Raw genomic sequence first — 72,089 nt, forward strand, 5'->3', positions numbered from 1 at the left:
AAATTGCTTGACGCATTAGCTCAATTTCGATGAGATGGTGTTCCACAATTGGCGTACTTTTTTGTGGTCAATGCATCCACGAACATATAATTCAAAGTCTACCACATTATCGTTCGCCATGTTATCCTCTATGATTCTGAGTACTAACCGACTGCCAAAGACAATGAACGGCGCTTCACGGTACTGAAAACTTACCTCGTCATTATTGTACTCGGAATGATATCCGCGACTAACATTAAGTTACATTCATTATGGGAAGAATTGTGAGAGATGAGTCTTCGATGCTAACGTCATGTAATTCGCTAACCAAGATTCACTAGTTCAGATTAGCCTGAGCATAGAAATCGTTGGAAAATGTCGAAGTCGACCGAATTGGCAATGGCTTAAAACGTTGGATGGTAATTTGAGAGCCTGTGATCCTTTTGATTCCATCCGAATCACTCTTTTAAATTCTTTGTTGTCACGTCAGGGATGAGATTCAGTTTTTTGACAGTCAGACTTGCCCCTAGCAGAAGTCCGTGACTTCACTAACTTTTCATGCCATTCGTTCACTTGAAATCGTGTTTCCTTCTCGAACTGTACCTGAACCTTCTGTGCAATATGACGTCAGCCAATTTTACTCTCCTATGGGTGAGAAATTTAATGATTGTTTGTTCAATAAAGCCGGGTGGTTGCCCTCAGTCATCATGGTGATCGATCGGAAAGTAGAGGTTTTGCGTGAGAATCTACAATTTATGTCCTTTACATCCCCATCACCTTTATAACACCGTTCAATTTTGGCTGATTTAATAATAATCGTTGTAGTGGTCATCGTTGCCCTCGGGCGTGATTATTAGTTCATAGGTCATTCATAGCTGAGTCGACTGGTATTCGACATCCAGTCACGATAACAAATCCCTCTGCCACCAGTGGATTATTTAGGAACTTTTGTCCCCAACATTGGTGCCTCACCAAGAGCATTTTGACTACCACGAAACGTGCTAGAATTTCACTTCTCTGAAAGGCAGCATTTCTTACGTCGAAAGTAGCTAATATATTAAGTCCGCTACAGCTCCTATCCCCTGCGTAAATCTGATTTATTACCAGGTCAATATTCGAAGAAACATTGCCCTCAAGGCTGGGATATTATTTTCCTTGGGGAAGTCTACGTTACTACGGTGATGGTCACTGATTTCATGTGCCAGTACGAGCTGTCTGCCAGAGTTTTGTCGTTGTCAAGTATTTTTCGGACAAGAGTGGTTTCTGCAATTTATTCCTCCGTTTCGGTTTTTGAAATTTATTCCACCGTTTCAAATTATTTACACTCAAATGTCCAGTCGTGCCACAGTCCAGTCCTTGCTGCTTCAGCTTTGTCTGTTCTCGATGATCCCTGATTCTACGAGAATTGACAGACCTGATTTTCCAGCGCTACAGTTTTTGTTATTTTCAACTATGCATACCTGTCGGCAATGTTACCTAATTCTTTCCTCGCATAACATGCCTTTCGAATTTTCCTTGCATTAACTCACTCGCAAACTGAGCGATTGGAGGGATCAATTCAGTAAGAGAAGGTGTAAAATGAGTTTACAGCGCGATAGAAGGAAATGGATTCTTTTCTCTTCTACTGAATTCTAACTAAATGATGAATTTTTGGGAAGGGATCCATTCGGAAATTCTTCAAAGTGAACTTTTTCTGTTTAATAATGTTTAGTAGTCCTCCTAGGTCCTCTAACATTCACGTCCGACATGAAAAACTACCAAAGATAAGAGTTATCTGTATTGAATAATTTCAGAAATAATTGAGGTTTGGATCATGAACCCTTTGATTGAAAATGTGTTGAGAAAACTAAAGGGAAGGAATGGCTTCCACTAAACGCAGTTGAATAAATAAATAACAGAAGTCTTGTTGGTAGAAATTACTCATTATCCGGGTTAGTGAAACCTATTTTGGTTTGATACGTGCGGTCCAATGACTGGGGATTAAGAGGACTTCTCGTATTTATTTCTTCAACGTATGGAAAATTGTAAGAAGTTAAGTTTATTGTGTCTCGTGCAAAGTTTTAAAAGTCCGATTCGAAACTTTCTCGAGATTCATTCTTTAAATGATAACTCATAGCTTTTGAGGACAAGACTTATATTTATTTTTCACTTTTTTTTATATTTACATTCAATTATCAGTTACACTTTATTTCCCGTCCTTTGCTCCTTATCGGCACTATTCCAATTGCCTAATAAGTCTTCCCACGGACGGAAAAGAAATTCCATTTCTCAATCCTTGGTTGTCACCTATTCATTTTTGTTGGTTTCATCCATCTCATGAAATGGTACATAGCACTTGCAATTAAGTGTGAATATATTTATTAAGTTGTAGTTGATTAAGCCTATTAGTTGTACATCTTTCGTAACAGATAAATGTATTGTCCTTTGCACGCATCATGGCTTCCTTCCATAAGCCATTGAAGCGCTATCAAGGACATAGAATGAAATTACCTTCTTATCTTTCGGGTCTTCTTTTTTTTTACGATGACACGTTACAAGGGGAGGTAACAAGGTAAAACATGGACATGGACATTATTTGGGAGAAAACTCTTCAAATACCTCTCGAAAATTTCAAAAGAAAGATTTTTCTAAACTTCTCAATTACAGTATCAATACCTTATTGTCCTTTTTGTCGCTACTTTGTTCACTTTCTGAATACTGAAGCTTTATAAGGACATAGAGTGAAGATTTGTCTTCTTAATCTTTTGTGTATTTGTCGGATGCTCTTGCATGATGATAATATGCAGACAACGGGAAGATACATTCGCTACTCTCTTTGCTCTTCTATCAATAGAAGGGAACGATAGACTTTAAAGTTTTAATAAGAAATCATCGTAGAGTTAACTAGATGACATGGGTAAATGGATTGCTCACTAAATCCCCTCATTATTCTCTATATTCCAGGTTGACACATTCACATCTGTCTACAAGAAGCTCACCGGACGGGACGTTACATTCGAGTTCCCTGATCCCTACTTGTAAAGAGATTTTTACAAAATATACATGAGAAAACAATTTTTCCTTAAGTGTAAGGAGCGAAAATAAAAAGTATAAAAATTTTATATTTCTTGTTTTATTTTTTCAATACTGCCAATGGGAAAGGTATGTGGTTACACCTCATTCGTAGAGAAGGATTGGGATTGTTTGTATTTATCAAAATGGTATGTCTCACATGGATCTGAAACTAGCGCCTCATCATTATCAAAAGGGCACCACAAAACAATGGAAAACGTCGAAGTACATATTTTTTGGGAACTACGATCCGCCACGATTAATTCACCACCTTTTAGCGCTGAGAAAATATGGAGTTTGTCTTATGCACTGCAGTTTCCCATTTATAAGTTTAATTTTTCATAATTTTTACGTCCTTTGCCACTTGCTGGTACATTCAATTGCCAAGTGAGTCTTCCTAAGGACGAAAAACAAATCATATCTCTTCCCAGGCTGTATCTTCTATTGGATACAGCCTTCAATAGAGATTGCACATTTCAGTGAAGTAATTGTTATCCTTCAATATAGTTTTTAGTTTATGGAGAACTAAATTAATGGTGAAAAAGTATGCCAATTGTTTGGAATGATCGTCCTTGCCGTTAGCTCAGAGGACTAGATGCCAAACTTTTCATTAACACATCGACGATAAGAAAACCCGAAAATGAGGGACGTGCAGGTGAGCAAACTATATTTCGCCTACAAGGATATTCTTACAATGTTGATCTTATATTGGAAGGGGTGTTAGTGTGCTCCAATCCTTATTTATAAACTTTATACCCGCTTTTTCTCTCAATAATTTGAGGAACACTCTTGGCTTCATATTTTTGAAGAGGCGGAATAATAACTTCTTGCATTGTCCGTTTATGCGGTCTATCCCCTTACCGTATAACTTAAATTGAAAGATACAATGAAATATTGTAAAATTTTTAACATGAAAACAATAAAGGAATATTAATTTGAACCTCGGATTTTATTTAGAAATTGTAGGACTCAACTGTTGAATTGGATATTAGTGGCTGGCAGAGCTGTATCATGTGTTTATATTCTCGTTGTCAGTGCTGAGAATCGATTTTCCCCTTTAACGCTGCCTTGGCTATTCTGACGGTCTTGTCGATAAAGTGTGCTTCATGGGGCGGCACAACCAACGACAAATTTTTGATACGCCTTTTGATCAAACTCGTGCGTTTCCACCTTAAAATATTTCGCTAATTCAAATGACTGAAAATTAAAGGTGCAGTTCCTTGTGAATAGCTTCTGTAAAGATAGTTTAAACTAGTAAAGTGCGTTTTACCAATTATACAAAATTTAAAACGAAACGGAATTATATTCTCGTTTTGATTGTTTCTTACATCTTCTGAGGAAGGTACATGTATTTTGATCTACAGGAAGCCACAAGGCGAAGGGCACGCCCACTGGCAATGATAAGATATACGACTGGGTCCAAGAAGTAAGGCCACTTTTCAAATTCAATCGCGCGGGCAAACCACACATTAATATTTTTTTTTGTTTCTAAATTGGCAACATTGTAACAAATTTCATATCGGAGCATTCATTACTTTCCTTTGAATCTTGGTTTTGTACGACGTCAAAAGTTCATTCATTTTTGCAAGTCTTTAATTATATTGAGCGGAAAAGCTGCATAAGATTTTATGTGGATAATGAAATTTCGATGGCAAAAATTATTAGAGTTAAATAAAGCCTTCTGAGATCATGTTTTATCAAAAAGGAGTGTTTACAAGTGGTATAAAGAAAGTCGTGAAAATGTTGAAGACTAGGAGCGTTCCAGACGACCACGACCATCAACCTCCACCGATGAACAATACGTCAAGAAAATCGGAGAACTTGTACTCGCCAATTGTTCAATGAATATTAGAGACCTTGATGAGGCTGCTGATATTTCGAAAGGATCTGTCAATATCAGTTAAGATATTTTACGATTGAAATCTGTAATGTCTCGACTGTTGTCAAAACAATTCAATTTATTCGAAAAAGGGCACTCATTCTTCGTGACTTTTTCGCCAAAAATCCGATGTATATCCGCAACCACCATGTGATTTCTGGCTATTCCCAAAACTCAAGACCGCTGCAGTAAATCATTTTGAGACGATAGATGAGGTACAGTGCGAATCGGTACGCGCTCGGGAAGCCATTCCGGAAAGAGATTTTAATTCTTGTTTCGAAGATTAGAAAATACATTGACGTAAGTGTATTCTGTCCGCAGGGGATTATTTTGAAATAGATTTGCAAAAATAAATATATTCTCAAGTAAATAAAAGCTGGTCTTACTTTTTGATACAGGAATACATATTGAAAACGCGATTATATTATGTTTTGGCCTAGATAAATGCCTGCCTCAGACACCAGACAGATGTATGCATATGAATTGTACATCGTCACTAACGAATTAGCATATACGGCTGATAAATGCGTGGTCTAAAGTATTTAATGAACGAAAAGTATCCTTGTTTACTTTTTAATTGTCAATGCTATTCCTCTCAAGTGCATCCACTTTTTTATTGGCATCAGTGCCTTTAAGTCCCGCTATTCACTTCAAAGCTACTTTGTTTTAAGTTGTCACGGTCCTATTAGTTTTTGCTCGTATTCGCACATTAATTTAGGTTTGGTTTGAAGTGGAACAGTAGCTTTTAAGGTTGTCTGGCTGTTAGAATATTTTAGCATGTCTGGGTACGTGAGATACATTGGTGTGTTGGCCTGAGAGTACCCACGGGTTAACTTTAAGTATCCCCTGCCCCCTGCCCTGCCCTATCTGCGCACCATAGTATCTGATTTTCAGATGGTTGTCTACTAAGAATTGCAATTACTGAGAGCTTGGCTTTGGAATCCCGGCAAAACTTATATATCTCCGCCATAGACTTATGTGGAGCAGAACGTGTCAACCACACATATTCCTTTTTAGTTCCCAGACATATAAGACGAGAAGCTTGCATCCTGCGTCCACTATTTCGTGCCACGTATCTCTAGGGGGACATATTCGCGGCCTATCTGGGGTAATGAGTTCCATTGGTTGGTGTAACCCGCAATAGAATTGTCGCCCTATTTCAATGCATGACCTATCCACCACTATTTCCACATTCTGATCAGTATGTCCTTAGGTATTTGGTTCGTACGACTACCAAGTTCTTCATTTGTTATTCTGTCAGGCAAGAGTATCCCACTTACAAGATAATGAACGGGTAGAGCTTCAGAATAACAACGCGGGCACTTTCCATTGGCTGCTCCGATATTACAGCACAGAGATAACCTAGGATGGAAAAAGCATCACTTTGATGTTTGCGTTGAGATAGTTGTATTTATTAATTTTGGACAAAACATCAAAAGCAGATTTAGCTACATTAATACTTCGAGTGTTCAACGCCCTAGATGTTCTGTCAGTTCAATGGCCAATCAGACTGAATACTTTGGCTTTATTGATGTTTATGTTCAGTTCAATTCTGAGACATTTGACCAAGGCTTAACTCCAAATTTTACCTCCATGCAGCACTTGAGATTTTCACCGTTGTTTCGTTTATAGCTTTTAATTTCTTCGGAATACCCCTTCAGTATAGAGCACTCCAGATATACTTTCTGCTCACGTTGTTCTGCATTGATTTAAAAGTGTAAATGTATTAGATCCATAAAATCTAGAGTGAAAACCAGTTTGCTCTTTGCCAATTGAATGTCCTTTGACACGTTGCGGGAAGATTTTACCTATTATCTTGGCGACAACAGGAGGCACGCATAGATCCCTTCGGTTGTTGCACTCAAGACCCTCTTCTTCGGAATCTTAACGATTATCACACTGTAGGGACTACAAAGTGTGGACGGAAAAATTCAGTGGCTTTACTCCGATAATAATAATAATCGTTGGCACAACAATCCATATTGGATCAGGGCCTTGAAGTGTGTTAGAGCACTTCATTCAAGACCGTAACGGTATACTACAGAACACTGTAGGAGGCAATGTGGTCAGCATTACGCTCCGATGGAGTGCGTTAATGACCGAGATGATTTCTCTTCTGCTTGGAGGAACAGTCCATATCGACATATTACGATGGATTGCCATATCATCCAGAAGATGTGGAGCTCCACTTGATGGTATACAATTGAAAATTCAATTTCACCTCTTCAGCTGCTCATCATTTTGGATGCATTTGCTTTCGTGATCAACGCAGTGGTAGAGTTCCATTTGTCACAGTGTACACTACGCTGTACTGTTCGTAAAGCTCCAACACGCCGGGATAACTCCCACTGGCAATGATTAACAAATCTCTTAACTATTTAGATTTATCGATCCGTTTCTATATTTGAATAGTCCTTTTCAGATGTGGCGGTAATTTCTACTGCGCCAGAGATAAAGGTTTTTGATGGTGAGCAGTGCTCATCAATATTTTCGGGCGGGTTGCTTAGAGTCTGCTGGTGTGTCGTTTACACAGTAACAAAATTCTCCTTCTGTTAGGTGTAAGCGGTTGGTATTGAATTTGGGTTATCGTCGGTTTGCCCTATAAGCAGACAAAAGTAAGCGACCATTAGGTGATGCTTTTGCTGCCCTTTTGTCACACATATTTAAATGGTATCCGTGGTAAACCTGAACCTGGCGGAATTATTACCAATCGCAGGAAAAACAATACTGTCAAAATCTGGTTTGGTAATCACAAGGTCGTTTCACAATCGGTCATTAGATACTTAAGTGTAAACTGAGTTGAGGAGAAGGCAGCAAAGGCTAGCTCATCTCTAGCAAGGATGATGCCTAATATTGGAGGACCAAAATCTAGTCATCATCTGCTTATCGCAGGGGCGGTGAAATCCATCCTTTTATAGTCCTGCATAGGCGTACGCACTGGATAACACAATGAACCATGGAAGGATAACTCCGGCATATCGGCCAATTGCGCTGAAGGTGTGCAGTGCCTATAGGACAGTATCCGGTGAGGCAGTGTGTGTCATCGCGGGAATGTTTCCCTTGGATCTTCTAGCGAATGAGGCACACTGTCTTCACCGGAGAAGAGACTGAATCCGACCGAAGTGACTGCGGGCTTTCGGAAAGCTACTAGGAAGCAAATGGCAGCAACGGTGGGAAGCATGGAGAGTTGATTGCCACCTGACGCAGTTCCTTACGAGAACATGAAGTACTTATATCGCTTCGGATTGAATGAGTCTCCAGACTGTCCCGAATGCGCTGGTACACACTTTGACTCGGAGTGTGTTGTGTTCCATTGTCCGAGATTCACGAAAGAAAGAGGAAGGTTAAACGATGGCCTCAACATTTTAATTGGACCCACAAGTTCGTGGAACAGATGCGGAAGGAAATTGGAGTGCGACAAACGCAATAGTAACTGCTATACAAGAAAAGCTGCAGGAACTGGATCGAGCCCGGAAAGCGCGACTCAGTTGTGTTGGTGTAAACCAGAGCCAGTGCTAACAATGGAAAGGTTTTAAAAATTTGGAAAGGGAGTAATTGATGATGGGAGAAAACTATTTTATCCTGGTAATTAAAAATACGGTTTTGTAATTGGAGGGATAAGAGGATATAGGGAAACAGGTGAGCTCGAAAAAGGTTACCTTCTATCATTTCGACTTGCATGGCATTGGAAATGTAAGTATTGAAATGTGGCTAACACTCGATTAGGAACATTTGGATCAATGCGTGGGCTTTCACGGGAGTCGTAAAGGATCTGATTAGAAATGTACTTGAATTTAAGAGTGATAGCGGGGGATTATCCGCTTTTTGAAACAGTATCTTTCTATTTGGGACGGTTAGCAATTAGATCAGAAAATGAAACTAAAAACTAGGAATAGGTTGGGACACTGCGTTTCAGCATGGGATACGTAGATTAGGGGGCATCATCTAGTGTCTTCAAAATATGGGGCATGTGAGAGGGACGTTTATTTACACTCCAAGTAGATTTCCTTAACTGTTGGTATTGGATTTTTGAAGATTTTCGACATTATTTACAGTACAGTATTGTAAAACTCATCTAAATAAGAATCCAGACGAGCGTTATTGCGGAGCATATCTTTGGTGGATGTGTAAAGAATAGGGTCATCCGTCTATTGTAGAATTTGGATCCGATTATAGTGTGGGATTAGCTTGCTACGTTTACTTTGAAAAAGGAGAGGAAAGTGGTTGAAAGGTCTAAACATGGAATAATGCCATCTGGCCATATAAAGGAAGATATTGCATTAGCTTACAGAGGTACGGGCGGAAGTTAAGGATTTCTTCGGATAGCTTAAAAGCGATTTCGTTTTGCTATATGAAGTTGACATCTTTTCTTAGGTATAACACTGAAAAATGTATTGCGACTTGAATAAATTTGGTAAGTGGTACTCGTTTGGAATATCAAGTCGATCAGTCAATGGAATTTTTTTTTTTTTAAATTGAAAAACTGTTCTGAAAGTTATATGACATACCTGGGTCTGAAACCTGATCGTTAATATTTGCACTTTATGGTATTTTTGTTGCAGGCGTATGGTTAGCCCAGTATTAAGTGTGATGGTTATGAAACAAAAGGAGAGTATGGGCATCGGATATCCTCCGCATGTGCAAAGACTAGGAAACGTTCCCTTAATTATGCTGGCTTAGTAATCGAAGTAAAAAAGGCATTAATGTTTCTGCCTGAGACTGCAGACCCCATTTTAAGGATTTTGTGTGAAACAAAACCTTTTCAAAATCGGTTCAATGTTTGCCTGTCACACCCGATTTACTCGGAAACGGCTAAAGCGATTATCACGAAATTTGGTGAGAAGATGTGGTCTGTGTGTCCCTTTACATGCAGCGAGTGGCGCCATTTTCTATTGAGTTTGAAGGGGGACTCCCCATACATGCGAAAGGAGGTTGCAAAAGTGAAACAGGTCTCGTTCTCAGAACCTATCCGCAAAATCTGAAAAAAATCACAGTGACAGATCCCTACAAAATCGAGGTCTCAAAATACACCATGGTCCGATATCTCTACAAATAAAGTTAATAAAAGTATATTGCCATATTTTGGAAATTTATTTCTTTTTGTTAAAAAAGCTGTCAGTAGGATTTATTTTTAGTTAATGTGTGTCCGTGTTATTTCTAGCGAAAAGGTTAAGGAATTAAAACTTAATACCGTTCGAGACGCCAAATTTTTTTTATTTCATAGTTCACTTTCTTTTCTACGTATTTCCGTTGAATGTTGCTATTATGGGGAATAACAACATCAATAATATATGCGAAGCAACCCGTCTTGCCAACTAACAGTATGTCAGACTTGTTGTGTGGTATGTGGCGATCAGTTAGAACTTGCCGGTCCCAATACATGCCGTAAGCAGAACTACCAAGGATTGTTTCCGGTTCATATTGGTAAACCGGAATGTTCCCGTGATCAGTCCATGCTTGTATGCAAGGTTTTGATGAATCACCTTACATACAGCATTGTGTCTGGTGGTGTATTGCATCGGTGCCATAACAGTGCAGCCAGAAATGAGATGGTCCAAAGTCTCTAACGCCGAACCACACATTCTGCATTGGTCGTTCTTTCGTGATGAGCTTTTTAGCTCGGGTGGCGACCACGTCGTCCTGAGTGGCACACATGAACCCCTACATCTCAGCAGAGCTCCCCAGCACAGCCATCTGTTCGTCAAATAGCTGCCAAAGACAATTCACGTGTTGGCCGTGCATTGCCTTCGTCTTCCATTCATCGATCCGCTTTTGGTTCGACTTTACCCCACTCAGAGGATTGAAAGATCGATCCTTCAAGTTAAGCGGAGTCAGCCCACAGTCTGTCTTACAGACAGCCGCATGCAAGGGACTCGTCTGTTCTTTGCTGTAAAAATAAGCACGCAGCGAGTCGACTTGGCGATGATGTTGTGCCGCCACGTCAACCACGCCCCTACCTCCGCTGTCACGAGTCAGGTACATCCGCTCCACGGCAGAGTTTGGATGATGCATTCGGAATTTGAACATAGTAGTCCGTATCCGCCGCTAGACGTTTTCCGGATCGGTCTTCGTCCACGACAATATTCCGAATGCCTAAGCCAGTGATGGAATAGCGATACATTCAATGCGCTTGTTTTATTCTTCCCTGAGAGATGCGATATCAGCATCAGCATCACACGTCGCAGGAATTCGGACAACAGACCATCCTTCAGATCACCAACTCGAGCATGGGTTCCGTGCAGAATTCCTAGGAACTTGTAGAAGTCTGCCTCGGTAGCTTCGATGTGGAGGTCACCAATCCTATGTCAGGCATGCGGCTCGTGATGACCTTTGCCGATGGCTTGGATTCGACACTTCTCTAATCCAAATTCGATCCGAATACCACGGCTGAACATTTCTACTATTCGCAGCAGACTTTTAAGTTGGTCGTCAGTACCAGCATACATCTTGATGTCATCTAAGTACATGAAGTGTGTCAGTTCGCACTTAGCACGTAGGCCATACTTTATTGCAAAACCATGCCCTCTAGCATCATTCAGTAGCCATACAAAACCAAAGAGGACTCAACGAATCCCCCTGGAAAATGCCTCTTCGTATATGGATAAGCTCTGAGGTATTAGCACCCTCAGATATAGGCACTGATAAGGTGGTGTGCCACCCTTCCATGACTGTCGCCAAAAACTTTATTAGTTTCGGATCAATGCGATACAGATATAGGAAATCGATCAGTCAGGTATGCGGAACGCTGTCGAAAGCCTTGGTATAATCGATATAACAACTAAAGGGGTTTCTTTGGCCCCTAGTTGCTTGTCCTACAACTACCGAGTCTATAATGAGTTGCTCTTTGCAACTCCTTGTCTTGTGTCTGCTTGGTCCTGCACCGTATCCTTCTTAAGGATAAGGTAGACAATCCCCGCAGTGAGGAAAGGTGAAAATTTCTCCGGTCGACTCATGATCTCATGTATACTGTGTGCCAACCGAACATGTATACTGGTATTATTATATTTCTTCGCGAGGGCTGTATTTTATACCACCAACTTCCAAATGGTGTAATATTGCACTTGTTTCTTCAATTGAGAAATTCTGTCTGTCTCGCTTGACAGCGCGTAACAGGTCCTTAATCTTAATAATTGAAAAGCACACTGACCGTGATTTACCCGCCCCAAGCAATCTACGTGCGTTAGAGGATGCAAGCCGAAACGCGGGCGGAGCGGTATTGTTTGTGCATCAGTATTGTAAACAAATGAACGATTAATAGACAAGGGGTAGCTTCCTTAAGAATGGATATAATCTCGCAGCATAAGGAGGCAATCACGAGACGGATAAGTCTCCCGTATTCCTTCCTATTTAACAACATCGGGAACAGTGAAGTGATTGTAATAAGATATACATAGGATACACTAAACGCCTGATAACGACTAGATTTAATGAACACAAGGAAGCGGTAAATATTATTCAGAAGTAAAATTTGTGCATAAGATCATCAGTTGCAGCGCACATAGTCGAAGAAGGCCATACCACTCAACGGGAAAATCTTGAGCTCTTGCTCCATACAAACCGAACGATAAGCTTGGAACCTTGGGAAAGTTTAGAAATTTTGGGAGAAGACGCGACGTGGTTATTAAACGCAGATTCAGGTTTATATGAAACCTAACTTGAGTGTGCATTTACGTCGCTAAAAATGGTTAGCCGTTATAAACGAAGTCGTAATAAATGGATTCTATTGTATATCGATATTTCGGGAACAACTAGTTCCCTTCTTTAGTCTCGGGTGTTTAGTGGCTGATGCGAACAAAATTGGAACTTATACTAATGGACATTCTAACAGTAATTATAATATCTACATGGTGTCCTTTCTCTAACATTTGTTTGGCCACCATCGATTTATAGCCTTTCTATTCTTTGTCCCGCTGTTTCTGCTTTTATTAGATGTTCCGTAAATCTTGTGGTAATCAATCTTTTAGTTTGCCCGACGTAAATTTTTGTACGTTCAGAACAAGAAACCTTATATATACCGCTCATTTCCGACATTTGTTATGAGTCTTCCTCGTAAGACATGATTTATTTTTATTTCAACGAATAGCGCTATGAATAAATAATTAAAAATCGAACTTGAATTACAAGCAATGAAGAGCCACACAAATGTGTAGCTATCGATATTTTAGACTGAAAATTGAGTGATTGGATTTGGATTTCTAGCTATACCAAGCCGGAGTCTAACTATACTAATACCAGTAACTGTTAATGCGCCTTTCCCGTCTAATAATTTTATATTGCTATAGTTTGAAAATCACATTTACGCTCTGAAATCCCGATCTATAAAACTGCATTATTTCCATTGAATGATTTTCTATAAATTATTGAAATGTATTCGATTGTATACGGGAAAGCCGACAATCTTTACTTTGTTGTTAGAATCGAGATTTCTGTGGCGACGTGGAAAATGGTTTTTCCAAAAAATGGTAGCCCAGTAAAAAGGAAAAAAAAAAAAAACGTTTTTATTCGATTTTTGCTCAATATGCAACTTGGCATGGTACTCCCGTTCGCTCACATGTCATCGAAAAACGACAGATTTAAAAATAATATACCCCGTAATCAGGTAACACCAAAAACATCTATCGCGGCCATCTTTCCTAGCGGTACGTCAAGCGCTCTTATGTTCCTCGTTTCGTTTTCTTATAATTTTCGTGGCCGATTCTCGCGATTAATCATCATAAAGTAGAATTAAGTTTGTTTTCAGTGGTGAAGTGCTGACGGATAGTGTTTTTTCGGTGACACGACTAATATTTACCGCGACAATTTCGTTCGAAAACTTCAGGTCTGCATCAATTACGCCAGCGACGGGAACGATTTTCTGTCGCGCTGACAACGAGAGATTCAAAGAAAAGAAGGTGCGTGTATGCAAGGTGAAGAAAAAGCATAAAGAATGGAAAAGGTAGCATGTAAACTTCCTGCGGGCGACCTGTGCAAGGGCGGTCGCTCGATGTTTCCTTGAGTGAGGTGTCCGGTGTCCAGTGCTTCCAGCGGCAGTGTCTCCCCAGCGGGTCTGGGCATTATTTGTTTGTACGGGATCCGCAGGACTGTTGGGATTCCACCGATGTGTCTTTGTTTTCATGAATGAAAAGCGGCTGCGACACAACGTGACGTCGTGGTTTTGGTCTGCGGCCTCGGCATTCGCGTGTCGTTTCCTCCAGGTCGAATTTAGCGTTTGTGCGTTATTTATATTCTCGCCGTTCGCAGAAAACATGCCCGAAAGAGAAATTACCGCAAAGGTTGCCAAATGAGCGTGAGATTTAGTGCAAACTACTCAATGGAGTGGCCGTGAAAGTTTATAAACACGGCCGCGACTATGCTCGTCCCTCATCCCCCATCCCCGCGCGGTTCTGGGCCGTTGACGGGGCTAGAGTCTGCAGAGTTTCTGGTAATTTCCTTTTTACTGAGTCGAATTATGTTTTGTTTTCGATTTCTTTCTTATCAGACGACGAGAGGCAGTGTCGGACGGATGAAGCGTTCACCTCGGCTACATCGCCGACGCCGTTGTGCTCACTTGTTTGGTTTTGCGAGTTTCGCTTGAGTAGTCGCTTCGAGCGGCATTGCGAAGATGGTTTCCGTGATTGGCTGCAATTGTCAATATTGTGGCGAAATTGTTTTGCCTGCCACCACTCAGGTTGAGTCTAGTAAGGTGTAGAGCTGAGATGAGGTGCTGAAAACAAGCTTGAGGCCAAGTGCCAGGTGCAAATCGTCGTTGGTGGGATGTTTACACTTTTTTATTCAACTCGAAGATTTCTGCTGGAGAGATTGAGATGGTATGGAGGAGGCAGCAAGCATCACGTACTTTGAACACTTGCTTACACATCTGTCAGTAGCTTATTGCCTTAGGGTTTCCAAGGTTTTCTGCAGAGAATTATTCTTAAAAATTTATGATAAATAATTTGCTCTCGTTTTCCACAGAACATTCAAAACAATTCCAAATTTGTCATTTCCTGAGAATAATTTCTTGTGCCTTTCCTTGCAAATAGCTGATTGCGGGGAAACAAATTTCTTTAAAAATAAATAAAAATCATTCTTCACTCCCCCAAAGCTTATCGAAAATGAGTTTAAAACCAAAAATAATTTTATCGAAATAAATACCATTTTAGCCTTATAAATTGCTCATATTTCCTCACATTTTTATCAATTCCTTGGAAATCTTTTTAGCGGCTGGTATTGTTAAAAGTAGTACAGGTTCTGATCGATCCTTAGAATAAGGCGAGGAAAAGAAAAGTCGTCTATTCTAGGGAATGTGGTGGAGGATTTTTTTCATGCTGTATAACGTCGTGGCCATGTTGAAAGTAAGTTTATCTTATCGTCTTGCCTTGTGTGGTCACTTTCATTTTGAAGCTTGAGTCAGCTTATTTTTTGGCCCTAATGAATCAACCATGTTTGGCTCCATCAGCGGCTCAAACCAAACTACAGTGGAACCTCTCCAGACCGAATTATTCTTTAACTCGAACTTTTTGGTCTTCCATCGGCGTTCCGGTTTATTTCCTATATAAAATCCAACCTCTAAGTCGAAAATTCCTCTCATTCGAAGCATATTTTGTAACTTTGGGGAAATACAGTACGAGATCGAGAATTGGAAAAAAGTTTTGGCCAATTGTAATTTCTTATCTACTATACCAAAATGGAATCTACGTGGTGGTGAAATTGAAGTTATAAACATCATACCGGTTTATTTTCTTGTTTTTCTTCAGCCTTTGTTCCGTTCACAGGCGAGGTCGGCTCGTCGTGATCGGTTTCGCCATCTTATTTGATCAAAGGCCTGATCTCGTGGTAGTCGCAAGGCCTTCAAATCACCATCCAGCGGATCGAGCCACCGTGGTTTCGGGCGGCCTTTTAGTCGCTTATCATCTACTTCGATGCTCAGATCAATCAGATGGCAAGTTGTTAGGGAATTACATTACACGACCATACCATCGAAGACGCCTCTATCGTAATTTTTTCACCATTGGTGCAATTTCACATCGTTCACGGATATTCTCATTTCGGATGTGATCAAGGCATGTCACGCCAGTAGTCTAAAGCATCTTCGTCTCTTTTACCGGAAGACCCCGTTCACTGTCTTTTATGGTCGACCAACACTCAGAACCACAGAGAGCGACAGGACGGACGACATTGCGGTAAAATTTAGATCGCTTCTCCGCTCGAGCTTTGAGACGTTCGATGATAGTTCGATCACAAAGAACATCAGTTGTGGAACGCCAATTCATCCAGGTTGCGTTAATGCGTGAAACAATTTCATAACGCAGTTCTCCATTGGCTGATAGCGTTGACCCGAGGTACTTAAATCGCTCAGTTCTGGGCAGGTCATTGCCGCTGACAGCGATTATGGCTGTTTCATGGTGATCGACCGTCAAAAATTCAGTTTGATTTAGATTCAATTTGAGACCGTGTTACATGAGGCAAGATTATATTTGCCATTAGACGCTAGGAAAACATCATGCATAAAAAAGTGTATAGGGCACTATACGTTGGATGTCCCGTGTGATAGTATCATCATCAACGGCATAACAACTGGTATTCGGCCTAGGCTTGCCTTAATAAGGAACTCCAGACACCTCGGTTTTGCGCCGAGATCAACCAATTCGATATTTCTAAAAGCTGTCTGGCATCCTGACCTACACCATCGCTCCATCGCGCCAATTGCCGCCTGCTCGATCTGGATGAAGGCAGTTTGTACCTCGCACATTGGACAGGGTCAGCCTAGTCAGTCTTATCAATCAGTTCTCTCATGGCCGTGTACAGTTTTACCCTGGCTATGCTCACATAGACGCCTTTAAAGTCGATGAAAAGATGGTGCAACTGATGTCCATATTCCAACAGTTTTTCCATCACTTGCCGCACAGAGAAAATCTGATCTGTTGCTGTTTTGCCTGAAGTGAAGCCTCTTTGGTATGGGCCAATGATGTTCTGGGCGTATGGAGCTATCCGGCCTAGCAAGATAGCGGAGAATATCTTATAGATGGTACTCAGCAACGTGATATCTCTATAATTGTTGCACTGTGTGATATCTCCCTTTTTATGTATGAAACAGATAATGCCTCTTTGAAAGTGGTCAGGCATTGATTCGCCCGACGACTTGGTGTAACTGGTCGCCTCCATATTTAACTAATTCGGCTGTAATTCCATTGGCTCCTGGCGATTCAAACCGATGAATTGCACGGACTGTCTCCTATACTTGGTGGTGGCAGTATTTGTGCGTCGTCTTCAGTTGGCGGGACCTCCAATTCGCCGATGTTCTGATTGTTCAGTAGTTCATCAAAGTACTCAACCCATCGCTCTAATATCCCCATTTTATCAGAAATCAGATTTCCCTCTTAGTCTCGGCAGAATGAGCAGCGAGGTGTATAAGGCTTCATCCTGTTGACTTGTTTGTTAGTAAAACTTGCGCGCGTGGTGCGGTTACTCCCTGTACTTTTCTAGTTTACAGACTTGTTGGTTTTCCCAGGCTTCCTTTTTCCGTTTGTGAAGTCGCTTCTCCGCTCGACGGAGTTCGTGGTAAGTCTCTGCGCGTGCCCGCGTCCTTAGAGAATGCAATATTACTCGGTATGCGGCGTTCCTCCGTTCCGTTGTTAGCTTACATTCATCGTCAAACCAGCCGTTCCGACTTTTTTTTTTGCGGCTGGGGCCAAGTATCTTTGTGATCGTATCAATGATAGCGTTCTTCAGGTGGTTGTGAAGATCGTTTGTTGATGCTTCATCTCCAGGATCTCTGTTGACTGCGGTTATTGCGGCTCCATTTCGCCCTTATAGGTCTTACAGAGGGCTGTGTTGTGAATGGCTTCAGTATCCACTCTCACCTGATTGTCAGAGGGGATTGTAGGTGGTGTCGTAATTCGAGCTCGGAGCACTATGCTAACTAGATAGTCTATATTAGCCCCCTATATGTTCTGACATTCATCAAGACTGAGAGGTGGCGGCGTTCAATCAGCACATGGTCAATTTGGTTAAAGGTGGTCTCGTCTGGAGAGCCCCACGTATGTTTGTGGACCGCTTTCCGCGCTAACCAGGTACTTCCAACAACCATTTCGTGCGATACTGCTAACTGAATAATGCGCAGTCCGTTATCATTGGTCTCCCAATGACGTATCGCCTGAATACGGACTCCGTCCCTACTTGACTGTTGAAATCTCCAAGTATGATTTTGATATCACACTTGGGATAGGCTTCGAGGGTTCGCTCAACTGCCTCGCAAACGCAGAGTGCATAGCCTTTCGCTTATATTTTCATTTTTTGGCTGACTAAGAAACCTACTCCGAGCGCATGGTTTACTGGATGGCCGCTATAATATATGGTGTAGCGACTATTCTCCAGCAAACCGGTTCCTGTCCAACGCATTTCCTGCAATGCTATTACATCAGCCCTATAATGGGAGAGGGTATCGGCTAGCTGCTCAACAGCATTCGGTCTGTACAGGGGCGCACGTTCCATGAGAAAATGGGCAAATCGTTTATTCGTTGTCGTTGCCGGGTTCGTCGTTTTGAAATCTATCCTGTCCGAGGCTCCTTCCGTAGCGTCAGCCCTACCCAACCCCCAACCTGGAGGGCCAGTTGGTACATTTTGTCCCGTTTTTAGGTGTCGGATACTCGCCTTCATCCTTCTCCGTGTGCAGTTTTTCATAAAGAAAGAACTCCCAGCGATCACCACGTGGAGGTGGAGATAGGGTTTGCTAGTAGAGCTGTTGGTGTTGGTTCAGCAGGCATTTTCAAGCTTTTATGCTTCATCGTGGGTACCAATCCACGTTTCGCCCTGGCACCTATACTATCCTTTGACCGCCATGGCAGAGTTCACTAAATACATAAATATTACGAGCTACAAATGGGACAAATGATCTTTCAAATATGTTTATATAAACAATGCACAAAACAAAACATTTACGAGTGTGAATACGAATTCTGCTGGCTTAATATTTCCAAGTCCGAATACGAGTTTTTTTTGTATTGAAATATTAGTATTCGCTTGGATAGCGAACATTAGCGGCTTAATGATCTGATCATGTTGTGGGATTTATGGAGGAGTCGGATATTAAATCCAATGAGAAAATTAAAACTCGTTATAGTTGTAGACAAAAAAGTATGTACATATAAACTCAAAAGATATTTCCAAGTCTGAAGAATTGTTTTGTGAAGAGAAAGCATTTGAAGGCAGTGGCATTATTTCTTCTTCTGGGCTTGCATCAGACAAATGTCAAAAATTAGTGCGGCCTGCCATTAGTAAGTGGCGGACTCAGGTCCATTGGTGTAGCGGCTGCAGGTTCAAAAGCTCATTGCTTGGAAGGAACTGTCAACCTCACTTCGTTTGAATCCCGTAGACGTAATTAAAAAGGTGGAACCATGAAAGTGTTGAGTGCGAACATTTTTTTCTTGGGCACTGTACATTATATGATCATACCACCGAAGACTCCTCTTTCATAATTTTTCCACCATCTGTGCAACTCCATATCGATCGCAGATATCCTCATTTCGGATGAGATCAAGGCATGTCACGCCACTAGTCCAACGCAACATCTTCGTCTCTATTGTTGCGCCCTTCACTGTCTTTCATAATCGGCCAACATTCAGAATCATAGCGAGCGACCTCGAGGCAAACAACAATCTGTCCGAGGACCAGAAGAGCTGCCGAGTCGGTTGAAGGGGTTGCAAAGAGCAACTCATTATCGACTCGGTAGTTGTGGGACAAGCAACTAGAGGCCAAAGAAACCTCTTTAGTTGCTATATCGATTATGCTAAGGCTTTCGACAGCGTCCTACCAGGCATACGGTTAATCGATGTCCTACATCTGTATTGCATTAATCCGAGACTAATATAGTTTTTGGTGACAGTCATGGAAGGGTGGCATATCATTTGAGGGTGCCAGAGCCTATGCATATACGGAGAGGCATCCGCCAGGGGGATTCTTTCATTTCCCTACTGAATGATGTTAAAGGGCATGGTTTTGCAATAAAGTATGGCCTACTTGCTAGGTGCGAACTGACACACTTGATGTACTTAGATGACATCAAGTTGTATGCTGGTACTGACGACAACCTTAGAAGTTTGTTGCGAATAATATACATGTTCATCCGTGATATTCGGATGGAATTTGTATTAGACAAATGTCGAATCCAAGCCATCCGCATAGGTCATCACGAGCCGCATGCCGGACATAGCATTGGTGACCTCCAGGCGGTAAACACGTGAATTATCTTTCATCATCATCAACGGCGCAACAACTGGTATCCGGTCTAAGTCTGCCTTAATAAGGAACTTCAGACATCCCGGTTTTGCGCCGAGGTCCACCAATTCGATATCCCTAAAAGCTGTCTGGCGTCCTGGCCTACGCCATCGCTCCATCTTAGGTGGGGTCTGCCTCGTCTTATTTTTCTACCATAGATATTGCCCTTATAGACTTTCCGGGTGGGATCATCTGTATGGATGAGCCATAAGGATTAGGTGACCCGCCCACCGTAACCTATTGAGCCGGATTTTATCCACAACCGGACGGTCATGGTATCGCTCATAGATTTCGTCATTGTGTAGGTTACGGAATTGTCTATCCTCATGTAGGAGGCCAAAAATTCTTCGGAGGATTCTTCTCTCGAACGCGGCCAAGAGTTCGCAATTTTCTTTGGCAGCTATTTATCGATTTGCATTTGCCAAACAGATGGATGTGTATTGGGGAGCTCCTTGCTGATACGGACGGATTCGTGTGTGATTCAGAACGGCGTGGCTTATAAAAAACTCATAACGAAAAGGGCGAGGAGAACGACCAGTGCAGAGTGTGTGGTTCGGCGTTAGAGACGTTGGATCATTTCATTTTTGACTGCACTGTTATGGCACCGGTGCAACACACCACCAGGCATAATGCCGTATGTAATGTGATTCATCAAAACCTTGCATAAAACCATGGGCTAATTACGGAAACATGTCCATTTTACCGATATGGGTCGGAACCAGTCTTGATAGTTCTGCTTACAGCATGTATTGGGGCCGGCAAGTTCTTACTGATCGCCACATATCGCACAACAGGCATGACGTGCTGTTAGTTGACAAGACAGGTCGCTACGCGTATATTATTGATGTTGTTATCCCCCATAATAGCATCATTGAACGGAAATACACCGAGAAGGAGGTCGAGAAATCAAAGAAATTTTGCGTCTTGAGCGGGTGGTTTTAATTCCTATAATATTGTCAGCTACATCCCTCACGGCCCCTTAAATCCCTCACGGCTTCTCTTGATGTCCTGGGACTCTCACACAGTCTGGTTCAAACCATGCAAAAATATGCCATTCTGCGTACGTGACCGATGTTGCGGGGAGTTCTCCATGGATTTTCCCACTAACCTACCATCGGCCACCACCACCAGCCTAAATGCTTGGCACTTCGTACTAGTATTAGGTAAAATCCGGCATCTGCCGAGATTGTAATAACTCGAGAAAAAAAAAACAATTTGTAATTGTAAATAAATCCTTCGTTCAGAATGTAAAATAAGTGTAAAGTTTAAGCGAAATCAGTCCAGAGGTCTGTGAGAACTTGACAACCGCTTTAAAAAAAACGTTTTGAGGAAAGCGCGATTGAAGACTGATACATGAATTAGGAAACTTTTTTTTTTAATTTACATAGAATCGTCGATTCCAGCTCATAATCCAAAGAATACTTTTGCTACATTCTACGACAAATTTTCTCCTTTTAAGTATAAGCTTGGATTTTGCTTTCTGTTTTCGATATGCGATTCTCGTCTTCTTATTGACGGGCGCGCAGAGAGGTTTATTTTTAATTGCAATATCAGCAAAAAAAAAAATTAAAAAAAAACAACGATTTCCCGAAACTTTCCCCCGTAAGGGAGATGAATGTTCCAACAGGACGTATAACAAATAAAGACTAACTTTGTTAATTGGAATCAACATGGCTGGGTCAACCCAGCCGAAGTCTTCAATATTATGGAGAAGTAACATATTTCATTGTTCTCTGCGAATAAATTACTTATCCGTCAATTTTATGGCAAATAAGTCATCATGGGTAATGGAAGATATTTTTACAAATTGGTTCATAGGCAAGCTGATTGGGGTATGATGGATAAAGTTCAACAAATGGACATGAGAATCGTTCAAAATGTTATGCCAGAGGCGTAGTTTAAAGGAAGTTTTGAAATTTTTGGCGAACCAAAAAGATTTTAGTTCGTAATCAAGATGCGGTTTCACCCAGGGCAGAGGCGACTCAAAAAAGGGGCCAATGGACCATAAAAACTGGGAGAATTGATTCACGGCTTCCTTAATTCCAAATGAAAATTGTATTAAAGATTTGAGAATATGCTTTTTTGCCCCCAAATTCTTAGTTAATAAAGGAAATAATCTTCTACGTGAGATAACCAGGAGTGAAGAATACTTGGAAAATGCTATCGTCCCGGTTATGAACTGCAATCATACGAAGATAGATTTTTCTAGTATTTCCATTTGGCTTGAGAAATGTTCGAAGAATTTCATCAACTATTACAACCTAGCATTGAAAACTAAATAATGAAACGGAGAAAACCAGTAGAAATGAGGGGGAAACTAATAATTTAAGGGAAATTATGGAAAAATACTTTATAAACAATCTAAATTTCTAATATTTTACTAATTTATCATAGAAATTCAAAACAATATGAATATCAGCTTCTTTTCTATTAGCAAATCACACTGAACACTGAACAAATCACTCATAAATTCTGTAAATTTGTACGAACACTAATTACTGACCCCCACGATCTAGAGAGAGCATTGCGACAGATCTCGTTGTTTGTTGCATCTGCAATGCAATATTGCATCATATAACTTAGATCGCTGCGGGCAGAAATTGCCGCGTCAGATCGTGTTACGTAACTGATCCAGTCAATGGCTTCATCTTTATTATCGCGAGGCGTCGTTAATTGGTTTGGCTGCTCGGCCAGCAATCAGAACCATAGCCGAGCGGTATGGCAGAAAACTCTGGTAAATTTTTCAAAACGCAGTTCTCAATTGATTGTTGTGATCCCTGATATTTATATCGCTCAGTTCTGGGTAGTGATATTTCCTGTTTTGTTCGGGTTAATTTTTAAACAAGTTGCTCGAGATCAGCTTAGTTATGAGGCGCTAAAAACATCATAGAACGGGGTATGGTGCTGATCACCACCTAAAATTCATAAAAGTAATTAAGACCCTAAACATTTGCATTGGTTAATGACTAAAAGGCTAAGTGGTCATGTAGGGGAAAAAATTCTACCAAAAACCTTCCTTTCTATTAATTTTATTTGCTGGACGTAACAGGAGTTAAAAGCTGGTGTTTCTTTTTACTCAATATTATAAAAACATTCTAATTATACCTGAAATTCGAAATATATTCAAAAAGGTCAAGCTGCCTGGCATGTAACAGGTAAAAAGTCCTCATGTCAGTTGACAATTAAATAGCAATTAATGAATGGTCGCAGCCAAAGATTTCAAGTCGTCTAAAAACTTTTATTTCAAGCCAGTCATAAAACCTATTGTTTATTGAAGTTTGTAAAATTTTACTTCTTTTAGACATGATACTTCTGGTAGTTTGTCAATTAGGTGTTGTTTCCTACAAAATTCTTTGCTGGCGATTCTTATGGCTTTCCAGGGACAGCAAGTACTTTGGGAAAAATCTAAATTTTTAGACTTACTTAAAGTCCGAATTTTCAGTTTCAAATTAGTAAGGAAATGATCTTTAAGCAGTAAAGACATCAATTAGATCAGGCTCGAAATCTTCTTGTTTCCGTGGTTCTTTTTAGTGTAAATTCGTTATTAACTGTTGTGTATCAAGTGTGTAATTGATTTTTTCCATAGGGTATTCATTTTGGAAATTCGATAAAGCATGTGGAATGCGGAAACCCGTCAAAATGGTACTAAGATCCAGTCAACGACAAATTCGTCCTCGGCTAATCCCACATCTGGAGGGAAGCCCCCGGGCACGGCGAAAACTCTGGGTATGACCTCCGCCATAAGTATGGCCGAACCGAAACCAGAAGACATCCAGAAAACAAAAGAATTGGAGAAAGCCCTTGAACCTTATAATGTATTCGAAACAGAAGCCGAATTAAATCATCGTATGGAGATTTTAGCAAAGTTAAACACATTGGTTAAACAATGGGTGCGTGACGTGGCTATATCGAGGAACATGCCGCCACAAATGGCTGAAAAGTTAGGGGGAAAAATCTACACATTTGGTTCATATCGACTGGGGGTACATCATAAAGGAGCTGATATAGATGCTCTGTGTGTGGCGCCGTGTAATATTGAGAGATCCGATTATTTCACATCATTTTTCGAGTTGCTGAAAAAACAACCCGAAGTGACAGAGTGTCGGTCAGTGGAGGAGGCATTTGTGCCGGTTATAAAAATGAACTTTGATGGTGTGGAAATCGATTTGCTGTTTGCTCGTTTAGCACTTAAGGAGATCCCTGACAATTTCGATTTGCGGGATGACATGTTGCTGAAAAATTTAGATCCGAAATCAGTTCGAAGTTTGAACGGTTGCCGCGTGACGGATGAGATTCTGAGTCTCGTACCAAACATAGATAACTTTCGTTTAGCATTAAGAGCGATAAAGTTATGGGCAAAAAGTAAGTATGCTTGCTTTGATTGATTTTCAGGTGCCTTTCATTCGGATAAATCTCAACAAAATGTTTTTTTTTCAGAACATGGTATCTATTCGAATTCCCTTGGTTATTTTGGAGGTGTTACGTGGGCCATGCTGGTAGCCCGAACTTGCCAACTATATCCTAATGCCGCGCCTGCCACCTTAGTGCATAAGTTCTTTTTAGTTTGTTCGAGATGGAAGTGGCCACATCCGGTGTTGCTAAAACATCCAGAAAATATTAATCTGGGCTTTCCGGTTTGGGATCCTCGAGTGAATATATCTGATCGGTATCATCTAATGCCAATTATAACACCTGCATATCCACAACAAAATTCTACATTTAATGTCACCGAGTCCACAAAGAAAGTAATTTTGGCGGAATTCAATAGAGGCATGGCGACCACGGAGGAAATAATGTTATGTAAAGCGACATGGGATCGGTTATTCGAAGCGCCTAGTTTCTTTTATAGGTGAGCATGTTAGCAATATTGTTTTGAATCCTGGCAAGACGTTCACTGCAGTTCATGGCCCTGACGTTTTATGCTTTGCTCGTTAATTTGCCTATTTTTCGGCATTCAAATAACTTTTTTCACCAATTTTACCCTAACCATTTCATAGATTCCTCTCGTTATTCGTTATCTACAGGCAATGAACGCGTGTAAATAGTTAAGGGCATACTGGTCGTAACCTCCATCTTTTCCTTTTCTTTATTCATTCAGGTACCGACACTTCATTGTTTTACTGGTTAGCTCAAACACAGCCGAGGACCATTTGGAGTGGTGTGGATTAGTGGAATCAAAAATACGTCTATTAGTGGGGAACCTAGAGCGTAACCAACATATTTCTTTAGCACATGTTAATCCAAAATGTTTTGATATTTATCGACAGAAAGGTAGCCAAAATGCTAGTACAAATAATTGCGATGAAAATTCAAGCAATCCTTCGGACGAAAATTCTAAGCCAATCGCACCATTTTGTTCAATGTGGTTTATTGGGCTTGAATTTGAACGTATGGAAAATTTAAATGTCGATTTAACTGATAGTATACAGAGTTTCACAGCACAAGTTCATTCACATGCAGTAAGTATTGTCCTATTTGTTCCTAGAACCGCCTGCATCTCCGATCTGTCTTCAATAGTTAATATCGGATCTAACACCGAATTTCAATCTTTCACAGGTAAACATAAAAATGCTAAAGATGGGAATGCAAATTGAAGCGCGACATGTGAAACGAAAACAGCTAAATCAGTATCTAGACCCAGAACTACTCAAGCGCGAAAGACGGAGCACAGAGCACCACAATAGTTTCTCAAACTCAATGATGGCATCGAAAAAGCGGCTGTCATCGGAGCTATCGTCTCAACCTCAAAAGAAGAATCGAAACAGCGAGACCGTGAGTTCTTAGCCTCTTGAATAGCCGTTCTTGTATATTACGATTAAATAATTATTTCTAGTTGCATTTATACGAAAGAACAAACTATCAGAAAGTCTAAGGTCTATGTGATATGATAGTAATAATTTTAAAGTTAAATTCATATTTTTCCATTATAAGATAAACTTTCCTCACAATAGTAACAACCTGAACAATATTTTGGTTCGCCATCGATTTTCCCCTCATTTTCACAGCAGCCACAACAGCACGAAGAAAATTCAAATGCATCGTCAGTAGGCAGCGAAGTGTCTACGTCATCGTCAACGGCAAAGGCGTCACGAACACCGACCACTCCTGATGCATCATTGGCGTCGTTGCGACATCCACCGCTGCTAACATCATCTACATCGGCGAAGGCGTCGTCATCATTATCGTCCACGGAAGTGTCGTCATCGATAACTACGACTACAATTCCATCTATGAGCAGTTGCAATGATGTTGATCATCAATCTGCAGACGCTTCGAAGACGACGAAATCTTCATCGACGGCATCGGCGGGAACAAGTGCGCCAGAAGTGGCCTGTTCGTGACAACAGAACTTCCATGAATCCGAGAATGAGAACGGAGCAATTTTGACTACGGTTACTTGTAAGTTTATACATTTTTAAGAAGCTTAAATTTACCTCTTTAACCTAACATTAGGAATTTAGATTTATTATTTAAGCTTTATCCCCACGATTTAATTCGTATTTTTCTTTGAGACAGTCGAATGGAAGCAGGAAGTTTATTTCTTTCATGAATAAAAGTCAACGTTTTTCTTCCTAATTCTATCGTTTTTCTTTCCTTTAATTTTATTCACTGATTGATATTTGTTAAAGGGTCATTAGAAGCTACAATTTGCAAGGTAGGCAGACCATGGAGGGAGCAGAGCAGCAGGCGTTTTGTTTTTACCCTGGCTCGACCCATTTTCTGGATTTTGTTTTGGCCATAAAAATCCTACTCAATAGGTAGGAAGGTCCGAATATGTCGTGAATCCCATCATAGTTAGCTTTGTGCTATACGAGAGAAAGGATAATTTTTTCTAGAGAAAATGATATACATTGGTTTTGTTGGTGTTCATCTTCAGTCCAACTCTAGTTGCCTTCCCTTCCAAATCCTTGAGCCATTTGGCCAAGGGCTATGACTCAGCATAGACGGGTTGTTTGAAGAAGGACGTCATGGTCCATTAAACCACTCTACGTCTTCTGGGCAAGGCACTGAAGAAATGTGATTATAATGTGGTGCACGACGTGACATTTTGCACCATCATATATTGTTGTGATATCATTTATCAGTTCCTCTGAAATGTCTTTCTTGCGTAGGGCACTCCAGATACACTTCCTCTTGGCGCTGTTGAAAGCCTTCTCGAAATCGAAAAGAGTAGGTAACGTGCAGATCGAAACTCAGCGCACTTTTACAAAATGATCTGCACGGTGTAAATGGGGTTGGTGCAAGAGGATCCAGACCGGAAATTAGTCTCCCTGTCGAGTCTTCGATATGTTTCTTGATGCGATGATTTTCCCCCGGTGGGTCACATCGAGAAAAAGAGGGAATTCGCAATGCCCTTATACGGTGCATAGGATATAATTCCATGGTTATTCATGTGGCAGCAGTACGTTATTATATTCAGGGTTCATGGTGAAATAACATTTCTCTATGGATTAACATTAAGAAACGATGGGGCTGTAATGTTTATTTGGGCTTGAGGAGCCCAAATCCACTTGATGCCAAACCGGATCAATTGGAGGGAGACGGCTTCTTATTTTTCTGGTCCAAGCCAGAGGCAATTCATCAGACACTGTCTCTGCCTTTCCCCTGAGAGCAGCGTAACCGAAGTGGTTAGTAGATGTAGTTCGCTCTGTAGTTCGCAAATACGTCATGGGTGCGAATTATGTCCCTCAATCCCAATTTCCGATTTTTGGCCAGAAATATTAGGTGATTTTTCCTCTGGATATAATTCGGACCCATGACATGACGTGAAGCTCCAAACAGACGAATTAAGGTTTATGGTAGTCTATTCAAGAAGACTATACAAAGGACGTCAATCATCTGGTTTTAGGCCGAGTCAAGTTCGCAGTGCGTTTTGCGTATCTGTTAATGTATAATAGCTGCGTTCTGATATCACTCGCGAGCCTCGCTCTATATCAAACGCAACCCTAACTAACACCATCACACAAATGGTAACCAATACTAATGAAGATGTGCAGAACGCAACTGCGATTGTGAAACCCCGTCCACCGGACGCCACATTTTTTGTTCTGTAAAAATTCAAGCCTTGCCTAATCAGTTTCATCTCTTATGTATAGTCTTCTTGGGTCTACTTACTAATATTATACTACTACTACTAAATTTACACTAGAATACATTCAATAAAGCGATTTTAGAAATTATAATGCAAGGTACCGCGACTAAAATGTGTGGTGGGCGAGACCTTAAAAATCTCTAATAAATAATAGACGTGGACAGATAAGTCCTACAGAAGATACGGCCGAAAAAAGCCAGTGTGATTAGAGATCAGACAGTAGCCGTGGCTTTCGGAACAACTAAAGCGAAACCTTCACGGTGTGGCATCCCCTGTTTTGCCTCTTTTGCCTTAGTTCTCTTATTTAAGTAATGTGCCTTCCCAAAGATGGATAAGAATGCCCCTCTTCGCCCACCAATTTGTCTTTCATCGCTATGGCAAATTTTAGGTGTACCGGATGATCCGTATTGTGCAGTTTTTGAGTAATGAGAATTTGATACATGTGAAATGAAATGAAATATACGAAATATAGCAGCTTGTTTCACCACCGATCGTCTTAGACTTCTTGCAGGCACTTCTCGAACACGTTCTTTATTTTTTTTATTTTTTCGACGCTGAAGGAGTTTCTCCAAAATTTTCAATTCACAATTTTACATACAACATGGTCGCAACTTAAATATTTTACGAAAGGCGTGAATTAGCGTTCACACACCCACACGTGCTGTTGCACAATAATCACAATAATTTCTTTTTTTTTAACCTTTGACGCGTTTACAAGCGGGTCCGGCACGTTCTGATCGGTTGCGCCATTTCGTTCTACCAAAGACCTAATCTGGATGCAGTCAGGGGGCGTTCAAATCCCCATCTAGCGTATCAAGACACTTTTGTTTCAGCCGGCCTTTTGGCCCTTTACCATCGACTTCGATGTTCAAACTAACCACGGCAAGTGAATGAATTAGGTGACCATACCATCCAAGATGCCTCTCTCACAATATCAATCGCGGATATCTTCATTTCGGATGTGATCAAGGTGTCACTAGTTCAGCGCAACATCTTTGCCTCACATTACTTCAGGACGCCGCTTATTGTCTTTTATAATCGGCCAACACTCAGAACAATAGAGGGCGACAGGCGAACGACATTGTGGTAAATTTTAAATTTGAGACATTCGTTGATACGTTGATCACGAAGAACGCCAGGTGTGGAATGTCACTTCGTCCAGGTTGCGCTAATACGTGAAGCAAGTTCATAACTCAGTTCTCCATTGGATGATAGGATTGATCTGAGATATTTAAATCACTCAGTTCTGGGTACGTCACTATTACTGACAGTGACAGTGCTTGTTTTATGAGGATCGGTCGTCAAAAATTCAGTTTTATTCAGAGTTCATTTTTGGACAAGTTGTTCGAGATCATTTTAGCTATTAGACGCTAGGAAAACATCATTTGCATAAAGCAGTGTATAAGGCGCTGGACGTTAGATGTCCCGTGTGACAGTGTTCATAACCATCGCATGTTAAGTTGTGAGACGACACCTCCTTGATGAACATCGATAGAGAAATGAAATTGTTTTGATACACCCGCCACACTTTGACCTTTACTTTTCGAATTGTGATAGAGCAATTTAACCCAACACAAGTTCTTCTGGTACTAGGTTTTGCCGTAGAGCATACCCGATAAGTTCGTGTGGTACGCAGTCAAACGCCAGAAATGCCATGAAAAGAGGGCATGCTTCTCACGATATTTCTCTATGAGTAACCGCGTAGCATGTATTGCGTCAGTAGTACCGCAGTTTTTGACATCGATATTGGAACTGTGGTGTTCTCTTGCCAAGCAGATGGTGTTTTATCTTCCTGAATAACCTGAAGAATTCACTGGGCCACAGTGTTGGGTGCCAGCTCTTCGCATTCCAGAGCGTTGTTAGGTCCTGTTGCTTCCTCCAATTTCATTCGTTTTATTGCTTCCTCGTCAGTCGCGCTGGCAGGTGGAATCGTTCCAAATGTTGGCAATGGTTGTGGAAGTGGAAGATGAACATATTCTTCAGTTGAAATCTGCTTGAAATATTTTCACCATCTACCAGTCGCGGTTTGTCGATTGGTAAGCAAAGTACCGTTCTTGTCATTAACTGAACAAAAGTATTTGATATCCTGTGTGCGTAATTGTTGGTAATCGTGTGAGATCATTTCTTCTCACAAAATCGTCAGCAACTAATACCCGGCGGGCCAGTGCGCTCGCGCTATTTTATCGGTGGCTCGATTCTCATGGTGGCTATCATCGTTCTCTTCTCTATTTCAGAGGGAATGGCTTTGCAGTCAGTCACGATGGTGGGATGTCAGCGTCTTATGAGAATATAGTCAAGTTTTACGAGAAGTTGTCAAAAGAAATCTTTCTCGGCATCTGGTCTACTTGTCCCTGGTGTTTATGCAGTGAAGAAGTGAATAGTCCGATCAGCTGATATAACGGTGAGCTTCATGAGCCAGTCATCAAATCGTTCGTCTTTTTAATGGCATCACGGAAACCCTCTGAAATGGCAATGCCAACCCTGTATTGAGTTTGTGGGCTACAAAAATAGATAAGTTTACAGCTATTTTTGCTGCGTATTATGTTGCAGCTTTCGGCACCACACCATCACTTCCTTAAACACTAATTTTTTACAACAATTTATCGCTTACTAGTCAATAATTGTGTGAATTCATTGCAGAAATTATGAAAAATATGACACTCGGCTTACAATTGATGTTCCTATGGGTTGGCATCAATGTTTTTCTTTTAATTTTACAGTCCTCAAAAGCTTCCCCCGAGTTGCAATCTGATACGCAGATTTATGAACTCTATTAGACTTTTGGTGTCTGTTGTTTGTTTTTTGCTTTCCAGAGTCATTTGCCCAAGTTCTACGACTCGTTAAGAGATTATGTAAATGCCGCCAACGTAGTCGAAGTGTTTGTAGATGTGATGTCATATTCCATTGGAATTTCCCATGACCTCCGAGCAAGGTAACACATTAAGGCCGGTGACTTTCCTTCGCTTGAGCGCATTGTTTGGAGGAGTAGTTCGTATTCGCATGTTATTCAGATGGGTAACTCATGAGCAAGTGGACTCAAATGTACCACGCAGTTCATTCATGTAAGAGATGCGACTCACCCCAACAGAGGCGAGTCGTCTCAAAAGAGTCGGCGATATCGAACTGCTTCAATTGAAGCCTTAAACCCGACGGAACGATAAACACGTGGCACAGCCAACTCAACGAGATGTGCGAGGTGAGTTGGGTAATTGTTAAGCGAGTCGACTTAAATGTGCCAGTGAGTTTATACAAACGTCGACGATACCGAACCGCTTCAACTGAATATTGATATTGGGTGGCCACTTGATATGATGTACTGTGTGCACGGTGTGACGAGTATATTCGGTATTACATGCATGAATGTTCAAAGTACGATTTTGTGCATTGCATATTTTTAAGATTTTGTGTAAAACAATCTTTTTAAAATCGGTTTACTGTCTGTTTGTCTGTCACACGCATTTTTACTCGGAGACGGTTATAGCGATTTACACCAAATTTGGTGGAAAGGTCGGGACTGTGAACGCTCACGCATACAGTGAGTTACATCCTTTTACGTCGGATTTAAGGGGAGGAGGAACCTCATACATGTGAAAATGTATAAATTTTTTTTTCGCCAAATATAGTCATCATCATCATCAACGGCGCAACAACTGATACCCGGTCTAGGCCTGCCTCAATAAGGAACTCCAGACATCCCGGTTTTGCGCCGAGGTCTACCAATTCGATATCCTTAAAAGCTGCCTGGCGTCCTGACCTACGCCATCGCTCCATCTCAGGCAGGGTCTGCCTCGTCTTCTTTTTCTTTTTCTACCATAGATATTGCCCTTATAGACTTTCCGAGCTGGATCATATCATCCATACGGATTAAGTGACTCGCTCACCGTAACTTATTGAGCTAGATTTTCTCCACTACCGGACGGTCATGGTATCGCTCATAGATTTCGTCGTTATGCAGGCTACGGAAAAGTCCATCCTCATGTAGGGGGCCAAAAATTCTTCGGAGAATTCTTCTCTCGAACGCGGCCAAGAGTTCGCAATTTTTCTTGCTAAGAACCCAAATATCCGAGGAATACATGAGGACTGGCAAGATCATAGTCTTGTACAGTAAGAGCTTTGACCCTATGGTGAGACGTTTCGAGCGGAACAGTTTTTGTAAGCTGAAATAGGCTCTGTTGGCTGACAACAACCGTGCGCGGATTTCATCATCGTAGCTGTTATCGGTTGTGATTTTCGACCCTAGATAGGAGAAATTGTTAACGGTCTCAAAGTTGTATTCTCCTATCCTTATTCTTCCTGTTTGGCCAGTGCGGTTTGATGTTGTTGGTTGATTCGTCTTTGGTGCTGACGTTTCCACCATATATTTAGTCATGGGGGGTACCAAATGAAAGGTCTCGATTAGTACTTTGGGAAGAAGGTCTTAATTTTGACATTTGTTGAAAGGTAGGGAGTGCGGGGTGTCGAAATTGATCATTTCTTTAACGGACCCATTCTTAATCCTCCGAAGAAAGAATTTTTGGCCCCCTACATGAGGATGGACGATTCCATGGCCGTACGCTTGTGGATAAAATCCGGCTCAATAGGTTACGGTGGGCGGGTCACTTAATGCGTATGGATGAGGATGATCCAGCCCGGAAAGTCTATAAGGGCAATATCAATGGTAGAAAAAGAAGACGGGGCAGACCCTCCCTAAGGTGGAACGATGGCGTGGGCCAGGACGCCAGACAGCTTTTAGGGATATCGAATTGGTGGACCTCGGCGCAAAACCGGGATGTCTGGAGTTCCTTATTAATGCAGGCCTAGACCGGATACCGGTTATTGCGCCGTTGACGATGATGATGATGATTCTCAGAAACTACTGAACCGAAAAATCTGAAAAAAAAAATCAAGAAGCTGCCACTATACGGTGCCTAGGCTCCGAAATACCTTTCATACCGATATCTGTTCTGATACAGTTAATTATAGTATATTGCTATAATTTTCAGTAATTGGCTGCAGAACCCCCCTTAAGTTCATCCTAGCACCATTTTGCAGCAATGTAGGTTATAACAATATGATCGTACCAAGTTTGGTGGAAATTGCAAGATTACTAACAAAGTTATAATAGGTCAAATTCTTTCTCACTTCTTTGCAAATTCCAGACTTTGAATGTCAATATCACTCGAAGGTAGATATTCTCACATAATATATGCATATATTACGTGATAAGTATTAATGGGGCGAATACACACTCAAATGTCCTTATAAAAGAAATACACAAAACCTGTCATACCTGAAGCATCCAGCTTCCGGTTCCCCGACTTGTTGTTTTATCGAAACGATTGACCCAGTAATGCATTCGGGGTTAGCAGAGGCTCCGGGCATTCCTGTATTGCACTAATATCTTTTTCAGTCATCACTCTTTTGTTTTCCTTACATCATACACATTCAACCGCTGCAGATAGCCAAAAAGCGACGCATATTTAAAAAAAAACCTTGATTTCGTTGCCATCGATATTTTTTTGGCTCCACTGCAATTTTTCTTCCTCTAATTTTATGGTATTAAATTCTCCTCAGAGTACGTTTTTAAATTGCTTTATTTTCAAAAAGTTTCTTGTTGCACTCAGAGAATGTACACACATTGTTTAAGGAGAACATTTCTGGCTCGCCTCACTCTCAACAGGTTGTGCAATGCGAACAGACAGATGACGCCGCCGACGCTCTTTGTGGCATATTCGAACTCGCCACGAGAGGGGAGAGCCAACGGTGCACAAGATGCACCCCTAGCCAGTTTTGTTGATGCCTCTGACATCGCAGTAGGTGCTGCTCTTCACCAAAAGGTGAATCAAGTCTGGTAATCGTTGAGCTTCTTCTCTAAGCAGTTGAACCTCGCTTAACGGAACTACAGCACCTACGATCGAGAACTGCTCGCCGCGTACTTGAGCATTAAATACTTCCGCTTCTCCCTAGAAAGCGGCCGTTCATAGTGTTCATGGACCATAAGCCTTTCACGTATGCTTTGAAACAAAAGCCCGACAAAGCGTCCCCTCGTCAGCTTCGACGCTTGAGCTTTATAAGTCAGTTCACGTCCGACATACAACACGTGTCCGGCAAGGACGTCACGTGTCTCCGAGGTTAACATCTCTGCCTCACTCGACTTCTCGGCTATCGCCCAGGCGCAGTACTTTAGACCCTCAAATCCAACCCCAAATTCAAATTTCGGGAGTTGCCCATCTTCTCCAACCTCTCCCTCTGCTGCGAATACTCGAAAAAGAGACCCAGGCCATACATTCTGCCCACCTTTCAGAAGGAAGTGTTCCACGCAATTCACGACTTAGCGCATCCAGACATCAGGACAACAAATTGGCTAGTCACCGAGAAATACTCCTGGCCCTCCATGAATAAGGACGTCAGCAACGGGTTGAGTGAAAATCTTCCCTTTTTGTTTTCGACCAGCAAGACACGCGGACGCCTCCTTTTACAAAAATTCATTTAATATTTGAAATTGAAATAAAAATAAATAGGTAAATACCTAAAAGGTTGTTCCTCAAAAGCAAGGCCGATCAATTTCCTCTGGCGTTTTGAAATCATTCAATTTCGCCCCTTCGTCGCCATCCCTTGCATCTATAACTCAGCTCTACTTATAATGGTGTCAATGTAGGTGAAGCATTGAAGACATTCTTAATTTCCTCCTAAAAAATGTAAACTAAACATTATCCTTTCCACATGCTGTCGTCTATAACAAGGCGGTTTTTCGAAGATATTTCTCGAATATGAGGAAGGAACTTCGTAGAATCCTCTCGCACGAAAAGTGTGACATTACCTCTTCCGAAAATTACAATGGTAGAATAAAACGTGTCTTCTTCAAGGGTTTCATCTCATCGTAATCTGTTTCCTTAACGTTGGTCCATTTCTCTTTTCATTATTCATGAATGATCTTCCTTATTAACCTGGCGTGGCCTTTTCTATCTACGCGATTAAATCTAATTGTTCGCCTACTGACCAGAACAGTCTTCAGTCAAATCTCCACACATTATATCGGTGGTGCATTCAAAACTTGAGGAAATGCTAATTACGTTATTTACTGAAATCCGCTACTCCGTAATTAAATCTTCGTAATCTTCAATACCAAGCCATATAACACAATTCCTTAATATTTTTGAGGCTCCATTTGCAGCTTTGGTTATTGATTATTTTTGTATTTTTGTTTCTATTGTGGACAAATTTTCTAATTGTCAGTTATGTACTAACCTTTTTTTGCTAGGCATTTACTTCTTACAATTTTTCATTTCAGTGTGAAGCCGCCAAATTACAAAAAAAGTGGATATGCAAGTAATCAACAGTCAACAATGCTTTCTTCAAACAATATAGGAGGCTGAGTCCACGTATAATCCTTGTATAAATACTTTTAATAAGTTTCAGGAAAAAGGCAAAAATGAAGAAAAAAAAATATAAAAACTCAGTAAAAAAAATCTTCAAAAAACACGAAAATTTATACAAAAAATATTGCATATTATGTATAAGCAGTTACACCTACATACACGCTCGCGTGAAAGTGTACAAGTGTATTATCCAGGAGATAATCGATATAAAAGTACGGAGAACCTATCGAAAAGTTTGGGTTCGAAACATTTACAAATGTATAACGGTTATGAACTGCGCATATGATTCGGTTCGATCAGCAGATAAGGCGTATTGATTGCAGTCGTTAATGTTGGCTGCTCTGTTTGCCTGTGCTCCAATGGAAATTAAGTCGTGCTGGACATCTGACTTGATTCGAGGACCTTGATGTTGGTATCGGAAGGAGCACTTTATTTTCGTTCTCATTTCATACTGTTGCAATCAATTACATGCGCATTTGTAACCTTATATGGCACCTTGGTTTCGCATACTTGATTAAGTTACTAGATTGGTTTAGTGTATAAGGACATTGTTCAGAAGTATTGTGTGAGTTTCTGAGGAAGTACTAACTGGTCTTCAGTGTGGATAATAAGCGAATCTTCTTTTCCATTTGAATTGGAGTTCCTGCCGCTTCTGTTTGTCAGTAAATTGACAATATGTGCTAATCAATAGCATGGAAGCACTCTCATAATAAAATTCGATAATTTTATATTCGCAATTTTAATTTGTTTGGAAAGAAGATATTGTGAGAAAAAAGCAGGTCTACTCCAAATTGCATAGATTTAAATTCATCATCAGAAATGTGTTTATTTTACTGCGTTTGGTAATTATCGAACGATTCCACAATGCATGTCCGCAGTTCAGTTTTATATGCCCAGAACTCGGCGGATTCCTTTTACACAAACAATAAGTTCGATTGTCATCGTTATCCTTTTTTATTTACACAATCAAATTAATTTAGGAATACTAATACATATAAGCAAGTAGGATGTTTATTCCTTAGGTGATTTCGTAGGAATGATTTCTTGAGATAACCTATTTATTTGTAGAGAGGTTTCATTAAAAATTTTCAAATTGATTAGAGAATAATAACAAAATTAAGATTAGAGTGGTAGATGGTGCGTTTTGTCAGAACTAAGTATTAATAATTGGGATTTCGGCAATGGATTTTTTTGAGTTTTCGATAAATATGAAAAATTGAGTTAGTACAGATTTTGTTTTTATTTACACGAAATATTGATACCTTAGAAATAATATTAACCGTTCCATTCAAACTTATTCTATATTCTGTAAATATATTTCTTTTATACAAATCATAAGGAACTTTATAAGATAGTTGGCGAAGATTTTATTGAGAACGCCACTAATAACTGCCAGGAAAGAGGGAACATTTGTTAAATATTCTTTCCTGAGCCTGAAACAAATAATTTTGTTTCGCTTTACTTTAGCAACAGCATAAGATTTTAAACATTAGTAGATTAGTATGAATTTTATGGCTTTGCTATGTAGGAGCCTTAAACAAATGTAGGGCGAGTATCAATTGGTTAAATGCCGAATTTACTTTCCCCATACTATTAATTATGAATATTTTAAGCTAGTGAGTTATCGAACTTATGAGGTAGGGTCTCCTGTATAATTGCAGTATGAATATGCGTCAATTTTGGCAATCATATAAAGGGAATTTCCCGGTTGATGGTTGTACTCCCAATGAACGGTCATCCACTAACTTTATTATTTACTTGGCAGTTTCTTCGCCACGATAATGGAAGCTGGCAAATTTTATCCTCTTCAGGCGGCGTTTCTTATTGGGAGCTTAACTTACACTTATTAGTCTAAGAGAATACTACGACCATGTAATGCGCAATAAGGCAGAAATATATTCTGTCCCTGCGCTACAAAAATTGAAAAAAAACAGCCAATTTTGCACAAGAGATGTTCTTGAAAATGTTCTAGCTTCTGTTTACGAACTGTCCCGGTTGATAGCAAGTCATACAAGTCATTACAACTAGCGCATACGCTCTCACAAATATAAAATCAATAAAAAAGCTAGTGTGTCACTTGAAAAGGTTTTGCAACTTATCCAACATATCCAATTCTAAACGAGGGGTCAGCAGATCTTATTTTCCTTGAGGATTTGAGATACCAAGTATGTACCCTTGCGCACAAGATACCGAGGGTGGGGTATCATACCTCAAGAGAATAGCCCGTGGGGTTTAAAAATTGATAGCGCGGGAATTTTATCTATAATACAACGGTAGAGAAAGTCAGCAGGTGTTGATAAAATATCCTTTTTGTATCCGTTTCACTAATAATATGGTGGGGATAAAGCCTTACTATATATTTTCATTGAATTCAAAATTATTTTTGTCGCCATTGTATCGGCATAGAATTTCTGCGGTTTCTGGCAAAACCACTTAAACAATAAGCCCAATTGAGTTTAACTTTTCCGCCTTAAGGGGGTCACTCCGTGTGACAGATCCGAGGAATCGTTTTTTTTTTTGCATCAATTGTATCTAGATATAGTGTAGAATATATGGACGAAGTGATTTGCTGATATTCGGAGTTGTTCGGAAATTACAAAGTTGAACAGGAAAAATGGCACATGTTAGGATTGTGTCGATCGCCGTAATAAAACGCGTATTTATCGGCCTGGATGACGTTCGAATGAGTTCGCTAAAATCATAAGAATTGAAACCAGGGCTTTACATGTGCGTTTTAGAGAAACCTAAGGTTTGAGGACTAGGTATCTGCTGCCACCATAGCGCAAAATCTATCCAACGGAATTCTTTGAAATGTTCACGACTTGCTCAGAACATATTTCTACGGTCCGCAAATTAGGATAATCGTAATTAATTTGGTAGTTTTTTTTATTCATTAAAGAAGCCTTAAATACACCAAAATATACAAAAAAAAAGTTTAATAAGACGCCAAAAATTTAACTTTCAATAATTTTGAATAATCCTAGTTTAGGGACTCTGCACGTTAAATGCCGTTTCCATTTTTTCTTTACGATGATCACAGCGCCTTCTAGCGTGGCAACAGAAAAACATCTTTTTTCGGAGATGGGTGTATAAGTTGCTCTGTAATTCAATAATGAACTATACTATCGAGCTGGAATCCTGCGAATCCTCAAGATATTAATAAATATATGGGGAAAAATTTGTATTTGTATCTTTATCCACTTTTTCACAAAAAATTTTTAAAAAAAAACGACCTTCACAAGAGATGACTCCCTTAAGGCAATTATGAAAAGATCGGAGCGACTGGTAGTCGAACAGTAAGATATTAGGGCTATACGGTGGACGAATAAAAACTTCCTAACCAAACTTATCTTTTTTCTAAGTCAGCAAGAGCCTTTGTGAACCCACATTGATCTACTATAGGATGGTATCATACAATTTTATCAATTTACGCTTTTTCTGGAAATAACAATAATCGTTGGCGCAATTAGATGTGGATCATGAAGCGTGTCAGAGCACTTCATTCAAGACTGTACATTATAGTTGGTATTTCTGAAAAGTGCCGCTCAATTTCATTTATTGCTGACAGTAGAGAGGGTTGAAAATTAATAGTTTGGACAAGCTTGAGGAAGTAGTACGAAATTCCCATCCGATTCCGCAGGACCAGAAATTCGTTTCCTTTAATAAGTACTTTATGGCCTTTTCTGGAGCATCAGCTCGTTTCTCTCACACTCGCGATAAATCTGTTTACCTATTTTCTAACTACTTTCTAACTTGTTTGCATGCGCAAATTCGGTCGAGGCATTTTTTGCCCAGATCGTGCTATTTATATAGTACGCTTGTCCCAAAACCCAGATAAAGGAGGAGGCTTTGAGGCAACGTATTTTGTACTATCCTCAGTAAAACAAAAATAAAATGATAAGCTAATGGGAAGAGATGAATAAAGTATAGTTGGAATTACTTCACTATACTAAATCCTACCTGATTTCCCTTAGTGGCAGGTCTCGCGGCAAGCCGACCAAGGAAATGCATTCAATTTCGTTAAAAACAAAAATGACCATGTTAAATTCAAGGCGTTCACCTCTCTCGACGTAGCGAGACATGGGTAAAGAAGGGGGTTTGACGCATGGACGGGCTTCAGGACGTAAGTGAATTAGTCAGAGCAAAACAAATACGAGCCGACTCCGCTTCTGAAGAAGATAACGGCGGGAGAAGAAGTAAAAGATCATGTGACACCCACTTATCGAGTTCCTTGACAAACCACCACTAAACCAAGCCACAAGCAAACGAATCACAACCCTAACTAAAAAATGAGCATTTTTAGTTTCTCAGCAATCTTACATGTGGATTTTCTTAAATTGGTCTGTAGAATTTTGTAGCATTTTTCTATGATTGATGGATCAATGCGATGTTCTTCCCCACGCGAATTTCCAGAATGAAATCGTTCAAAGCATTACTCTGCTATGCGCCCTTGTAATGTATATGTTTCATAAACATCACAATTTTTCGGAGGCATACTTAGTAACTTTGGCTTGCATTAAGGCAAATTTTAAAACAACTGACATTTCTTCACTTTTATAAAATATCCCAATATGCAATATCCCTTTCTTGACTAAAATATTCTTCAAATTAGTACTACAACATCTATTGATTAAAATAGAATCAATATTGCTACTTCAGAAACATTTACGCTAAAATGGGAGAAGACTTCCTTAAGCGCGTGGGTGTGTCTTCTGCTTACTTCCTTTGCGGGGTATAGGATCCATACAACTTTAGTCTTCAATGAGATTGTGCTTCAGTTTCACTATTATCAAACTTAGTGCTATGCAAGTGATAAGCCTACATCAGCGGGACAGCACAAAAACTAACACAAACTTCAACTTCAACTTGTCCGTTGGAGTCATATTGGGGCTTTATGGTGGCTTTGGCAGCGTCGTCACACCCATTCTGGCGACTAGTTGAGCGTGGTGTGGCTTGGCGCATTGTCACGGTGCAGTATCCAATTGTTGAAAATTTCTTTTCCAACGTGTCGAACCCTGTTGTGCAACCGTTTCAGTACTTACCTGTTAAAGTTTTCTTTGACTGTTTGTTCTTCGGTCACAACTTCACTGCGAACCAGACCTTTTTGGTTAAAAAACACAATGATCGTCTTCTTGATTGATGATTTACTCATCCTTACTTTTTCCGGACGAGAAGATCTCTTACTGTGCCATTCACTGCTCTGACGCTTTGATTTACGATTATACTCAAAAAACCACATCTCACTCTTTATTATCACTCTGGCCAAAAATTATGTATTCGTTACGTGGTGTTCCGGAAATTTCTTGGCACTTTTATCTTAATTCTCAGGACTTTCCGCACCATTTTCGCGTTGCTCAAAAATCTGGTCTATGTTTTTCTTGATGAGGGTGCAGTAGGTACCTGTGCGCGGGGTGTAACCCTGCATTAACAACTGCCTGGCATCCGCCTCGTCTTGAAGCTTAGATCCGGCAAACACTTTTCAGCCTGAATTTCCGGCAGTCCGAACCAACTACAAAAAAATTTTGTGGGAAGTTTTGGAACAGATCTTGTATATGGTTGCGTATTATCCCAAAAATGGTATCGTACGTTAACTGCACATGCGCTAAAGTTTCGATGAAATCTGCCCCAGCTCCATGCTGGTCTTGCCGATAAGCACTCGAAATTTTGCTATAAATTCATTGATCAATTTTCGGACCAAAACTAATAATTTGGTAGTTTATTCAGCATCATTCACAGAATTCGGTGCACATTTTCAGGCACACGAACATGCGGAAAACCTCCCACACAGTCTTTAATTCTGCAAAGAATCGCATTATAATTCTTTCTGGGACTCTCCTCTAATTATCGGGTGCTTATAGGAAGGAAGGAATGTTTGATTTGATTGACTTGTATTATTGAAGCTTTTATTTCTGTGTATGTAACTCCGGATGTAAGCCGGATTTGTTGTTTTTCTTCGTACTTTTCGTTCTTATTACTTTGGTTTGACTTATAATTTCTGCTTTCTTTACTTAAGCATTAAACCAACTTCGTTGCACGCTGCAGGTCAGGTGATAGTGCGGGTGGTGAAGAGCGGTAATTTTTTTTTGTTCGACTGGCGAATAATTCTGGCGTTTTGGGCCGACGCATTATTAGGCAAGAAAAACCAATCTATTGACGCATGAAATTCCGGTAGATTTCGATCTGATACTCTTTCATAGGGACCAACCCAAGCTTCACTTTGGTGTTTTGCCCTGGTCGTAAGTAAAGCACAACAATTCATCACAAGTTACAATTTCATTTAAAAATTCTGAATTATTTCTGCAAGTGTAGAGAAGATTATGGCAAGGGGTTACTGTTTCCCCGTTAACGCATGTGGCGCGAATCGCGCATACAACTATTTTCTTCGAAGATCTCCAGCAATGACTTTACGAACGGTTTCCTTTTCTATTTGCGAATATTCAGCCAATATTCTGATTATTGAATGACTTCCTTCCACTAAACCGGTATGCGCAATTTCGATATTTTTTAACGTTCATTTGCTGCGTCAGCTTTCCGCTCTCGGACCCCATCCCTCCTTGGCTATCTCGAAATTGTTTAAACCACTCGAAAACATTTGTATGGAATAAGCGTTCTCCGCCGTATATTTTTCGCTGTTACGTTGTAAGCCTTAGGTGCTTCAAAGCGTATAAAAGTTTCTGTAGCTGGAGTACTATTCTGTCTTGCTTAGAAAAACTAGAAGGAACCTTCACATAAATATCCGCTTTTAATTTTCCGCGCAAAAAAAGCATGCTTCACCGTTAATTGATGATGTGATGTGAAGTTGGAGCTAAAAGATCATTTCCAGTAGGATTCATTATCCTCACAATTGGAGTATAAGAGTCCTCTTAGTCCATGATGAGCTTTTGTATTTTTGGATAAGATTTTTTTGGATAGATTTCATTTGAAAATCCATTTGAAACCCAGAGTTCGATGTCGTGTTGGAAGTGATACTTTTTGTCAGGTTTTGTTATTTTCAAGGACTCAATTTCCTGCTGAATGGCCTTTCTCGTTTCAAATTGATATCTATCGTTGAGTGGCTCTGTCTTCAGTGCGTGGATGAAGTCTCTAAGTTTCCAGCGGGGTGGGAGCTGATTTCGTGCTCAGTTCCTGTTTTTTAACAACTTCTAATTCTTTCTTCATTTGCTCTTCGTTTGCTTTGAATCTGCTGATTCCAGTATGCTGTTGTTGAATTTGTCGTTACCAATTCACTTTCCCGAGCTTGTTCTATCGAAATTGACCCTCGTTTCGTCGTAGATGATATCTTTTATCAACGATACCTCGTTGTTGTGATTGCCGGAGTTTATATCTATTGGGCAGTAGCCGAAGTCAAGAAGACTACATTTCCTGGTGCATTGCTTGATTTTGAATCGTGGGAGCAAAGTATCGCACATGTTCGACGTTCTTCAATCACTTGCGCGGGAAGAACTCTGAGCAGCGTTTGATGGGGTTGGTGTCGTGTATGTGATAGATGGGATGAGGAAACTTATGACTGGGACCCCAGGGAGGGTGATTGCTAAAAATCACGCTAAAGTACCGCCCAGACTTCAGTGCGTTTCTGTACTGCCCCAACAGCCTGGAGGATGTCGCTACTGAGTACATGGCCATGTTACGATTGGGTCTCAGATCATGCCCGCTTGAAATACACTGGCGAATCCTGGGAGACCGCACTACATACATACACACAGTGTACCCGAGAAAACTCCCGCAACAACTCCACAGACCATTGATATTGACATGTCGGTGAAGACTGCGTGAAGTTCGGCTTGAGAGTGTCGTAGTATGTAGAGAATGCCCACAGTTCCCGAAGTACTTCGTCTGGGATGTTTCGTTGCCGTACGGCTTTTCTGTCCATCATCCAAACTCACGTAATCTGACAGCGCTGCACGCTACAACGTATTTAATGTGGAAGTCTAGGGGGAAGAGATGTAGAAGTGCGGGAAGGGTTTTTGCTCAACGCTTGCCACTATACAGTACAACCGTACGTTGGGGTGGGACATACCACGGCTGTGTACATCCAAGGAACCACCCTTGGCCGGAAATCCCATTTCCTCGCAAAGGTCCTCTTGCAGGCATAGAACGCTATACAGGACTTCTTAACCTTCAGTTGTATGTTCGATCTCCAATTCAGCTTCGGATCCATGATTACACCCAGACTCTTTACATTGCAAGAAAGAACCAATTTTTGTTCATTCCCACTTACTTGGTGATTAACATCAGTTCCTGACGGAATGTTTTTCAGAAGACTAGACGGATCAATAATCTTTTCTAGTGTAGAGCCAATTCGAAATTATCCTCATAGGTTTGATAACTTCACTAGCGATAGAATAGTTGCAACCACTCAATAATCGAAGATAACTATCTTCAGTCCCCACCAGCCACAGTTCTCTCCCAATTCACAACAAACGACATGACTTTTATAACCAAAACAATGGCTAGCCATAAAAACCACATGTAAATAGTTACTTCTTAGAACAGAGATGAATTAAAACTTTAAAAAGAAAAAAAAACTAATAAAAGTAATATTATATTCAACCAATATTTAATGTCTAATTTGAAGTTTCGACTACAAACAAGCAAAAATTGAAATTTGGATGAAAAAATAAAAATAAAGAAAGCGGCAATTGGTTTGAATTTTACACAAAAAAATCATTTCTTTACTTAAAAATTTAGGATATATTATTTTCTTCATACTTCAGAGACTATTACATATTTTTTTTTATGGTAACATATATTTTATACTCCGCTCAAAAGTTTTACACTTACATCCTCACCGTAATTTTCATGAAGACTTTGCAAAATGGGTTAAAAAACAATATAAACCTACAATAGATGGATATTTTACTTTAAGAATCCAATTCATGTACAGATCAATCCAAAATGTGTTCGTTCTTTTTATTTCAGCTTATCTTTAACACGTAATAAATGCATATGTACGCCACACCATATTGACGGTTTTTTTCTTATTGAAAATATGGAAAGAAAAACATGTTTAATTTCAAGCAGTCTTTTAAGTTTATTTAGAGAGAGTGAGGAGCAGTAATTAGATTTTATTTTAAATCATCAATTAATTTGTAAGATCGATGTATTTTTGTTGATATATATTTCAATAAAGGTAAACAAAAATTCGTCGCTAAGTATCTGTGTTTCATTAGGTTTGATAGTGGTTTCCAGAATATTTAAAGGTTCAATTACTGTCGTGTGGAAATTATAAGTAGATAAGTGGCTGAGTAGCTGCAACGGCTCTGGAATGAAACAAAGAATTAGTATTAACAATGCTTTATTTCGAACTTTTAATTACTAAGATAGGCAGGGCTAGAAAAGGTCCGAACTCACCAGTTTTTAAATGACTAGACCTTAAAGAGTCCCTTGTAGACATGTTGTAGGTTGTTGGCTCAAAAGACATAGAAGCTCCTTGGTCGACTATTCAATGTTCAGCCTGGCTGAAATCGTCGAGTTACAAATGCAAAGCACAAGAAATATCTAGCTTAGGGTACTGCCCCGGGAGTGGCTTCACACTGCTGCTACAAATCGACTCGATGGTTAGTTACATTGTTGTAAATGGTTGATGCTACTCGCAGCGATGCGGTCATCGAGTAGTAAACAAATTCGATGGCTAGATGCGATGCTGTGAATGGATGGAGCCATACGTAGTGATGTGTGCGCCTATTGTTCTTGCATTACCAGCGAGTTAATAGTTCAACTATTAAACTAACCACCAAACACAATTCCCCTTTTCCTATTTCAAGTTGCTTTCGCTATGAATGATATGATGAAAATCGAATCAACTGTGCTTGATAAACCTTATGGACTGGCCAATGTGGAATTGGCACCTCAAGAAGACTATATATAGGAGAAACAAATCGAGATTCTAAACCCAACCGAAAACTATTGTGACAATGCGAAGTAGGTACGAGGTACCGGACTGGCTGCGCGAATTATGGGTTGAATGCAATAATTTTAAAAAGATCTATTATTCACTACTTAAAAGATGTCAAATAAAATCCCTGCTTCAGTCAACTCTCAATACTTCCAATCATATATCGGCTTCAATTTCTTAACTTTCATGAATGAAACTATCGCGGTCTTTGCATTTTGTGAACAAAACTATCACGACATATACATCTTCGGATGATTTTCTAAACGCTACGCATGGTAGGGAACCTTGGATTACTTTATTTCATTCGGTATTTTTTTTCCTTTTCAAAATACAACAATACACAGATCTTACGGGGCAGTGAAATATAATTTTACGTTGAATCAAATGGCTAACATGTTGTTTTCATGTTTGTTTTATCAATAGGATTTTATGAAAATTATGCCTTGTGTTCCTAGATTTGATTAGGGTGGCTCTATGGTATCTGGACGAGCTCATAAAGTTGCTAAATGATTGATTAGTGATACATACTTGTACAGAAGCAAACCAATTATGGTATCGAAAAATGTGACAAAAAGATACTAAATGTGACGTTTATATGAACTTTCTTAGGTTCAAGCAAAAAAAAGGTGAACAATTGTGTTACACTTGAAATAAGTTCCAGTGAACGTTTACAACGTTTGATCGCTTTCGCGTTGTGACTTCAAAACATTGGGAGGAAATGTCAAATCAGCTGAGGAACAAAGAGAATATTCCATTAAATCACCTCGTATAGAATACATATAATTACATAAAATATTTTCTAAATAATTACCTTCTCAAAACACCGTTTTGACAGGTAAACATTAACAAGTTTAGGAGAAGACATTCAGCGCGCTCGTCGTCGTGCAGTCCGCGAGGCTCGCGAACGTCATTTGGAACGCAGTTTTAGTGTCATCCCCTTGTACATCGTGGAACGAGACTAGCAATATTTTCGGTACACTCTGAAAATCCATACTTCCATTTAAATTTTAACGTTATGCATGCAATTACATCCATAAAACAACAATACTCTTAAGTTGGGCAATAAGCTTTATTTTCATAATTATATTGAACACTTTCCTTCACTTTCGTCAAATTCCGACTTCTGATCATTTCTCTCTGATTTTGAAAAACGATTTTGACAGCAATGCCCATACCAGTGTACACAGACTAGACACGGTAATATCAATACGACACGTAAAATTGCTGAATACATCACTTGGGACGATATAATGGATAGTGAAATTTAATGAATATCTTTTATCTCTGGAACTGTAATGGTTAAAGGAAAGTTATGAATTAAGATTTGTAGGTGACATCTCTATCTATGAATAAAGTCCATATCTATGAAAATCGATGGAAAAGTCTCAGATATTGGATTTCGAAATTCCAATTTGGAAAGATGATCACAGATTTGTTAATACTGCAACTAAAAATGAAGTCATCACTAAAATTTATTGTTAGTGAGTCGAATGTTGCATTCAATTATGAACAACAAAGAAACATTTGCCAAATTCATTCATAATAAAATCAATCAATCACGTTTATGTCCAATAAAGAACATAAACGAGCAGCAGGAAATGTGTAACTTTTGTCGCTAAAAATGTTATCTCCATTTAGTCTTTTGAATATTTCTTCTAATTTGAAGATGGATTCAAGTAAGTGTTGGTTTGGTTTCTTCAGCCCACCTTCAGATCGTTTGTCGACCCAGGTATATGTAGAGGGATGTCCATCCATTTGCATCGTTTCTCCTTCAATTCGGCACTTTTTAATAATAAACCCCGCTTTTCTAACGTATCTGCTGTCATTTCGTCGAAGGATATATCTTTTATTTCTCCTTCCAAGCTTTTTTTCAGTGGAAACTGATCCCGCGCTGCTATCGTCAGCAGTTTTCGCTAAATCAGTTAACATTTTCTTCGTGATAAACATATCGCCGAATTTTTCTTCCGTAACTTCTACGTTGCTGTATGCACTAACCTGTTGGGTGGTATCTGATTGCCCTATGAAGAAATAACAAGTCGGGAAACCAGAAGCTGGATGCTTCAGGTACGAAAGGTTTTCTGTATATCTTAGTACGTAGCACGTAATATTTCCATATATTATGTGAGAGTATCCACTTTCGGGTGATATTGGCATTCATTTCATAGAAACAACAACTTTGACGTATTATAACTTTGTTAGGAATAGTGCGATTTTTACCAAGCTTGGTAAGATCATGCTCTACATTATAGCCTATATCACTGCAAAATTGTGGTACTAGGATGAAGTGGGGGAGGGTTCCAGCCAATTACAAAAAATTATAATGATATACTATTATTAACTTTATTTGAACAGATATCGGTATGGAGGGTATTTCGGAGCCCAGACACCATATAGTGGCAGCCCTCTGATTTTTTTTCAGATTTTTCGGTTGAGTAGTTTCTGAGAATGGCCACCTTGAACAAATGATCACTTTTAACCCCCCGCACTCCCCACATTTCCAACAAATGTCAAAACCCCCCATTACCATATTTGATGAAAAAAATTTTACACCCCCCTTTTGAATGTATGGTGAAGTTTCGAATCATGGCTTATTTTCATTCACTACAAGTTCTCTGCGTAATGCCACATACATTTGTGGGTCCCATATCTGAAGCTACAACAGTAAAATTAATACTCCGTAGTCTCTCAACTATATGCAAAATACATCCCGGTTTTCGCCGAGGTCCACCAATTCGATATCCTTAAAAGCTGCCTGGCGTCCTGACCTACGCCATCGCTCCATCTCAGGCAGGGTCTGCCTCGTCTTCTTTTTCTTTTTCTACCATAGATATTGCCCTTATAGACTTTCCGAGCTGGATCATATCATCCATACGGATTAAGTGACTCGCTCACCGTAACTTATTGAGCTAGATTTTCTCCACTACCGGACGGTCATGGTATCGCTCATAGATTTCGTCGTTATATAGGCAACGGAATCGTCCATCCTCATGTAGGGTACTAAAAATTCTTCGGAGGGTTCTTCTCTCGAACGCGGCCAATTGTTCGTAATTCTTCTTGCTGAGAACCCAAGTCTCCGAGGAATACATGAGGACTGGCAAGATCATTGTCTTGTACAGTAAGAGCTTTGATTCTTTGGTGAGACGTTTTGAGCGGAACAGTTTTTGTAAGCTGAAATAGGCTCTGTTGGCTGCCAACAACCGTGCGCGGATTTCATCATCGTAGCTGTTATCGGTTGTGATTTTCGAACTTAGATAGGAGAAATTATCAACGGTCTCAAAGTTGTATACTCCTATCTTTATTCTTCCCGTTTGACCAGTGCGGTTTGATGTTGTTGGTTGGTCGGTTTTCGATGCTGACCATATACTTTGTCTTGCCTTCATTGATATGCAGCCCAAGATCTTGCAGTTTGTACGTCTCGGGTTGTTCTTCCTATGATGTCGATATCGTCAGCATAGGCCAGTAGTTGGGTGGACTTAAAGAGGATCGTGCCTCTTGCATTTACTTCAGCATCACGGATCACTTTCTCGAGGGCCAGGTTAAAGAGGACGCATGATAGAGCATCCCCTTGTCGTAGACCGTTGTTGATTTCGAATGGTCTTCAGAGTGATTCTGCTCCTTTTATATGGGCTCGCACATTGGTCAGGGTCAGCCTAGTCAGTCTTACCATTTTCGTTGGGATACCAAATTCTCTCATGGCCGTGTACAATTTTACCCAGGCTATGCTATCATAGGCGGCTTTAAAGTCGATGAATGCAACTGTTGTCCATATTCCAACAGTTTTCCCATCGCTTGCCGCAGAGAGAAAATCTGATCTGTTGCTAATTTGCCTGAAGTGAAGCCTCTTTGGTATGGGCCAATGATATTCTGGGCGTATGGGGTTATCCTGCCTAGCAAGATAGTGGAGAATATCTTATAGATGGTACTCAGCAACGTGATACCTCTATAATTGCTACACTGTGTGATATCTCCCTTTTTATGTATGAGACAGGTAATGCATCGTTGCCAATCGTCAGGCATTGATCCGCTGTCCCATACCTTGAGCACAAGTTGATGAACCACTTAGTGTAATTGGTCGCCACCATATTTAACTAATTCGGCTGTAATTCCATCGGCTCCTGACGGATTATGCTTTTTAAGCCGATGAATTGCACGGACTGTTTCACCTATACTTAGTGCTGGTAGTATTTGTCCGTCGTCTTCAGTTGGCAGGACCTCCAACTCGCCGATGTCCTGGTTATTCAGTAGTTCATCAAAGTACTCAACCCATCGCTCTAATATGCCCATTCTTTCAGGAATCAGATTTCCCTCTTTGTCTCGGCAGGATGAGCATCGAGGTGTATAAGGCTTCATCCTGCTGACTTGTTGGTGCGGTTGCTCCCTGTACTTTTCGAGTTCACAGACCTGTTGGTTCTCCCAGGCTTCCTTTTTCCGTCTGTGAAGTCGCTTCTCTGCTCGAAGGAGTTCGAGATAAGTCTCGTCAGGTGGTTGTGAAGATCATTTGTTGATGCTTCATCTCCGGGATCTCTGTTGACTGCGGTTATTGCGGCATCCATTTCCATCTTATAGGTGTCGCGGAGGACTGTGCTGTGGATGGCTTCAGTATTCACTCTCACCTGATTGTCAGAGGGGATTATAGGTGGTGTCGTAATTCGAGCTCGGAGCACCATGCCAACGAGATAGTGATCCGAGTCTATATTGGCCCTCCTATATGTTCTGACATTCATCAAGGCTGAGAGGTGGGGGCGTTCAATCAGCACGTGGTCAATTTGGTTGAAAGTGGTCCCGTCTAGAGAGGCCCACGTATGTTTGTGAACCGCTTTCCGCGGAAACCAGGTACTTCCAAAAACCATTTCGTGTGATGTTGCTAACTGGAAAATGCGCAATCCGTTATCATTGGTATCCCTATGTAAGCTATGGGAGTCAACGTAAAGCCTGAATACGGGCTCCGTCCCTACTTGACTGTGAAAATCTCCAAGTATGATTTTGATATCATACTTGGGATAGGCACCGAGGGTCCGCTCAACTGCCTCGTAGAAGGTATCCTTCTCCGACGTTTAGGAGGCTTATATTTCTAAACTTGCCTCGCAAACGCGGAGTGCATAGCCTTTCGCTTATATTTTCAAAGCCGATAACCAAAGGTTTCATTTTTTGGCTGACTAAGAAACTTACTCCGAGCACATGGTTTACTGGATGGCCGCTATAATATATGGTGTAGCGGCTCTTCTCCGGGAAACTGGTCCCTGTCCATTGCATCTCTTGTAACGCTGTTACATCAGTCCTATATTGGGACAGGGCATCGGCTAGCTGCTCAGCAGCATTTGGTCTGTACAGGGATTGCACGTTCCATGAGAAAATGCGCAAATCGTTAATCCGTTGTCGTTGCCGGGTTCGTCGTTGGAAGATTCATCCTGTCCGAGGCTCCTTCCGTGTAGGGTTGTCAGCCCTACCCAACCCCCAACCCGGAGGACCAGTTGGTACATTTTGTCCCGTTTTTAGGCGCGGGAGTCTCGCCTTCATTCTTCTTCATCTGCAGTTTTTCATAAAGAGAGAACTTCCAGCGATCACCACGTGGAAGTGGAGATAGGGTTTGGTAGTAGAGCTGTTGGTGTTGGTTCAGCAGATGTTTCCAAGGTTTTATGCTCCATTGTGGGTACCAATCCACGTTTCGCCCTGGGACCTATACTATCCTTTGATCGCCCATCTTCATCTCGCCAAAAGATAAAACACACAGTCATTCCTTAATGCCATACTTTGATTTTGATAATAGTTGCAATACAGAATCCACGATTCCAGGAATTAGTTTTATCTTTGCAACCCATTTCTTGTCGGAACTGTTGGCCGTGCTACTCTGTATGCTCGTCGTCCAGCAGAGAAAAGAGAAATAGCAGAAGAAATATCCTCACTACTCCAACGCATCTTTTTATTTGGATTTCCAATTTTCCGAATTTGCCCCTTCGTAAAAACACCCTTGGGTGAAGAAATTGTACGTTCTGCTGTTTTTAGAGTCTAGGTTTTTTTTTTATTGCGAACTTTGAGTTGCCACTCGTTTATGGACCTGCAATTCGAGCAAATGCTATAGATGGTCATCTAGGTTTATATTTACGGATTGAGGAAGCATATAGAGTCGAGTTGGACATTATACAATAACCAATCTCGAGTTTGACTTATAATACCTACAGACATGCTGTTTCTATTATACCCAAACAGGCTATATTTACTTTGGCAGAACCCAGAGCTGGGATATTTTGTTATTTAGCAAAATGTGTTTATGCCAAATATTAATTCCGTTTGGGTTTATGTTGAAAAGAATTTAACCGAAAAGGTACTAAAAAACTAAAAAAAAGTACCGAGATACTGGTGAACTTCGGAAGATACAGGGTGCGACAGCATAACTTCCTTTTTTCAAAACTCAATAAAAACTATTGTATGCATTGGAAAATATTTATTTATTTTTTATAATGTAGGTACATGTCTAAAGTTTTTAATTACATTGTTTTGAAGATCAAATCTGTTAGGTGACGTCCCTAATTCTCCATACATTGCGTAAACCGATTTCTGGCGTTTGTCATGACTCCTGTTAGCATAGCAGGTGTTATGTTGGCAATTTCTTCTTGGATGTTGGTCTTCAAATCTTGTAGGGTTCTTGGACGGTTCACATAAACACGGGATTTCAAAAAAACCCATAGAAAAAAATCACAAGGGGACACACCGGGAGAGCGTGCCGGCCATTCCAAATCGCCTCTAATTGAGATAAGGCGCTCTGGAAAGTGTTCCCTCAAAACAGCCATCGATGCTCTTGAAGTGTGTGCTGTTGCACCGTCTTGTTGGAACCAAGTGTCCCCAAATCCAAATTTTCTAGCCGTGGGAAAAAAAATTCTGTAGGATGTTTACATACCGGTCCGAATTCACTGTCACTGCAACCTCATTTTCCCCAAAGAACCAGGGACAAATAATTCCAGCTGAGGAAATTGCACACCACACTGTGACTTTGGGTGAATGCAAAGGCTCGAGGGTTGGTGTCAGCCCAGTAGCGCATGTTTTGTTTGTTAACCGACCAACACAAATGAAAATGGGCTTCATCGCTAAAAAAAAACAATAGCACCCTCGGGAACGACATCAAGAAGAAGCTCACACACGTTCATCCGAGAATTGAAGTCACGTTCTGAAAGTTCCTGCACTATCGCCATCTTATAGGGATGAAAATGAAGATCATCACGAAGAATTCTTCTCACAGAACGAACGGATAGTCCAAGGGCAGATGCGTGTTTGACGCTCTCACTGCTTCAATGTTCTCAGGTGATCTAACGGGCCGAGGGACTCCAGTTCTTCCTTTTGTCGCACTTGCAGTTTGTCTGAATGCAGTGACCCATGTAACAATTGATTTGCGGTCTGGGACGGGAGCCAACGGGGCTAAATTAAAGCGATTCCGAAATGCACGCTGTGCTGCAATAACCGAAATCCGCTTGAAAAGTAAACCTTAACGGCAAAGGCACGCTCCTCACTATTCCAACGCATGATGGCGACTGAACGTCGGGACAAAACTTTACAGTATCCCCTCTTGAACGAGACCACTAGCGCTCCGCTCTGACATCAACTAACTGAGTGGCGCGCATTTTAAAAAAGGAAGTTATGCTGCCGCACCCTGTATTAAATTTGTTACCGTTGATAATAAAATGGCAAACTTGATCCCATTTCTTTATATTTGAAGTTTTCAGAGTAATTGTTATCCAATGATTCAAAAAAGGAACATTTAAACAGAATTTCTGTTAGCTATTTTTCTGTTGAAAATACAAATACTCGGAACCAATTGTCTCCTTCATCTTTGCTTCCTTTTCTTTTGTCAATAACCGAAAATGATCATCTCTTTAACGGACTCATTCTCAGAAACTACTCAACCTATGGTGCCTAGGCTCCGAAATACCCTCCATGCCGATATCCTTTCAAATAAAGTTAATAATAGTATATTACTATAATTTTTAGTAATTGGCTGCAAAACCCCCCTTAAATTCACCCTAGAACCACATAGGCTATAATATAGAGCGTGATCCTCCTAAGGTTGGTGGAAATCGCACTATTACTAACAAAGTTATAATAGGTCAAAATTGTCGCTTCTTTTCAAATTCAAAACTATGAATGTTAAAATTACCCGAAAGTGGATCCTCTCACATAATATATGCATAGATTACGTGTTACATACTAATGGGGCGAATGCACAGTCAAATATCTTTATATAAGAAATACACAAAATCTTTCATACCTGAAACGTCCAGCTTCCGCTTTCCCGAGTTGTTTCCTTTTGCAAACCTCTCACGATTACCATTAAGGTCCCCAAGACTGCGTTTCCCTATAATATGTCTAAGCAAGTTGCCATTAGAGCCATCACGATCACAATGTCTCCCCTTTTCCGATGAGTTGCATCGCAATTTCGGACTCAAAATTCTGTCTGATACCGATTTCGAGGACATGCGAGCACAGGGATATAGGGATATCATTGCCGTACGTATTTCTATTACACGATTATCTTCTGCCATCGAGCACTTTCGACTTATACATTCCACCCACTGCGAAAATTGCCTGCTTTTCGTTGTCCTTCGGTGCATTTATTCAATTCCAGCATAATAAATTTCCTTTCTTGCATTCATCTGGTGCAGCTGTTATGCCCAAATCATTCAAGAAGGTCTGACGAGAGGAGTGGGAAGGGAAGATTCTCCTCAGGGACGAAATTTTCTCGGCCGGAATATGAAGTTTAATGAAAAAGAGACGATAGGGAGGCCCGGATTTTCTCTCTACAGCCCTGGCTTTACAGTTTATCTGTATGTATGTCTTCCTTGTCATCGTTGGAAGATATTGCTGGCTACTACCATGCGGTTTTGTAGAAATCTTACTCACTAAAACCACTATCTTCTTTTTCTACTATTACCACGAGACTGCATTTCGTCGAGGTGTTGGTTCAGTGGCATTTTGTAGTTTTGTCCCTTGCTTGATTTCTTTTGAACTCTTCCTGCTAAAGCTGTTCATGAACAGTTTGCAGCATCTTTTCGATTTGCTTAAAAGCTATTTCTAGTATAAAATCCTCAATATTTTTAAGTGTTAAGCGTCTTTCTACTACTTCTTTTGCTAGGTACACGGTAAACATTGGGCAATGAAATACAGCATATTTTACATTCTCTGCCATGTCATCATGTCATATTGTCATGTCATCATAAATTAGGCAGTATAGTGAAACTTTATAGCCTGATGGATATGGATCTGCATGACAACCTTCGTATCCATTCAAGAATTGTGTCACCTTGTAGTTTAGTTCACCATGGCTTTGTCCAATATATCTTCGAATGTCCGGAATGATCCGGTGTGCCCAGCGACGACTTTGTGATTTTTTTGCTGTGATAGATTGTTATCAAAAGAGGACAGAGATCGTTACAGCTATGGAAAATGCTTTCGTTGCTTGAAGCTAAGTTCTACCGATCATTACTCGCAAATAATTAAGTTATGGTTGCGAGAAGGTTATTTGTTCACCAACTTTAATTTTCACTATTGTCACCTTTTTCTCTCGCTGATCATTACTACTTCTGTTTTATAGGAGGGAGGAGGGTGCGCGACTAACCTTGAAAAGGGTCTCTGAGCTTCCATCGATCAAAAAGTGCTTTCTCTGGCTTCCAGAAGAAGAGCGAAATGGTGTCGGGGTTCTGGAACAACTTGGTGTACAGAACAACCTTAACACTTCCACCTGGTTGCTGCTAGGCAGCAAAACAGGAGAGAGAACCGATAGGCCTGGAACTTTTCTCACTATCGGCATTCCCGAACCCGATGTTAAGAAGGTTCGGGAAAAATCGGGCTGCCAGCTCTACTATGGGCTGGGGACCGTCACGTTACAAGTGTCGGCTCCTAAAACCATTGAAGAGGACATGCAGCCCCCGGCATCTACATCTGAAACGTAGATGAGGTGCCACATTTCCCAAGTAAATTTGCAGCATCGTAAAGCGGCGACTGCACTTATCAGTCGTCGGATCAATAGCTGCAAGACATTTATATATCTCATATAAAAACCGTGGGTTGTTGGTGGGGCAGTCAGGGGCGTAAACTTCCAACATGCTGACCTATTGTGTGCCAATGATAGTCTCCAAAGACTTCCAGGCTAACCTGGTTAACGACCAATGTGATGACGACACCACATCGGCTAAGCTAACCATAAAAAGTCAACAGGGAGATAAAGAGATACTATGGTGCTCTGTACATTTCCCCTACGACGCAAAAGACGTTCCCAGTGGAACATTCATCAGCGATATTCAATATGCCAAAAGTAGAGGCATGGGGGTAATAGCAGGACGTGATGTCAACGCTCACCACATATGCTGGGGAAGTTCGAACATCAATGCAAGAGGATCGAGACTACTGGAGTATCTAGTAGGAACCCATTTGCAGATCCTAAATGTGGGTAATGAACCCACTTTCTCAACGTGGTCAGGCGAGAGGTCATCGACATCACGGTGGCATCTCCTGACATGGCGGCTCTGATTGGAGAGTAGAGAGTATCAAACGATATTACACTCTCGGATCACAGACCCATTGATTTCGTTATGGGCATGGATCCACCTCCACCCACTCCATTTCGGAATCCGAGGAAGATAGATTGGGTGATGTATCAAATAGAATTGAGCGCCCGAGTCACGATCCCTGGGAAGCGCATCAAATCCATTGCTGGAATTGAGAAGACAACCCAGATGATCACAACTAGCATGAGACAAGCTTTCGAAGAAAGCTGTCCACTCAAGATGCCAAAGAGGGGTAAAACACCATGGTGGAACTCAGATTTGGCAAAACAGAGGAGAACAACAAGGATGCTCCTTAATCGTGCTCTGAAGGGTGAATCAAGCACTAGCTGGAATCGCTATAAAGAGGCACAGAAGGCTCTAAAGAAGAGCATAAGATCGGCTAAACGATTATCTTGGAGACGCTTTTGCGAAGAGACTAACTCTCTTGAGGCAACTTCAAAGCTGAAGCGGATTCTGGTCAAAGAACGTAGCCAGAAACTTGGTCATTTACGTTTACAGAATGGGAAGTACACAGAAAGCGATGAAGAAACGGCAAATCATTTGCTTGAAGTACACTTCCCAGGCAGCATCCAAAATCTAATCTCGGGGCCAACAGGTGCATACAGCCCTCAACCGAGAGACTGGAATCTGGCATGCAAAGTATTATAGTATCACTGGAGCGAGTGAAATGGGCATTTAACTCGTTCCATAGTTACAAGTCCGCATATAAGCTCGATACCATTGAGGCGTGGAAAGGCGGGCATGCGCCTATCTGGAAATTCCTTGAAAAACATCCGGTAGCCCTGATGCCGACCGATCATATGGTTTCCAGATTCGTCTTTGAAAAGACATACACTATCGTAATCACCGAAATAGAAGAATGGTCGACAAGTGGCCATGAGTCTTTTCAGATTACAGACCTAATAATCTTCACCGACGGGTCAATGATGGAGGATGGATCGGGCGCAGGGGTGTTCTGGCCCGACCCCTCGGAAAAATGACGACCATATTCCAGGCGGAGATATATGCCATTTCATTGGCAGCAGAAGAATGTCTGCAACAAAAATGGAGGGGTCGCCCTATTCGAATCTGTTCCGACAGTCGGGCGGTATTATCAGCACTAAATGGCAACAACATATCAAGCCAGTTGGTGTGGAGTTGTCATCAGGTGCTGCTGAAACTTGGCCGGCTGAACGAAATATTCCTGATGTGGCTGCCGGGGCACTCTAACATCGTCGGTAATGAGGAGGCTGACAGACTGGCTCGTCGAGGGTCTGGATCCAGAACCAGCCAGAGCCAGCTCTTGGAATCCGACCATCTACTGTCAAGTCTACCCTGAAGGGTGAAATTGCAAGGATTCACGTAGCCGAGTGGAGAAATGTGGACGAGGAGACGGCCCTGCACTTTTTATGCAGCTGCCCGGCATCCTCAGATCTTAGACGAAGACACCTTGGCAAGGTTTTCTTCAATGAAGAATCTGCACACTCTCTGCCTCTGGAGAATGTTCTTAGATTCGCTAAAGCCTGCGAACACCGTAGGCGGGAAGCCATTGAATAGGCAACTTACAGGGATAGTACAATGGGCCTAACAATGGCCTGAGTGCCCGGAGCTGCGGCTCCCCCCGTTAACTAAACTAAATAATTAACTCTGTTTTATATTCTAAAATTGATAGGCCAGCATTTTACAACTAGACATTGTATTTCTCCTGTTCGCACTTTTGTTAAGCATAGGCCATCTACACAGTTTCAATTTCTCAATGACATTGTGTTTTAGATTCATTATTAAACTTAATACTACGCAAGTAATAAGCCAACAGCAGCGAAATAGCACGAAGATGAAAAACAAACATCCATGACAACCGGGATTCGAACCCGGGGTAACGAAATCGGGCGGCTGGCGCTCAATCATGTCGGCAACCGCGCCGGAATTAATTTCCTAAATCACCCAGTTGGAATAAATCTTGTTATCCGAATATCATTTGTGAAGCCAACATTGTCACGCTGTTAGGGAGGTATAACTTATACTCTATCGCACATAATTGCACAAAATTGCAGCAGGAAACCTAGGATAAACCTTGTGGCACACTTGTCGGAAATACTTTCAGTCCATCGTTTGAATTGCAGTTCAGTCGTCCTCCCAGGAGAAATTTGATGACAGGGTCTCAATAATTCGGTCCCCTTGATTTTGCCTTACGAAATCCGCATTTCCGCTATAGAGAGCAGTCTGGATCAGTTTTAAGGCGCTCCATGAAAACTTGTGCGAGTCTATCTGGTATTGTTCTGACTCTTATTCGGAATTCTATCCTGCGTCAGGATATTTTTTTAGCGAGCTCCTCTCCACCAACTACCACTTACTCATCTTCCACTGCAGGAACTTCTTCGAAGTTTAAATCGATCGCAAGTAAAATATATAAAATGGGGCAGAATAGAGCGCATATTCTGCAACAGATAATCGGACAATTTAGGGGAAGTAATCGGTGGGGAGTGGTTGTCTACCAGAGATGACACCACCAAATTCTAGGCACCACCTTATGGATCATTATATTCACTTGAAATATTTGGCTTTGCCTGTCGCGATAGCCACTTACATTTTTCTCGGCATTTTTGCGTTGCCCCTCGCAACTTCTCGAATTTAGGTGGTTTAATCTATGTTGAGACCGCTTTTTGGCTTTCCGAATTTCACTAGGAATAGGGATTTCGTTGTCAGGAACCAGTATGCCGAGACATTGAGGCATCGCGTACACGTTTTTCCCATGTGCTTTCCGATAAGAACTTATGCTTCAAGAAGACTTCCTTGAACATTTCTGCGTCGAATTGTTAGTTGCCCACGTGATCGTTATTCTGTTTGTTGGCTTCATATTGAAAATGATAGTCTAATAATCGCTTTGTGTGTGTCGCTGGCATGCTGTTGTAGGTTCATGATTGGCGTATCACTATTGAAAGCTCCTCCAGAGTTCACAAGTACCATATTCAGGTGTGTAGTAATATCCGACCTTTTGCATTGGTTTCTCCGCTTCCCCATTGTCCAAAACATGGTTGACATCTCCGGCTATTATTTTAGGATTGTAGCAACTTACATCGAAGGATAGTTTCTACAGGAACGATTCTAACTCCTCCAATATCAGAAATGTATGCCTTCTATCTTGATATTATAGCTCGACTTCGGCAGCTTCATATCGCTGTTTTGTTGTTTTTGTCTTCTGTCTATACACCGATATGCAGATCTTTGTACTGCTGCCTACGGTAGCTATATCGACACTGCTTTCGAATAGGCTCTGGGAGGGTAGATCTTGCTATTCGTCACAGAAACTTTGTCTTACAAATGAGATCTGTCTTGTAAGATAGTACAAGCGTTCGATATGCGCCGAAGCCAAACTGCTAGCTTTGTTCTCGTAGTCGGCAGACCTTTCATCCACCTATTGACACGAGATTCGTTAGGAAGGCTGTAACTGTGGATGCCTTCGCATACAGCCAATATGATCATTTTACGCTAAGTTTAAAAGAGAAGATGTGAATTTTTGTTCACCAAATGAAAGGTCTCAAATTTACCAAAGTAGGTTTCAGTTTTGACATTAGCTGCAAAGGGGGAGAGTTGGGAGTTAAAAAGGGCCATTCTCAGAAAATTAAAAAAATCTGAAAATGACTACAGTGACGCCTGTATGTGACGTCTAGCCCTGACAATATTCCCCATTCCGATATCTGTTCAAATTAAATTAATAGTAGCATATTACTATATATATTCCGTAAATTAGCTGCAACCTCATCCTAGAATTTCAAATCTTTGCAGTAATATAGGCCGTCATATGGACCATTTCACTGGCAAGTCTGGTGGAAAGCCTACCAAAATTAGTAAAATTAAAGCAGGACAAAATTGTGCGTCCCGTGGAAATTTGCAGGACCCGTCAGGGTTTCGGTTTTCGACTTGTTTTTTCCTAACTTTGATGCGGTCGAAGACTAGTGTTTCAATGGCCGGGTTTCTGCATTCCTACTGATATCGAAGGTATCGTCAAAATGTTAATTTTCAAGAGCATTTTTGCCCGCTCAGTATTCTTCGGTGACAATATTTTCTTTGTCTCGACCATTTGTTGTTATTTTAATCACTTATTTGTCTCGTCCCTATTTCTTTAATCTTTTTCCTCTTTGGCAATTTTGGGGATTTTCGCACGACTTTCTCATTGGTTCCTTAGTAGTTTCATTCCTTCAATGCCCTAACGTAGAAATTTCTAATGTTTATTATCAAGGAGCACTGTTTTGATGGATATTCCTTTCCTCTTTTATGAGGTCACAGTAAGGTGGGCGGAGCTGAAACCCGTTCTACGTTGTTGTGTTACCTTCTGTAATCATTGTAGATAAGATTCCTGCCATTCAACAGGTTAAAAGTGATAAAATAGTCAGTTATCAAGAGTGCCTCCATGTTAACAGACCTCAACTATGCTCTTCGGCAAATTGATAAGTTGATTTCATTATTATTTATGCTTTTTACGACCTAGAAGGCTTGGTTTTTATTATAATGGGAGATATGTTAGAATTTTGATTTCTAAACGAAAAAAATGGGATTATACTCATATTCTCAGATGTAATTATTGATAATTCCCTTGGGTACAGAGGTTCCCTTTGGCTGTTTACAGAGGTTTTTAGCATGTTTTGATATTTATTTCCATGAGATTGTGATATTTTTCTTTTGTTTTTCGGGCATGTTTTTTGTACCGGTGGGGAATATATTCGTTTCTTAGTTTCAAACAAGAACATTTCCTCAGACGTTGAGGATGAAGAAGAGGAAATTTGTGAGGAGGTTTCATTCACCGATGAATGATTATTATTATTATTCTGTTAAGGGAAAGTCGCACCGCGTCCTTGAAGAACTATTGTGCCCTTTTACTGGTTATAGTGTACCTATTGATCATAGTATCTCAAGCAGGCTTATAACCGTTAGGAACTTTAGTATGTTCCCTACTTCCAGATCTTTCAGCTTTGCATCTGGTATTAAGTGTTCTCCCAGATGTCTCGACCTACTTTGCACAAGTGCCGGACACTGTCCCAGGACGTGTATAAAGGTTTCGTCCTCCTCCTCACAAAATCTGCAGGCAGGTGATAGTTCAGCCGACAATGACCAGTGAGAATTCCCACTATGATTCGGAGGCTCTTTTTGGTGAGGTTTAAGCAATCCTTTGTGTGCATGGGTTCGTATCCTCCAATGAGCACCCTGGACTGCTCCATCCCTGGTAGGTCCGCCCAGTGTAGCTCCCTCAACTGTTCCTATTCATTTCTTAGATGCATAGCCATGAAACCGTTTCCGATTCCGCAAAAGGGTTTTGGCCCGTGTAAAGGTGTCCCTGTCCTTGTTGGACGAGCCGAGTGTATTCAGTCTCTCAAGGCATTCCCATACCAGTTTAGAGTTCACTTGGTTGGACCTAAGTGCCTTGATCGCTGCTTGGCTATCGGTGAAAATAGCTATGTTCTGCCCCTTGTAGTTCCTTTGCAGATTAAAGGAGGCACATTTGTCTATGGCGTATATTTCCGCCTGGAATATGCTGGTGTACCTGCCCATTGGCTCAAAGTACTTTTTCCTTGGACCAATGACACCGGCCCCGCTCCCTCTGCTGTGAGGAATCCGTCAGTGCACCAAGTAATCAGTTGCTGGTTTAAGCCGTATGTCGCAGCCACGCTCTCCCAGTTTGCCTTGTTACTCCAACTTATTTCAAACTTCTTATCGAAGTGAAACCTCGTTGTCATGGTATCAGTAATGCGGGATACCGCCTAGAAAGAATATCAATCTTCCTTCGATTTAGGCAGCTCCCCGCCTCACTCATACTACCGGCCATCCTGAATATTGATCTCCTTGCCTGCATCTGTATGTGCAGATGGAGAGGGGTTAATCCCAGAAGGACCTCCAGGGACGTCGTTGGGCATGTCTTCATTGCCCCACTGATACACACGCAAGCCAGCCTTTGGAGCTTATGTAATTCCCTGGCTTGTGTGCTGAGTTCGGTTCTTTCTGTCCAGATTACCGCTCCATAGGTAATCATTGGCCTTCTTATTGCAGTATTGGATATCAAAGTATTATAGTATCTTCGGGCTGCATCCTCATTTTTTTCCTGCTATGGATCTGCAAGTCATCAGAGCCCTCGTGGCTTTCCGACAAGTGTTTCCGACATGTATCTTCCAGAGTAAGTTTTTGTCTAGCGTAATTCCCAAATATTTGACCTCTGTTTCTCGTTTCACCTCCATATCATGTAATGTTATGGCTTTCAGGTGATCCAGCTTACGCCTCCTAGTGAATGGTACTATGGTGGTTTTGGTTGGGTTGATCCGCAGTCCCACCTTCCTGCACCAGGCACTAGTAACCCTTAGTCCAGTTTGGATTCTATCACTTAGGGTATCTTCATATTTGCCCCTACAGATTAAAACAATGTCGTCCGCGTAGCCCTGGACTTGTATTCCAGTATTTGTTAACACACTACCACTACCATACTCCACTCTGTGGACAGCCTTGAGTGGTGTTCACGATAATAGAATTTGTGCCTGTCGGTACCTCTATTTGTCTGCTTTCTAGCATTTTGCCCATCCAGAGTACCAGGATGGTTCCCACTCCTTTGCGGCTCAGGGCATCCTGTATCTCTGTTTGCAATGTGTTGTCGAATGCTCCTTCGATATCCATCTATGCTCCCCCTTACCACTATCAGAAGAGACTCTAAAATAATTCATAGGCCTCTCTGGATAAGTGCTGAGAAAATGCCATCTACTCCGGGAGATTTCAGTGGTTTGAAAGTTCCCACTGCCTATCTTAGCCTGAATGATGATGAGGTTTTGAACAAACAAATTGAAGATCTTTTTGATGCCATTGGGTTTGAAGAAGAAACAAGCCTTCAACTAAGTAGGGAAGTTGATGACACAATTATCCATGATAATCCCATTGATTTAGGTATAATTCCAGCAAACCTAGACTAGTAGGGCTAAACGAAAAAGGGACTAGAATAGAAATCTCTGAATGTTACAAATAAAGATGATGATACTTCAAAAAAATATTTCCAGATGAGTGTGTGTTCCTCATTACTGAAATGTCACATAGGTAATCAGTACTGAAAACTGATATATGCGTCAACATCACTCAAGAAGAGATATTTGACTTGGCAATCGAATTGGTTATGGGTGTAATCAAACTTCCCGTGTACAACCATTATTGGGCATCAGATACCAGGATTGAATAGGTGGGCAATGTTATGCCCATAAACAGATAAAAAATAGGTCAATACTTACATTTCGCTGATCAGAGTTCATCAAATGATTCGTATTTAAAAATAAGACCTTTATCCAATTAAATAAAAAAAAATTGTGAAGATATAGATACTTGCAAAACACAATATAGCGTTGATGAATTGATAATCCCATATAAAGGAATGTATGCAGAAAGCCGAAGACAATACAACTCTAAGAAATCTTATAAATGGGGTTTCAAAATGCTTCTTAGAGTTGGGGTATCAGGAATAGTCTACGATTTTATGTTCAATGCCAGCGAAAAGACATTTATCGGTTCAGAATTGACACATCAGGAAGTTGCAATGGGGATAGGATCGAAAACTATGAACACCCTGTGCAAACCAATTAAAACGAAACCACTATGAATTATATACTTCGATAATTGCATCATGGGGGAAAGGGGTTCGGAGCACGCAATGAAGGTGGCGAGCGTATAATCGATTTTGCGGACACCCATGACCTTGTACTTATGAATACATGGTTCATCAAACGATTGTCTCATCTTCTCACATTTTATAGTGGGAACAATAAAACGCAAATCGACTATATTCTCATAAGACGCCAACATTTTACCACTGTCATTGATTGCAAACTCGTTCCCTATGAGACCATCGCACCTCAACATCGGCCGTTGATTGCCGTCCTGCGAATTAAGCCACCGATAAAACAGCGTGAGAAACGCACTGGCCCGCCGCGCATTAAATGGTGGCGATTTGGTGAGAAGAAAGAAGAAACGGTCTCACTCATACGATTGCCAACCATTACGAATGTGGAAGAATCATGGAACCAAATGAAAGACGATCCACAAAGCAGCCTCTGCAACCCTCGAGGTCACCAATCCGGGTAAGCAGTACATCAACCGAGATACTCGGCTTTGGAATGATGATGTTAAAATGAAGGTCCGTGAAAAGAAACGCCTCTACCATAAATTTCTCGACGATAAAACGCCTGCTAATTGGCAAATTTATAAGAATGCCAACGGGGAAGCAAAGAAAGCGGTCGCTGTCACCCGAGCGAACCATTTCAAAAATCTTTACGATAAACTGGACATTCGGGATGGCGAGAGAGATCTGTATCGACTAGCTAAAAGCCGTAATGAACGCACACAGGATATCGAACACTTCTGTTGCGTTAATGACAAGAACGGTACTTTGCTTACCAACCGTCGAGCCGCAATGGATAGATGGCGAGAATATTTCGAGCAGATTTCAACTGAAGAATTTGCTCATCCTCCACTTCCACAATCATTGCCGTCATTTGGAGCAGTTCCACCAGTCAGCGCAACTGAAGTCGAGGAGGCAATAAAACAAATGCAATCGGGGAAAGCAACAGGACCTGACGACATCGCATCTGAGCTCTGGAAAGCGAAGAGCTGGGACCCAACACTGTGGCTCAGTGAATTCTTTAACCGGGTTATTCAGGAAGGAAGAACACCATCTGACTGACAAGAAAGTACCACTGTTCCAATATGGAAAAAGAAAGATAGCCCAGCAGAATGTTCAAATTACCGTCCGATCTGGTTACTTTCCCATACCATGAAGATTTTTGAATGCATTCTTGACAACCGTATTTGCGAAATCGTTGAAATAAGCGTGAATCAAGCCGGATTTGTCAAGAACTGCGGAACTACTGACGCAATACGCGCTGCGCGGTTACTCATGGAGAAACACCGTGAGAAGCATCGCCCTCTTTACATTGCCTTTCTGGATCTAGAGAAAGCGTTTGACCGTGTACCACACAAACTCATCTGGTATGCTTTACGACAACACTTCGTGCCAAAAGAACTCGTGCGCTGGGTTCAATTGCTCTACCACGATCCGAAAAGTAAAGTTCGAAGTATGGCGGTGTATCAAAACTGCTTCGTGTCTCTGTTGGTGTTTATCAAGGAAGTGCCCTCTCACCACTCCTCTTTGTTCTTGTTATGGACACCGTCACACGGGATATCCAACGTCCAGCGCCCTACACACTGCTTTATGCAGATGATGTTTTCCTAGCATCTGATAGCAAAAATGATCTCGAGCAACTTGTTCAAAAATGAAATGATCGCCTCATGCAACACGATCTCAGATTGAATTTAAACAAAACTGAATTTTTGACGCCTGATCCCCATGAAACAGGCACAATTACTGTCAGCGGTAGTGATCTGCCCAGCGATTTAAATACCTCGGGTCAACGCTTTCAGCCAATGGAGAACTGCGTTATGAAATTGCTTCACGTATTAACGCAACCTGGATGAAGTGGCGTTCCACAACTAGTGTTCTTTGTGATCGACGTATCAATGAACGTCTCAAATCTAAAATTTACCGCAATGTCGTCCGTCCAGTCGCTCTCTATGGTTCTGAGTGTTAGTCGACTATAAAAGACAATGAACGGAGTCTTGCGGTAATGGAGACGAAGATGCTACGTTGGACTTGTGGCGTCACACGCTTAGATCACATCCGAAATGAGGATATCCGCGATCGTTATGGGGTTGCACCGATCGTGGAAAAATTGCGAGAGAGGTGTCTTCGATGGTATGGTCACGCATTTCGTGCAATCGAGAATTCACTTGCCAAGATTGGTCTGAACATCGAAGTCAATGGTAAACGACCAAAAGGCAGACCTAAACAACGGTGGCTTGATACGCTGGATGGGGTTTCAAAGTCTCGAGATTGCACCCAGATCAGGCATTCGATAGAGCCAAATGGCGAAACCGATCACGACGAGCCGACTCCGTTTGTGAACTGGACAAAGGCTGAAGGAAAAGAAGAAATTTTGCTTGCATTTCAGTTCTCCAGAGACCTTCTTCTGGATCCAGATAATCGCCAAGGAATCAAAATACAAGACGAAAAACGGGGCCAACAGCGGTGCTACCATCAAGTTTAGCTTTGGAAAGGGAGATGTCTCCAGTGCCACATAAATAAAACCAATTTTCGTTTATGTTGTGTGCTCAACAGGGAATGTTTTATATTTTTTCATTAAAATTAAAACTGATCAAATTATGATGTTAATTTTATATAATTATATAATATTATTTTTGTATTCAAAGAGGTTCCTACTTTACTTTACTTATTATTTTATGTTTAGGTATAACTAATTATAATAAATATATCTTTTGAAAAGGCATTTTTGTTCCTAAGTAACACGTGTTACCACTTACCGCAATTGTCCAATGGGAACTTCAGGACCCAAATAACAAAATTTTTATTTTAATAGCAAAAAAGTTTGAATTGTTATTTCATACAAATAATGTGACTAGTTAATAAAGAAAATTAAAATGAAAAATATTTATATATGTTATTTAGGTCCTTATGCAATAAAAGGTTAAAGTTCCATTATTCCGGGTGCCATACGGAAGAGAAGTCCGAGTTATTATTTTCAACCCTCCCCCCCCCCCCCCCTCCCTCACGGGTCTGAGTCACACATTTCCTCCATCTACTGGCTGTCCTCTCTTCCACGTCAGTTTGGATCCGCGGACTATTCATATTCCCTTCAGACTCCTGCGGTGAAAGTCTTCCACTACTGAAACGTTGGATGTCGGCGGCCTTGGTCATTCCCAAAAACCGCCTCTAATAGATTCCCGAAACCCTGCACTGTAACCTTCTTCTTTATCTAAAGATCAATAGTGATAACTTTTTTTAGGTGCCCCCCCCCCTCCCTCTCATTTTTGTTCTCTCGTCCTACCTACTTGACCTGTAGAGTCATGTCATTAACACACACGGGAGGACTTGTGGTTCCACATCGCAAAGACCTGTTTTTGAAGATTACAGAACTAAGATTGCGGCAGTGCTGAATGCGTTAGGAAATCACTCTTCTTTTTATCTATCTATAAATGTACATAGACAGTTCCACAGTTGTCAATATTTTCCGGCAATATGTAGCCAGGGTAAAACTGTACACGCCATGGGAGAATTCGGTATCCCGGCGAAATTAATAAGACTGACTAGGCTGACCTTGACCAATGTGCGAGGCCAGATAAAAGCAGCAGGATCACTCTCAAGACCATTTGACATCAACAACGGTCTACGACAAGGGGATGCACTATCATGCGTCCTCTTTAACCTGGCCCTGGAGAAAGTGATCCGTGATGCTGAGGTAAATGAGGCACGATCCTCTTCAAGTCCACCCAACTACTGGCCTATGCTGACGATATCGACATCATGGGAAGAACCACCCGAGACGTACAAACTGCCTTCATCCAGATCGAGCAGGCGGCAATTGGCCCGAGATCTTGGGCTGCACATCAATGAAGGCAAGACAAAATATATGGTGGCAACGTCAGCACCGAAGACGAATCATCCAACAACATCAAACCGCACTGGTCAAACACGAAGAAGAATAAGGATAGGAGAATACAACTTTGAGACCGTTGACAATTTCTCCTATCTATGGTCGAAAATCACAACCGATAAGAGCTATGATGATGAAATCCGCGCACGGTTGTTGTTAGCCAACAGAGCCTACTTCAGCTTACAAAGACTGTTCCACTCGAAACGTCTCACCATAGGGTCAAAGCTCTTACTGTACAAGACAATGATCTTGCCAGTCCTCGGAGACTTGGGTTCTTAGCAAGAAGAATTGCGAACTGTTAGCCGCATTCGAGAGAAGAATCCTCCGAAGAATTTTTGGCCCCTTACATGAGGATGGACGCTTGCGTAACTTACAGAATGACAAAATCTGGGGGCGATACCACAACCGTCTAGTTGTGGATAAAATCCGGCTCAACTGGTTGCGGTGGGCGGGTCACTTAATCCGTATGAATGTGGATGATCCAGCCCGGAAAGTCTATAAGGGTAATACCCATGATAGAAAAAGAAGACGAGGCAGACCCTGCCTAAGATGGAGCGATGGCGTAGGTCAGGACGCCAGACAGCTTTTAGGGATATCGAATTGGTGGACCTCGGCGCAAAACCGGGATGTCTGGAGTTCCTTATTAAGACAGGTCTAGACCGGATACGGGTTGTTGCGCCGTTGATGATGATGATGAATATGTGGGCGAAAATGTATAATTTTTCCTTTTTTCCGCAGATCTGAGATTTGATGGAATCTGAAATATGAATTGCGTTCACTTGGTGTAGATACCCATCCTTGTGAAGCACACAACACAGTTTGCCCCACTTTCCTATTTACCACTAAAACAAAGGCAATGGCTGTCTTTTTAGTGATAAAATATTAGTTTTATGAAGAAGGCCGGGCCAACAGGGACATTTGTAATTCACGGCTCAAAAAAAATCAAAAACTTTTTAAATATGCATTAGCAAAATTAGTGCGGAGATCTATTGCAATCTCCAAACATTTCGTCCATATGAATGTTTATCTATTTGCAATCCCATAAGAATATACAGTTGCCTTTCCATTTTTTCTTTAGCTCATTTGACTGCGTTTGGATACGTTCAAAAAGGAATCCCTGCCCTCGTTGCCATAAAATCCCAGAGGGATTAGTGTTTTATTCATGGCTGAAATGCAAATCTACACAATTGACTGTATGAGCTGTTTATCCTTTCCTGCATTCTGTGTAAATTCAGTTTAAAGGAGGCAGAATGGGTATTGAAGCAAGTGCATTGTCTCCTGAAATTCTTGAAAACAACCCCCGATCTATCGCTCAACACATGCAATTAAGGTGTCTGTTTTGCCGACTTTATGACTGGGTTTTACTCTCTTGAGTCCTTTATGACTATATTGTCCACCAAAATGTCACCATTTATAGCTTCATTAGAAGAAAGGTCTTCATGTCCAAACAACTTAGTCTTGGGAGATAGTTAATGAAGGTATGGATAACTCTGAAGCTAAATATGAGTTGGTACAGTCTACCTTTCAGGTATTTCCAAACCCAGGTTTCAAGACTACTTAGGTAGCTTCTAGTTTTCGGCTATTTGATGTGTATCCGATATTTTGTGACAATGTGGCTACCAGAGACTGGTTTTTATTAGTGGTACTTTCTGGAAATTTTGAGGGCTCAATAGCATATGCTTTTTAAAGCAAATCATTTGAATGGGCGAGTTTAGTGAAGTCTGGGTTTCTGAGTCAGCAAATAATGCATTTGCTAAAAAAGCCTGGTTTCGAACTGAGTTTGGCTACCGTCTTGTTACAGATTAATCGATTAATGATGATGATAACTTGATTTTCGTCTGACAAAATTAAAAGATGGATATTTTGTTAGCTACTCTACTCTCTTTCTAGAACCTGCATTTAATCGAGTTTTCACTTTTCCTCTTAAAATAACTTGTCTATTTTTAAATCTTATATTATTAATCAAAAGTTCACTATAATCACTTAATGCAATTCTCTTTTTTTGTGAAGAATGTTGGGAATTACTCTTTGGTTCCGATCTTTCTGCCGTTGTTTTTGGTAGCCTGCTTTCAAGTGATACTGGGGGCCACTACTATCGTGCGCGTAGATACTCTACTCCGCATCCATTCCATCCTTCGCGTCCAGCGTCCTCTAGCCTGTCCTCTATGGTAGTGACTCTGTCAGATAAGTACAAATTAACATCTTTTAGGTGGTAAGGTTTAGGGGTCTGGTTAAATAAAAGACAAAAATTCGAAAAAGGATTTTACTTTATTGGTCATCATTTTTTATTTGAAATGAAAAATATTGTCTGTTAAGTAACAACTGTTCCCTTCATCAGTGTGCCTTCTTATTTTGCCCAATAATCGAAAATTCTATTCGAAATTGCATCTTCAATATGTTTTGAAACCACAATCAATGCTCTACCGTAAACGTGACCCACCATTGTGGTATTCAGCAACCGGCACGTTAAGTCTATAACAGTAGGTTTAGCAGAGTGTCTTTGGGAATACCCGCGAAGACAACATTCTTCCTGTGTCCGTTATCGAACCAAAACCTGATTTCAGATGGTGGTTGATATGCGCAAGGAGGTTTCTGCTTGTTAGTCTCCATTTTTTTCAAAATGAACAAATTCGGTATATTCAGAGTAATCACTCGTCCTGTGTATTGCATTTTGGGCTAATGCAATCTTAAATGTAATGGTTTTTGTTGTTGAACCGGCTTTTTGTATTCCTGCACCTGAGCCTAAACATTTTAAGGGGGCCATCCCGTGTGTCGGATCCGCGGAATCAACTCTCTTCTCTCTTGACGTCAGCAGACGGTTTTGTGGAGGCAACTGCGTTTCAGTTCATGTTATATTTTAGCGTCCCTCAATTCGTTAGTCTTCGGCGCCTCGTTCACGTTTTTTTTCTCTCGTTAGTAGATATTGTGCAATAAAAACCATAGTCTGGATCATCCGATATGCTATTGCATTCAATAAACAAATCTAAGACCTGCAAATTGAGTAATGCATTCAGAGCTGCGCCGGAGCAACATATATGCACAGTACTACCTGAGACCTAAGTACCCATGTCAAGGCAAGGGTCCGCCTACACAACCCATAAGCTGTGAGAGCTTGTTTCATCTTTATCTCTACATGTTTGGTCCAAAGAAGCTTCTTGTCTAGAATTACTCCCAGATATTTGACTCCTTCGGACAGTTGAAGGATTGTGCCCCTCATCTCTGGAAGGCAAATAATGCCATTGCGATTTTATTTGGATTTACTGAAAGTCCATGCCTGAAACACAAACTGTCAATCAAATCAACGGCGCGTTGTTTTTTCTACACACCATTCCGAGATTTCGACCAACAACCAGCACAGCCACGTCATCCGCATAAGCTTGAACGTGTATTGTCAGATTTTGCACTTCGCATAGTAATGAGTTGATCAGCATACTCCACAGAAGTGACGATAGCACACCTCTTTGAGGGCAGCATTTCGTCGCTTCCGTTGTTAGGTAACGATCAACACCCACATCAGCACACAACAATCGCTGCGTTAGCATAGGGTAGATCCACTTCATTAAAGTTTCGTCGACACCATGCTCTCTGGCGGCATCACAGAGGTTTTGGAAGGGGGCACAGTCAAAAGCCCCTTCAATGTCCACAAACACCCCCTTCCCGTACTCGCCTTTCAGAATTGCGTCCTCTATCTTTGAAACCATAGAATGAAGGGCAGACTCACAGGACTTTCCATGTTGTTAAGCATGTTGGTTTTCATTTAGTAGCGTTAGCGTCTTCCCACGAAAATCATGCTCAATCAATGTCTTCTGACATTTCAGCGAAAATGAAGTTAGCCTGAGTTGCTTGAAGTTCTTTGAATTTAAATAGTCATCTTTCCTAGACAAGGGATGAAGACTTCCTTCGCCTTCTGCCTAAAGGAAGGCACGTAGCCCAGAGGAACACGTCCTCGGCAAATATTTCTTGGAAGTTGCTCCAAGTGCTCTATACCTCCGTTTAGCGCGGGGTAGATGGCATCCATGCCAGGTGCTTTAAAGTTCAAATGATAGTATAGCAACTCTCGCATTTTCATTGGTAACAACCGCTTTCGCAGTGTCCCAATTACCCTTGCAACACGTTCGTGTTGAAGGGTTTGCGGAAACTGCCAATTCTCTTCTTCCCAATTCAGGGGCCTGTTCTCTCGCGTTGTGTACTTCCAAGAGAGTCTGTATAGACTTAACTCTGGAGTTCCTGAAAGTACCATCCGGTTTTCTAAGAGAGCCCAACTTGGTCGATTTATCCTTATTAAGGACTCTGCACGGCCTGGAAGTCTCCCTTTCGCCTTCCAGTTCCTCACAGTATTCTCGAGGTTTTACGAGCCTCTTATATTCACGCAGTGAGTTCCGGAATTTTAACCAGTCTTCATCTTTATTGCTTTTGCAAGCAAGATTTAGAAGTCGTCTGGGGGATTTTCCGAGTCTTTGCAGTCCTCGGTTCCACCATGGAACCATTTTAGCACGTTGCCCTCGGGAAATAGGACAAGCCTTTCC

General features: G+C 41.0%; 2 protein-coding genes and 2 long non-coding RNA genes across 11 annotated transcripts in view; 3 read left to right on the forward strand and 1 right to left on the reverse strand.

Annotated features, from left to right (window-relative positions):
* The window catches only part of LOC119654429 (40S ribosomal protein S7), a 16,301-nt gene extending 13,223 nt beyond the window's left edge, over positions 1–3,078 (forward strand). The window contains exon 4 of the mRNA XM_038059823.1: positions 2,923–3,078. Within this exon, the coding sequence (XP_037915751.1) occupies positions 2,923–3,000 (78 nt within the window). The 3' untranslated portion in view covers positions 3,001–3,078. The remainder of the gene's footprint in view (positions 1–2,922) is intronic.
* Positions 3,079–13,514: 10,436 nt separating this feature from the next.
* Positions 13,515–36,348, forward strand: LOC119653774 (poly(A) polymerase type 3). Of its 8 annotated transcripts, none has more exons than XR_005249754.1 (7): positions 13,518–13,800; positions 23,748–24,523; positions 24,599–25,010; positions 25,260–25,620; positions 25,718–25,933; positions 26,167–26,560; positions 35,524–36,348. XR_005249754.1 is itself a non-coding variant. In XM_038058776.1 (6 exons), the coding sequence occupies exons 2-6, from the start codon at positions 23,776–23,778 to the stop codon at positions 26,031–26,033; spliced, it is 1,776 nt and encodes a 591-aa protein (XP_037914704.1). In that variant the 5' UTR covers positions 13,515–13,800; positions 23,748–23,775; the 3' UTR covers positions 26,034–26,309. The 8 variants fall into 8 exon arrangements, 4 of the variants coding, with proteins under 4 accessions (XP_037914704.1, XP_037914701.1, XP_037914703.1 ...); XR_005249753.1 differs by lacking the exon at positions 35,524–36,348 and adding an exon at positions 26,615–26,737; XR_005249755.1 differs by lacking the exon at positions 35,524–36,348 and adding an exon at positions 26,623–26,737.
* A 2,169-nt stretch (positions 36,349–38,517) lies between these two features.
* LOC119654619 lies at positions 38,518–44,229 on the forward strand. The gene is made up of 2 exons (XR_005249833.1): positions 38,518–41,779; positions 42,292–44,229. It is a non-coding gene; the product is annotated as an uncharacterized LOC119654619 (long non-coding RNA).
* A 393-nt stretch (positions 44,230–44,622) lies between these two features.
* On the reverse strand, positions 44,623–46,602 carry LOC119654620. Its single transcript, XR_005249834.1, has 3 exons — positions 46,318–46,602; positions 44,963–46,236; positions 44,623–44,871 (listed from the first exon to the last, which is right to left on the reverse strand). It is a non-coding gene; the product is annotated as an uncharacterized LOC119654620 (long non-coding RNA).
* Between the last annotated feature and the right edge of the window lie 25,487 nt (positions 46,603–72,089).

This window comes from Hermetia illucens, chromosome 4, assembly GCF_905115235.1.
Source record: "Hermetia illucens chromosome 4, iHerIll2.2.curated.20191125, whole genome shotgun sequence".
NCBI lineage: Eukaryota > Metazoa > Arthropoda > Insecta > Diptera > Stratiomyidae > Hermetia > Hermetia illucens.

Bases quoted from the DNA above. Each gene is read 5' to 3' on its own strand.
- LOC119653774 (XM_038058773.1), top strand. From the start codon at position 23,776: ATGTGGAATGCGGAAACCCGTCAAAATGGTACTAAGATCCAGTCAACG. The intron at 25,011-25,259 runs GTGAGCATGTTA...TTATTCATTCAG, and splicing joins GCGCCTAGTTTCTTTTATAG to GTACCGACACTTCATTGTTT. The intron at 25,934-26,166 runs GTGAGTTCTTAG...TCATTTTCACAG, and splicing joins AGAATCGAAACAGCGAGACC to CAGCCACAACAGCACGAAGA.